The sequence below is a fragment of the Struthio camelus genome, chromosome 1, assembly GCF_040807025.1.
Source record: "Struthio camelus isolate bStrCam1 chromosome 1, bStrCam1.hap1, whole genome shotgun sequence".
Lineage (NCBI taxonomy): Eukaryota > Metazoa > Chordata > Aves > Struthioniformes > Struthionidae > Struthio > Struthio camelus.
In genome coordinates, this window is record NC_090942.1 from 135291020 (window position 1) to 135351967 (window position 60948).

Sequence of the window (60948 nt, forward strand, 5' to 3'; positions counted from 1 at the left end):
GTGTGCAGGTGAAGAGGTTCTTACTGTACATATCTCATGGAAAATTGGGGCACAAGTTAAAAAATATATATTTTTACTGTTTTTATCCCTTTTGTGACTAATCTATTTCTTAATAAGCTTATGGGGCAGTGAAGACTAATCCTGCCTAAGTAGGCTTTCATGGGCTTGTTATGAGTAGTAGGGAGTATTTCATCGTTTTCATCTAGGGCCAGTCTGGGCAAAGGATATGTTTCTGGAAATCTCGTCTTCCGTGATTCAGGTGTAAAGAGAGATGACCAAGACTTTAGTAAAAAATAATGGTAAGGGCGTCTAAGTTATGTCTCTGGCTCTGTGTCTAAGCACCTTCTGAAGTTCTGAGCGTTAAGCGTCTGTCAGTAAAGTGTTTGGTGAGTACCTACACTTGGAAAGTGAAGAACCCAGGTGATTTTTAGGTGCTCTGCTTTTAAGTTCGTGTTTAACTTCAGGCAGCCGGTTCTGCAAGATCTTGCTCAGGATCGTAGTAGTAGTTATTCTGTGAAATTCTGATTTGAATCGTTGGTTTCAGCTTCCCTGAAGTTGTGTCTCCATTGAAAAGCTGGCAGTAACCTCCTGAGCGTTAGGAATGATTGGAATTTGCTTCAGTTTGGAACGTGTGGGGGTATGTCAGAATGCTTTGTTAAGTTACATTGCTACCATGCTCTTACTGTTTCAAACATCAGATATAAAATTAGCTTACGTTCTCTTTTCCATTGCCGTGGAACTTTTGAGACGCTTATTTTTGTTGCATTGTATCTCAGAGGGATATTTTCTTTTTCATTAAAAGGTTCTGTCTGCATTTGCTTTTAGTACCTAGCTCCAAACAATTTAGTGTTTAAATAAAAACAAAACAAGGTTGGCAAATAAGAACTCCCTATTGCTATCAAATTTTAAACATGATGATTAGATTAAAATAGGGTCAGTTTTAAAAACTTCCAAGTGGCTCTCATTCATCAGGGAAAAGGTAAGTCGCACTCTGTGATTAGTAAATTTGAGGGGATTTTTTTCTTCTCCTGTTCCCACTTCACCCTTTATGTAGTATCAGAAAGCCTAATCTCACATACTTATTTAAAATTTAACACGTGACCTGCTTTTAAACAGCAAATGTACTTGCCTTTCCTTGAAAGGATGGACATAGTGAGTTACAGCTTGAGCTCTAGTTTTTTTCACATTTATAGTAAAATGTATTAAGTTCATGTCTTAATTTTTTGCAGCTAGTTCCAGGAGGGAAATCTGTTTCCATATGAATCAGAATGGACAAAAAGTATAGTGCTTCTGTAAAGGGCTTGAACACTGCCAGTTCCCATTCAACATGCTGCTGTCTGTTTTCATGGGCCAGATTTCCCCCCCCCCCCTTTTTTTTTTTTTTAAGTGCTACATAAAGAGAAAAATCTCTTCCCTTCCTCCCTCCCCCCCTTACAGATTTGGCAGTAGTTTCATAGTGGGAGGTAATAGGTGGCAAACAGCCTTTTGAACATTCAGTCCCCACTGATTTAGCTGAAGGAAGGTGGTACTTGATTTTGGAAAGGATCTGCTATTTCAGAAAGCCCTGCTAGCAAGAGGGGCTACTAGCAGCATATCAGGTAGTTGGCAGCCTGCTGTCATCTTTTGAAAAATGTGGATGCCCTACTTCCCGCAGTATGATAGCAGTCCTGTTTTAACTAGTTCTAAGGTTTTGAGACTTTAATGTTTCTCTGGCCTCTGAGATTTGCAGCTGTTTTTTCTTAAGGCCCTCCTGCCTTAAAAATACAAATGCTGCCTTTTTTACGCCGATAATATATATTTGTATCGGGGATGAAGCTTTACCCGACGCTCAGGAGGCAAAGGATGAAATTCAGCGTGTACAGATTAAATTAGATTTTAAAAGAAAAACATTATTTAACTCACTATGTCCTTTCTTTTGCAAAATGTGGCTAAGCATTATAGGGAGATGCTAATGGCTCTTTTTAAAAATAAAAAAAACTTTAAACCAGTGTCTGTTTTATAAATGAAAAAGTCTTTTTAGAGGTGGAAATAATCCCATTTGTGGAGATGTGTTGCCATTCAATGAAATATTTTTCCTTACAAAGTGAAAGTAATGAACTGGGCCCCTGATTCTCATAACACTTCCAAGTATGTACTTCACATACGTGAACCATCCAATAAAGGACTGTAAAAGAAATGGAAAACTGCAAGGTACTTAGAAGAAAACAAAAACTCACAAATGTTATTAAACCTGTGTTTAAGTGTTTACAGGGTTGGGGCATCAAAGAAAACATCCGTTCGACTCTCCTTCATTTGACAAAAAATGGAAGTTACTTGGCTAAGTATGTTCCGTGACGTGTGGCAGTGTTCACTGAAGGAGCGTAGGAGAGAACGTAACGGGAAAGCTTGCTCGATTCGTCTAAAACAAAGCTTGCCAGTGTCCTGGAGCTAACATTTTGAGGTTTTAATGTTTGTAAAACAATATAAAGCTGCTTAAAATAAATACTAGTGACTACTTTTGCACCTGCACTCTGTTTTTTGAGAGTTGGTAAGTAACTTAGAATTTCCATTTTTGTGGGTAATCTTCGTAAAAATATAGTCATATTAGCAGGTGGCAGGAAAAGTGACTTCTGAGCACAGCTTTCCTGGATTTCTAAGTTTTTCACTTCCAAATTTCAACCTGTGCTTATGTAGTCTTCTATAATAATTTTCAAGAATCAGTTTCAAATACCTTCGGATTAATATTCAACTGGTACCAAGGGGAAAACCACTTTCTAGTTGCAGGTGATAGTTTTTATTTATGGCTCTGGTAGAAAGCCTTGCTGTTTAAGTCTAGAAAATGCAGTGTTATATAGGACTGCAAAGCTAGCTATACTTAGGGGGCTTTTATTACCTCAGTGAAACCCGTGTAACTTTCATGTCAGTTATGGGAACAGGTGGAGGGAAGAGCGAGCTCTGTTTTTATTTTAAATGTTTTCCCCTTATATATTGTTATTTTTGTAGCTCTTTTAAAAATATATTATTGTACGCCGAAGAATGCAATTCCACTCTAGTCTCCCACTGCGTTCCAGTGTACGATATCAGATTGTGTTGAAAAGAATGTATTTGATAAGTTAACAGGAAAAGTTGTTTTCAGACTCTGTGTTGGTGTTTAGCAATTGGAAAGACTTTTCCTATATAAATTTAGAATAATATATACATATATATATATATGACCTCATATGTACATTTTGGATTAACTCTCTAATGACTAACCCAGGGCTGCTATAAAATTCTTCTAATAATTTAAGAATTGCCTCTTTTTAACTGTTTTTAAAAGCATTTTTTCTTGTCATTTTTTGGCAGAAGGTAATTTTCCCTTGCTATGGATACAGTATGTTCAGACTTGCATATGTGCTCTGTTCTGTTTTTAAACTGAAAACATGTATAAAGTGTGTATAAAGAAAAGTGTAAATAAAATATTTTTAATCTTTAAACATTCTTGTGTAAGCTGTGTAATACTTCAGTGCAGTGTACCTAGATAACTCTCTGCAGTACTTAAAAGTTCAGTTGGTTAAGCAAATAATCAAAAATGTTAAGTATAATTCATAATGCTCTGTTAATGGTATGTGTATCATTATCACATAATGCAGTGTTAATGTTAAAGTTGTCCCTACAAGAAATGTTGGAAGTCCTTGTGTAGCATCAAGCTTTCATCTTTAGCTGTATTTTATAATCTTCCTTGTTTTAATTGCTCTGGTACATTCATGTATCTACTCTGTATTTCAAGCTGGAAAAAATGTTCTGAGTTGACTTCATAGTTAAACTTGTAACTCAGCATCTAGACATAAATTTAAATGATAAAACTAAAAATTGATGCCAGCCTTTGTTAGTCAGAGTCCAGAAGAGTCTGTTCATAGCTATCAAACATCATTGAATTGGGGGCCCTGAGACAGCCAACATTTATTACACCTTTGGACCTGAAAGCGTCAGATGTCTAAGCCATACTGCTTTAACTTTTCTGTAACGAGAATCAGCATGCGTTTTAGGATTGTCCTCTCAGATTAGGACAAGAAGAGGAAAAAAACATAGCGCAGCAGACTGTGGTCTTTACTTATTTTTCTTAAGCAGTCTGATGAAAACCTTGTCAGTGTCCTGTTACATTTTTCCTTTTGTTTGCCACTATCTGTTTCTCAGCAGCCTCTCACTGTCAGATCAAAGTCAGTGGTATAAAGACCTACTATCAGGAATGTTTGAACATAACTGATTGTTTCATCTTAGGTTCTAAAATAACTTTTTGATTTTTATTTCAATATTGAAAATGACTTAAAACTAGACTTGTATGAAGTCACTATTTTTTTTTTCCCCCTCCCTCTTTGGTAACTTGACTTCATCCTACATACATATTTAATGAAAGATACTGCAGATGCATTTGTATTGATCCCAGTGGAATACACCAGTGGAGAAAGAGCCTCTTTGATTGTGATGTGTTCCCATTTTCAGTTCAAAGGGAGACTAAATGTATTAGACTGATATGGTGGATGAGAAGATGACAGCAATCCCTTCACATTGTAGATTTGTTATTGGCAATTATTTTTATTCATCTTTTTAATCTCCCTTCTCTGTGAGACAGGTCATACTTTTGACAATAGCCTTCTTCTATGACGTTTTGCTGGCTGACATTACTTATTTCTTAGCACCTTCTCAGTTGATTGGGAATCCCAAATCGTGGTTCCATTATTTCACTAAGGAGAGCTCTCAGATTAACTGGTTCGTAGTTGCTTGTGTCATACTCTCTTTTTTGGAATATCTGCCCTTATTTTTGGCAGCAGTTCGGGATCATTTGTGACCACTTGGTTTGTGTGCGTGTGTGGTGCTAAATTAACGTTAGTTTGGCAAAAGGGTGGTTTTTTTTTTTTTTTTTTTTTTGGCTAATTCCTTCCAGGCTCTTTGGTAGAGGTTATCCACCTTTGCTGACTTGAAATCTTAACAGATGTTCCTCCTTTGTTACAGATTTTCCTTTTTTTCTCTCTCTTTCTATTCCATCCACACCACAACATGGAACAGAAAACTCGTTTCAGTATTTCAGATTCTTTATTAATTAGGTGCATTCTGAGTTTGTAATGCACTTGTTGACAGATGTTTCCTCTCCCCCCCTACTTTGGCTTATTGTCTTACTGATGTTTCAACATCATCTTTTAATCAGAGGAGTTTCTTGTTCAGTGTAACTTTTTTGGCATGTGTAAAATTTTGGCCCTCCCAAGGGAGAGGGTAGGGCCTATTTGTAAAGATAGCCTTAACTTCTTATTGTAACACTTTCCACTTTCACATTTGATGTGTTAGTTACACTGAGAGATGCTTTAGCTAATGCTTAGAGTTAAAAATGTATGACATCATGATCTCTGTTTAAGTGTCCACCAACTCCTCAGTCTTCTATCCACTGCAATGAATGCCAGCATTAAACATCTCATGTTGAGTGCCCAGCCTTTCAGATTAATCCTATATAGCACTTTAGAAACTGAGAAAGTATTGTTTTGTCATATGTATTTATGCCAAACATGTCTCATGATAAAGTCACCGTTTGTAACAATTCTCATACATTTTATGGATAAATGTTGCTGAATAAATTATTTTTCTAATGAGATACATGGTTTTATTAGTTAACCCTCTTACATTATTTAATTTTACCAGATAAGATGATGATGTCTTACCAGCAGCTTCCTTTCTCATATCCATTTTCAGTATGTCCTCAGGCATATCTAAGCATTGCTTCATTTGCTTTTTTGTCATATGGTTCACCTCACAAATTTCAGTTAAACCAACATAATTCTTTTTCTATATGAAAATCTTTATCTCCAGTAGTTCATTACCTTAGGTCCTAGTATTGGCATACAGGCACTGTAAAACGTCACGTGTGTAGCCCTTTATGCTTGGAGATAATATACGCGCTGTGTTACGGGTCTGTTTATATATTTGAGTAGTACTGAGGAGACTGTCAGACTTCTCTATCCCTTCTTTGTTAAAAGAATTGAGCAATGCTAACTGAAACCAAATACTTTCCCTATGTGCTGCTTTTTTAGTTTAACTTCCTTAATCCCAGGGGAATAAAATAAAGGTTTCAGTATATTCCTTTTCTCTGCTTCCCTTTTCGGATTTCAGAAGTCACAAAATGTATGGAATTGTGTTCATGACAGTGACGCTGATGCCAGTATAAAGCACCGCATAAGCACTTACTGCTGTATTGGTGTGGCGTAGCCTTCGTTTTCACTCCTGGAAAGCAGGGAATTGTTTTGCTCTTTTCTTGCACTGCTCAAAGTCCTGTTGGCTAATTTATTTCTAGGATAGAGTCCTAATTACTTGTAATCCTTGGTTGGCTGTGGATGTTCCATGGGATTTGTCTCATTTAACAGCTGTTCTTGGTCCTCCCTCTGGCTCTTTACAGGTTGTTCTCAGATTTTTTTTTTTTTCCCCCCAACATTGGTGGCAATTTGATACCAAGAACTTATTTTAACTTCTGATGGCAATTTTTAGTATTAAAATGAAACCCAGAAAGTTAAAAATTTGTCAAGTTTCAAAAGACACTTTAAAGTACAAAACCTTTTTCCTGATTCTTGGAGTTCATGTATTGCCATCTAGAAGTGTTTCTTACTATCGAGTGATATTTTTTTCCTTCACTGTTTCTTCTGACAGGTTATCAGAACACTGAAAAGAAATATACTGTTAGACAAATCAGGTGCTGATAATTAACTCAACTGTAGCTTTTAATTTAAAAAAAAAAAAAAAACAACTCAACATTTGGTGCTGATCAAATTATTAACAACCTTAGTGGAAATTTTTGGTTGACTTCTGAAAGATCTGCATTCTGGTTCAGTACTGTTCCCCAAAAGCAAGGGGAGTAAGGCTGAGCTCTACATGAGTTAAACTAAACATTCTAATCACAGAAATAGTATAAACTTTCTAATGCCCAAATAATGAACTAGCCCTACTTCACAGTTCTGAACCTTACAAAGTTATCACACTTGCTCAGTTTTAGTTTTGCCCTCGCTTTGCAGTGCAGAGTTGTTTTTATTTTGGTTTTCCACAGTGAAAAACAATGACAATGAGTATACATTTTGCTAAACTCGTTAAGTAGGTGTAGGAAGCGATGCTTTTACATTTGCAGTCTGTTCAAAGCAGAACTGCAAGCATTCAGAAGACTAAAGTTTAGTCATTTTCCAGTGCCCTAACTTCTGAAGATTTATACATTAGCTATGGATGAAAATCATCCAACATCCTCAAGAGATAACGCCTGGGACCAAGCATACAATTTAGCTGCTTCATGTTCCCATTCTTCATCTGTAAGAATAGATTGATCCTCAGGCTTTTCAGCTTGTGCGATTGTAGCTTCTTGATGTTCAGTGAAGTCACTCCTGTTTGTAATATCCAGTTTCTGTGCCTGTATAATACCATACATTGTTATAAAAATACAGTAACAACCTATTAAAAATTGTGTGATATAACTTCATAAATGGAGACAAACTAAATCAAATCACACTTGAAATGTGCTGTTCTTATCTATACAAATGCCAAAGCAAACTAAACCATGATTCTTTTAGCTGTGCCAGGACTGGCTTATACAAGACTTGTGCAGCTGACAAGGTGAAAAGGTAGTTTCACATGCTATACTGGAGAGAAACAGTTGTAAGTAAAGACAGTGTCAGTCTGTACACCATTACCATATGAGCCCTTAGTTCCTACAACTAAGCTGGCCTTAGCCCTCCTCCGGGAAGAAAACATATGAATGATTTCGCATTACAATAAGTAGATGGTGATAACATATGCTAAAGGTAGAAGGGGGCCAATGAACAATCTAGAGAAAAAGCTAAGGGAAAATTTCTAGATGGCGATTTTTTTTAAGTGCTAGTGAAAGAACCTTGCAAAGTCTCTTTTAGAGTTCCATAAACGCACTTCAGGGTTAAACATATGTAAGGTCAGGTGTTACTCTTAAGTGATAAATGCACCCAGAATAGACGCAATACTCTGAAGGTGCTAGATGTGGTGGGTTTTGATTAACGTGAGGGAAATTTAAAAAAAAAAAAAAAAAACGCCCCACCCCCAAATCAATGGAGACGTGCAAAAACAGCCTGAATAAATGTCACTTGTCATGCTACCAAAGCGGAAGAAAACGTAGTGGGACTTCTTGGCTAAAAAGTACTCTCCACAAAAATACTGGATTCGGTCCTGAAGAACACAGCATGCATCTAATTTTGCATCATACCTCTTTTTCTTTCTCATACAAATAGGCCCTCTTCATTTTTGCTATCTTCTGTCGAGCTTGAGAAGAGCAACGTGTTGATTGCATGGACGCTGTAGTGCGTTGGTAAGAGCAAGACGAAGAGGTGACTGATGAATTACATGGAAATGACGACCTAGAAAAGAGTATTTAAAAAAACAACTCGGTAGCTTCTCCCAGAAAGGACGTTATCTAGGCTGAACAAATGAAACCATGAAACCAAATTTTATCTTCTAGAAAGGGAAAGAATAAAAAAGGTTTTCTCTCATCCTCTTTTCCTGTTACATCAAATGACAGTGGTAGTGGCGTTAGCAGGGAAGAAATTTGGACTTTTCTTAATGTGGCACTCACTTCTGACTCCCTTCTTACTTAAGCTGCCCAAAAAACCTCTGCAGAGCGCTCTGGTTCTCTTCTGATCCTTAGGATCCTCTAAGGTTTCGAGTCCCAGGCTAGAGGCTCGACAGGGAAGCAAGTCAGGACTCAGACCAAGGCTTCACTTATTATGTAAGTATAGGCATCACTGTTCAGGTATGCAAAGCCTTCCCTGTGTCTCAAGGAACAGCTAGCTTGCATCGTGAAAGCCATAGCACAGCATACAGCGATATATCTTATATGCTCCAGAAGTTTTCTCTGTGTGTGTGAATGGGAAGTCCCACGGACTTCACTATAACTCCTCTCACTCCTAGCAGCGTGTGTAGATTCCTTTAGAAATGTTAAAATGCAGTTCCTTTACAGCAGAAATTAAGGAGGCACAAGGCAGTTAAAACACTTCTAGTAATATAAAGTACTAATTGTACAATAGTATATGTAGTATATGTATATATATTAATCATAATATATACTATTTTTCATTCATGGGGTAGATATCTCTACATACATGATCCTCTGGAGGGGGACAAAAAATAAAAACCCTTCAACATTGATTACAGTAAAAAAATGAGTTATAAGTAATAGTGACATTCTTCGCTCACTTTGTTAATTATTAAAGAGGTAGCACAATGAAGAGAAGAAAGCGTGCCTTTCCTGAAGAATTATTTGGTAGCCCAAAAGCAGTCATCCAGATAAATAAGATACTACATTTAATATACAAGATTATGTAGATATTGATGTCAATATATTTATAGGCACATGAGGTGAAGATATCCACATCCCCTTATTAAGAAATTAAGGATTATTGTGAAAGTGATTTATTTATTAAGTTAAAAGATTTCATGTATTAAATATTTTACAAGTCTGGCAACAGATACAAGACTTTTCACCTTTTAGCCTCAGTTAATGTCCAAAATTTATTCATTTATGTGTTTATACTTGGAAAGGAGTTGGAATTATTGTGATTGGTGCTTAAGGGCATCAAAAAGATATTTGTTAGTTTGTATGTTTTCATTGTTTTTAGTAGTATACAGCCTGTGCACTTCAAGATGATTGCTACACCTTGCATTAACTGTCATCTCTGTTGGTAGCATCAGCAACTTGTTAATAGAAGAGCTACTCATTTATGCCGAAGGAAGAGCCTAGAAGGGAGTAATTCAAAAATGCTGGAACTAAAGCTATTGATTACTACAGTAAGCCAGAGACTTGAATTATGGAAGGAAAGTTAGGTTGCTTAACTATGGTAATATCAAAACAGAAACTGTATTCAGTTGGATTGAACTGCTTTTTGCACAACAGGTTTCTCTCTTCTACCTGTCACCTGTCTTAGAATATAGAATCTTTACTTAGAAAGCACTGAGTATATCTTGGATGCTGTCAGAATGTGACAAAGCTAATGACAGCATACAGAAATTCAAGTACTGAATCACGTAAGAGAGGAATGCAGTAATCTCTTTGATGTAATTAAAGGTAAGTCAGTGGGAAAGCACAAAGAAATCTGGAATAGCATCTGCCTATTCTTAACACATGATTTGCCTGTTGAATATATGACTTCAGACCTTGTGGCTGCCAAAACAGCACCTCTGAAAAGCACTAAATGCAAAATACTTTATACACGGTAAGCTGAAAAGCAAAAGCACAAGGTAAGCTTCACTCCAAATAAAACAGTATCATTAAATACAAAAACCTGCTTAACCCATTTTTTCCAACTTAGAGAATGAATAAAACAGAAAGAATGAAATAGGATTTCTATGAAAATACAACTACTCCCTTCATAAGGCACTGGATGAAATCTGTCATCATACACCCCTATAAAAGGCGGTTCAATTAGCTGTTGAACAAATATGTGTTAAAAGTGACAGTGACCTAAGAAACAGATCATATGCTTTGGAGACCTACCTAGAAAAGCTGTATACCTGACACGTCACATCCTACTGTGCTTGGTGCAACATACTGAGAAAGACAGGTTGACAAGGAACGTCAGGTGAAGCGGCTTGAAACTGAAAGTTTAGTTTATTGGAGCCCTTGTAGTCATACATTTTCTATTAGCGCATGTTTTCAAAATAACTTGGAAGAAAGAGAGATCTGCCAAACAGCATTCCTTTAACTTAAAACACACACAAAAGCAGTAAGAGGCAGAAAAGCAGTTTACTGTATAAAGACTTTAAAAATGAATTCCCAACAGGCTGACAAAAAGTAGTGGCATGTCACAGTATTATACATTCCTTTCAATAAAGAAAAGGTGCATGGAAAAACACATTTTTTGGAGGGGAAAAAAAAAGATATATCATCAAAGAGAACATCAAGATAAGCTAGCCTTTCAGAATTATAGTTTTCCAATGATCAGTGTCACTTAATGGGTACATGTTACAAACTCAAATTTAAAATCCGACCCCCCCCCCCCCCCCCGCAAAGGCATGGCAAATAACTGTCTAGTAAAGGACTATTCTTTTGACAAAAAATTAAAACTATAAAAAAGCAATCTAATACAACATTATGAAAGATCTGAGTGTAACAGCTAAGTCAAAGAATTAGGAATAAAGTTTCTTAAATGGTACTTTTGCCTGGACCATCTTCATTTATGTAGCAACATTTTCAAATTTCTCTGAGCTGCAGTTTTCTAAAGGAAGTATCTTTCACAGGTGTTTAGAAAGGCTAATTACCAAGTAAAGTGAAAAATACTGGCATGCAAAATAAAATTAAACTTGGTGCAGGTTCTTACCTAATATTAGAAACAGCCTTGAGTTGATCATGCCAAAGCTCTTTATTCTGTGGCCTCAGCAGCAGCAACTTCAGCTCCTTTTTAAGTCTGTCTGACATTGTTCTGGACTGTGCATAATCCATTATGTCATACACTATCATTGTCCTAGGGAAATTGTTCAGAGACAACCTTCTCCAGCAATTATTCCTGCCACCAAAGTATGCAGGGGTTTCATCCAGATTACTGATATACTGTCAAAGAACAATACACCCTGTATGAAAACTAATATATTTGTATTGGTCTTTTCTATAAAGATTTTCCCATTCTTTTTTTGAATCAGACATATCAATTACCTTAAAGATGAACTTGCACATTAAAGAAAAAATGCATTCAAGATGGTGGAGCTCCATAGTCTGCTTTACATTTTTGTTTGTTAAAAAAAAAAAAAAAGGTATCTGTTCTGTAGATATTTATACCTGCATTATGTAAGCGTATGAATAATTGCTGTGTAATCACTGAATTTTAAAAGATTACAAAACTATGTATATTTAACATTTACACCACTGTATATGCAGTAACAGCTGGACTTTACTCTTCTTGTAACAAACTTAAATACTAAAACAGTTAAAAATCGTTCTCCTCCATTCAGTTGGGAAATAGTGTCAGTCCCATCCACAGCCTGGGATTGCACTTTGGTTAAGAACTAACCAGAACAGGTCCTATTAGTTTACCTCAATGGCATCACTCTTCTTTTTGACTCTCACGTCATTTTTATCTTTGAAAATTTTCTGCCTCCAACCCTTTGAGGATGAATAAAATACATCAAAAATGTGGCTGCCTTGCAAATATCAGTCAGAGTCGGAACGTGTACTCTCACAAAGCTGCTGTAAAATAGTATGAAATCACTTTTCCGCAAACGTTTGCCACAGCCTTACTGCTTACTTTCCACAGATATAAATGACTGCAAAAAGTATAATATTATGGTGAAAAGACCCAGTATCATTCTTTACCTGTAAGTCACTTATCTACATTTTAGATAAAATCCTAACTTCCTTGCTAAAGAGGGAATCTTCACAACCAAAATCTGTAATAAAATATCTGAAAACATTTCCTACGTGCATGTAGTCTTTCATTGTAGCAACATCTGTTTCATCTGTTATCCTTTGCTTTTGGTACTGAAGCTCGTCTTGTACTAATTGTTCATAATATTTCCGATGTCCCATTAACTTGCAAGCATCAGCTGCTGCCTGTAAAATACAGCAGAAAAATATAATAAAACTTTAAAAAGAAAAGATAGGCACAAGCCTGCAGTTTTCTTACTTCACCTCAAATTATTCCTGACAATCCTCCTATCTATCAACAAATAAAAAGGACCCTTTGCTAATTTACAGACAACTCCTAGAGAAACTAGAGAAGCATTGTCCAATTCTACAATGTGATAGTGAAGCATTCCCACTGGTCTGGAAAATATTTCTTCATGCTAAACCTGTTTCCATCAGGTCTATCAAGAGACGCTAAAAAAGAATCGTAAGAATTTTTTTAAAGATGGCACAGCAAAACGTAGTTGTTACAAATAACATTTAAGAGTGTGTGTGCCTCCTCAGTCTCTCCATGATACCTTAATAGATGAAGTATCTGTTCAAAGTTCTGATTAATGTCTTCTTTGAGAAGCTTTAATTTTATACAAAAATCTTTTTGATAAAAATTTCCAGCTTTAAGAGGATGCATATTCCAGAAGGAGTATTAACTATTTCAAATTACTATAATTTTTGGACCTGGACATTACTTTCTTGATGTACTTAATTATGTGGCTAAATTAGAAGCCGTGGCTCCTCTTGGAGACATAGGAGAAAGGACTACATGAGTGCATTGCAAAACAGAAACCTTATTCAAGTGCTCTTAACACCCTCTGGTGGAGTCAATGTTCAGTCAATACCTGGGCAGCAAAGGTTCCTAAACTATCAGGCGGCTACATTAGGTGGCAAAAGTTAGGAAGATTCCCCTTCAAGAGATACCCCTTCAAGATAACCCCTTCAAGCCTAGTTATGACAGAACTGCCTCACAACAGAACTGCAAGGGCAACTGTATGACACAACCTATGGAATGTACTATTCCATACATAATCTACACCAAAAACATAGACAAATGCTTTCACATATTTTTGTGTAAAGCTTTGTGTACGCTTTAAGCTTAAAGATAATTTTTCTTTGCTAACTGCAAATTAACAGCGTTCAGTAAAAGCAAGTTACTTGTTGGCATCTGAAATGTGTTATGCGACCAAGACTGAGTAAGAGAATAAACACCTTACACAACGTCAAAAATAACAAGCACCAAGATACCGCTAACTGATCAGAAAAAGACCACACATGAACACGAAGTAAGTCACCTCATTTGATGGACTTATTATTCTTTTTCCACTAATGTACTTGCTGCCTTGGCCTTGAGTGTGGCGAAAAATCTTAAACACGATGAAAGGTGGAAACTCCTGACCAGCAAATCTGAAGAAACAAAGAACACAATTAACTGTAATATGAGAACAGACTTCTGACGACTTAAATCAGAAAAGACTATTGCCTTGTTTTATCTTATCGGAAGGCAATTTAGTACTCATTATTTCTGATACAAGCTGCAAAGAACTTGCTCCAGTCTAACTTGCTCCAAGTGAACTGGAGATCCCACATCCTGGGTTGCAGAAAGCAAGGAGCGCTAAAATATGCAGAAAGGTGTAGTTTTATTTTTTAATTTAATATTTTGAAAATGGAAAGGTAGGGAAATCCATCTTTTTTATCTCTGTACTCTAGCCCCATCTCAATTCTAATGGCATTAAAACATTTCTGAATGTCCTATTGTCTTTTATAAAGGCTGCAAGATAACACATTGAACCCTGTTTGCTTCATGAAAAGCGCTCTAAACATAAGCCCAGAAGCCAGAAACAGTTCTTGTGGGAGGTAGTTTAAGTATGAGTAGTTGAAAATACTTTGTAAATAACTCCCAAATTAATGAGGAGTCAGTACTTAACAAAAAAAAAAAAAACACAATTAGTTGAGCTGGGTTGAAGAATGCAGTAAAACGAAGAGTAATATTTGGTGACTTGAACTAAAAATGGTTAAAAAATGGCTGCTAAACACACATTTTCATATCTCAGTGATCCTGGGAGTTCTTAAGATCTCAGAACTTTCCAAATAGCAAATGTTTTTGTCTAAAGTAATAGAGCTCTGTGTCTGAAAGTCCATTGAAATTCAAAGGAACGACAAGGTTCTCACTGATTTTCAAAGACGACTGGAAAAATAGCTTGAAAATCCTTCGTCTAAAGGAAGACAGAGAATTACTAAAACACGAAATCCTTACATACAAAGCATAGGATCAGTCTACTCATATGCGGTTAAATTGAAAGACTGGAATTTAAGTCTGCAGAAAGGAATGGTATGATCACAATGCTGGCATGTATTTTCAAAAATCATAACCCTAGAATACTTTTTTCATGTGAAGTATGGCTACCTTAATGTAATGTAATGATTTAAAGGATGGCGTTCAGGCAAAAAGATTTATTCTTGTGATTGTACATTGATGAAGAAATGCAAGATTCAGACACGGGGCACAACTGACTTTTACAGGTAAATGTTTCCATGAAAGTCCAGTGAGAGGCTGTGGGAATTGAAGCAAAGCAGCCGAGACCACCTTAATAAGGGGCCTGTAACTGACCACAATAGCCTGTAAAATTCCATTAGCTAAGAAAAGGTCATGAACTGTTATGAGCAGCCTGGCTGCTTTTGAAAGTGGTTTTCCTCTGCCTGAAGTCATAGATAGAATATTGTAATTCCTCTGGAAACATTTTCTTTTAGGTTGTTTTTCATTCGGGACTACATGGTTCTCATTTTCTTGCACGAGTCACGCCCAGAGTGCCAGATCAGAATGTTTAATGAATAATGTGTATGTAAGTCTGAGACTTCCTTTTTTTTTTTTTTTTAAATGAATGAATAAGTTCTAAAGAGATGTTTCTACATTGGACATCCCGAAAGTTGGAATATTTTCTATTACCAAAATTCTTCCAGTATATGGTAAGAAATAATTCAAAATCAGATCCAAGTCCAAAGTACATCCAATTTTAAAAATTCAAAATGTGCTTGATGTGTTCCCCTTTTACATGAATATCTATTTGTTACACTTTTAATATCACAACATATGGAAATCGTGAGCCCTGACTACATAATTATTTCTAAATTCCTAGAGCAAAAATTGCTAAAGCAACCTGGTAAAGACAAAAAGAAGCTAATTTCTCCATTCTTTGCTGTAGCAACTGTCAAATGGCCTCATAACGCCTTACCAAACTTTTTAAAAATATTCAAAACTGCTGGAAGCTTACATGGGAAATTTTAGTCCAAAAGATACAATCTGCAAAAATATCTGTTGTCATAAATAAAGATGTAAAATTAAGTATCGTTCCAACTGTAATTTTGCCTGACAGCGTGCTTAGCAAAAGCAGGCAGAGTACTCTTTTGTCAAGTTACGATCGCACCGTATGCTGGATTGGGGCGAACCCCGAATTGCGTCTACTTTACCTGAATCTGACCTTACACCTCATGCTAGGATCTTTTATCAGTTCAGCTTCTGTTGGGCTCACCCTTCTCATAATTTCATGCGTGATGCAATGTTCCTGAAACAGATCGAAATACAAACTTGAGCTCTTTTGGCTCTCGACGGCTTTAACGTCCCACACCTGCGCTTTACAGAGGAATCGTGAGCGGTCCTCGGAACTATTTCATTCGAAAACGTGGCCGGCCAGTACAAGATGCTTCTCCCCGCCCCCCGCCCACGGGCGCGGCAGCCCGCGTCCGCGCCGCCCGACGCCCGCGTTCCCCTCCCACGCGCAGCGCAGCGGCGGCGCCGGCAGCTCGCACCAACGGCCGGCGGGGGCCTACCGCGGCGCGCACCGCCCGCGTCAGCAGCCTGAAGAGCCGCATCTGCACGTAGCGCCGCCACCCGCGCTGGATGGTGCGCGCCGCCGCCGCCGCCGCCGCCGCCGCCGCCATGGCGGAGCCGGGCCCCGCCCCGCCGCGTTGCCGGGATACCGCGACGCGCAGCGCGCGCCGGGGCCGGGGCCGGGGCCGGGCGCGGGCGCGGGCACGGGCACGGGCACGGGCACGGGCGCGGGCACGGGCACGGGCACGGGCACGGCGCCGAGCCTGAGGCGGGCGCGGCCCCGCCTACTCGGCGGGTTGGCCTCTTGCTTCCCGCCCCGGCTTCCGTAGCGGCGCGCGACCTCGCCGACGTCACCAGCGCAGCGACGCGGCCGCCGCCACGGCCAGCCCGCGCTGCTACCGCCATGTTCAAGGTGAGGAGCACCTCCCCTGCCCCCCCCTCCCCCGCCGCGCGCCCGCGGCCGTTACCCGCCGCCGCTCCCCCTCCCGCAGCGCCCCCCCGCCCCCGCAGCGCCCCCGGCCCGGCTCCTCCGGCGGGCCCGCGCCGCTCCATCCCCGCACGGGGGGTCAGCGGCCGGGCTCGCGGAGGCGGCGGGGCCGCGAAGCCCCCGGCCCGGCGCCCTGGGGGCGGCGGCGGCGGCGCCTGGCGGGGTCTCGCGGGGGGCTCTGCGGCCAGGCGGCGGCGGCGCGGCCGGCAGGGGGCGCCCCCGGAGCACCCTCAGCGGCGGCGCGGCCGGGCCGGGGCGCCGCGCTGGGCTGTCCGCGGGCGGCGGCGGCGGCGGATTCTCTGTCAGCCCCTCGCTTTCTGCGTTAAAGGGACGTGGTGTTAGTCGGTCGCACAGACTCGGTGCTGAGCACTCTCACGTTGTTACCAGCTAAGTTTTTTTCGACTTAGAGCTAAACGTCTTCTTAAATCGGGATTATCCAGGGACAGCTATGCCCAGATTATTTTGCGGAGCGTTTTCCTTACCTCTGGCAAGCTACGAGTTTTATATTTGTTGCAGTCACCTAATCTCTCACAGGTGTTTTAGAGTGAGGTCAAATATTCTATCCATGTTGCAAAAAAAAAAAAAACAAAAAAACGGATGGGACCCCTTCTGTTATTTAAATTAGGCCTTTATTAGACACAGCAGCATGGAATTGTAAGAAATTGTAAGAAAGCAGCCTTTCTTACAGGCTTTGGATTCATGTACATAGCTGTGAAATTCGCTATCTTAGAAGTTTTTTAATTTTTATGTGGGTTGTCAGCAAAGTCTGTGAAAAGGAATAGATTTCCGGGATCTGGGGTCGAAGGTCTTTGCCTCTGAGGTTAAGAGCCCAGACTTGCAACAATAGCAAGTTATGTAAGGATCCTTATGTAAGCATTTGCTGCCAGAATTATTTAGAGTCCCATAAGTGACACTGAATTCTACGTTAAAGGGGTTATATGTGTGCTGGGGCCCTGGTTCCAATACCAAATTTTAGTAGGCACATCAAACCTGTTAGACACGGTTCATGTTTTTCAATGGAAGAGTGGTACATTTTTAAGAAGGAACTCTGTTTTATAAAGAACACTGAAAAGCATAGAAACAAAACATTTTTTTTCTGATTCCAGATCTTGTAACTTTGAGCTACGTTACAGTCCAGTAATTAGAAATTAAGCTCACAGCTTGCTTTCTTTTCTTTTTTTAGGTGCACTACTTGTCAGTTTGCATTAAGCTTGGTTACAGATCTGAAATCTATGGTAGGGTTTTTTTGTACTGCCATAATATTACTGCTCTTTTTATAACCATTGTCATTAGGGATACTCCAGTGCTTAAGGCTAGCCTGATTGCTGCTGCTAAGAATAGGGAAGGTGGCTTCTTGGTCTTGATGTTTGTGCTTCAGGTAAAAGTAGTGCCCAAGAGTGGGGTTTGTTTGTTTGTTAGCATTGGGAGATAGGAGGAAGAAGGCAAGAGAATATGCAGCTGCTTTTTATGTTAGGGCAAATATTATCCTTCACAAAAATATAATTAGGATTTCCTTCCTTTTACTCTTCCTCTACCCCAGTTTTGACAGACTGACGATCACAGTAGCAAGTGAACTAAGAAAACAGACATGAGAAAAAAACAACCAAAGTTCCACTTAATCGTTCACTCTGTTTTCCTATTTGTATTGGGAACTAATAACAGATTTTCCCCGTAGGTTTTTTTAATTAGGAGTTAAAAGCTTTTGAGAAAGACAGTGAAGCAAAAGAATGAAAGATATGATAGGCTTTTTCCCACCAGTTTTGGTATAGTTTGCAGGTGAGTGATCTAATGCCTATAGATAATGATAAACTCTTCAGTTAGAAAAAGGAATAAACTTTTTTTTTTTAATTAATGAAAGTACAGAGCATTGCCTAGAGAGATTGTATGTGATCCTTTTTGTTATCAATTGAATAGATATAAGACTGAAGCAAGTTGAAGGCACAGCTCCATCAAAATGTTTTACTAAAACAATTGGTTTAGTAATATTCCTAGTACGGTATTAAGAAATGAGATCCTAAAGTGAAGTATGGAAATGGAAAATAGAACAGTTAATCTTTCATACTACAGAATAAGTGTTTTATTGTGTGTATACAGCACTTCAGTACTGATTATATGTGTCCTATAGACTGCACGTGAACAGCGTGCTTAAGGAGAGATTCATCTTGCACTTTCAGTTGTTAATTTCATTTTGTTCTTTAAGATGTAAATACAGAACCCTTGGAAAATGTCTGCACTTCAGTATTATGATAGAATGAATGATTAAAGTTTTCTTTTTGAATAGTCCTGTGATCACTGACATCTCTTTGGGAAGTCAAGGGGATGCCATTCTTGTGTTATACTGTTTGTGTGCTTGAGATGCATGTGCATATTCACATAAAACACTCAAATATTTAAAGCATTTGGATTTACTACTTTTGTTGGTGACGTTTAACACCATTTACCTTATTAGCAAATTATGCAAACAGAAAGAAAAAACATACCTGTTTGACCCGGTAGACTCGACTTATTTTTCCTGATTGGAGGTGATCAATAATTAATTATACTTTTATTTTACAAAAGATGTTATTGCTGTTGATTTTTGTAGGTTTCTTTTATACGAAGGATGCTTGTAAGAACATTAAATTGAAGATGTAAAAACTGTATGCATACATATAACAAATGTTTGCCGTAGTCAGATATTGTCTCTGAGTGACTCCCTGAAGTTGAGAGGCTCATTTCAAAAGCCTTCCCCACTGCTAACACCTTTTGAGTGGAGTATATGTCACTGATGTAATAGTTGTTGTAGCAGAGCTATTAGTTTATTAGAGTTGTTTCAAACTTAGGCTCACAGGAAATACTTGAACTCAGCATGGCAGTTCAGATGACTGGGAGGCGTGGTTTAAAAAAATTTGGTGCTGCTTTGAGGAAAGGAAGGTGAATGAAGTAGATGAGTATCTCGATACCTTTTCTAGGCATATGTTTTGTTTTTAGCATTAGAAGAATCACAGCAAGTAATATTTTACTGAAAACATATTTTCAGAATGAAAATGCATTTCAGATTTTTGCCTTTTCAGTGACAGAACAGTTTTGCAGTGAAATAAAAGAGAGAATGAGGAAAAGTATCCTACGGTTAATAATGGTTAGTGGCATTCATGTTTTTGTTTTGGCTAATTGAAGTATGTGAAAAGTCTTTGTTTAAGCAAACATTATTAAAGATTGCTCATGTCTTTCGTTAACTGTGAAACTGAGTTGATCTGGTCATTGTGGTGTTTCGTTGTATTGCTGTAATAATGAGTCTGTAAATACAAGTAAGGAAAAACTTCAGTTTTAAGCAAGTTTTTCTGTCCCTTTTGGTCCATCAGATCCCTTGCATCTTTCTGGAAAACAACCATATGGCCTAGTTCTTATGTGCCGTTTCTTTGCACACGAGCAAACGTTTTCAGGAAGTGTGACAACTATATGTTCTAGTTTTGAGTTTGGAGAGTCTCTTGGCTTCGTTTAATGTTTAACAAATATTCAATCTGCAAAGCAGTGGATGAAATTTGAGTTGCAAATACTGATCTGTATGCAATAAACAGCCTGGATAATCTTTAAGCTGCTTTCCAGCAGTTGTACGATGGGCAGAGGCAAAGTTTCAGACTAATCCTAGGTAACTGACCTACTAGGTCGGTTATCATTACAACAGCATGAAAGATGCATTGATTTAACATGGACTTCCATTTCATGAGTAGTTAGATCAATATAATATCCTTACTATCACTGGAAAGGAAGAGGTCTTGCTGCCTGCTCCTGCATCCCCTCTTCCCCGACCACACCTTCCTCTGGTGCTCATTAGACTGTTTCGTGAATGGGTTAAATTTATGAACCCCGCAAAGAGCTCACCACTTCTTCTGCAGGATTAATCTTTGCCAAATTAGCAAGGTGAATTGCCTCGCAGTGCAACCCTCTGGCCCCCAAAGCTAGGGCAAGGGGGAGCAGCAGGACTTTCTGGGTGGAATGGATGCTGTGGGCAGAGTCAGACCTCTCCAGGTTGGTGGCCACAAGGCATTAGATTCCCTCCTGCTGTAATGGGGAGAAACAAAACACAGACTATTGTAACTCTGCACAAAGATATATCTTTATCCGTTTAGTAACGTGAAGATGTGACATTGAAAGGTCCTCTGTTTTAACTGCCTTCTTGGGGTGAGCATTTCCTGTTTAAAAAGGATAAGTCTTTGTGGGAAAATGGTGCGTCCTTGATTAGTCACACATCTCAATTTTTGTTTTTTTGATTGAAGCATTCTCTTCTGTTAAGAAATAGAATTTAACGTAGATCCTGAGTATGGGAAGAATTATATTCACCTTCTACGTGGTGATTGTGTTGTGTGATTGAATCTGAGGCATTCAGATTCACAGTCAAGTGTCTGTGATGGTACTAGCAGTGCTGTAATTTGTGTCTCACATATAAAAGTAGGAGACAGTCCTAAAATTCTTAGAAGTCAGTGATTATGTGATGACACTTTCAACTGTAGGTCTCATTTTCTTCCCTTAAATCTAGATGGAGGCAACAACTAGAAATAAGATGCTAAATCTTTTGGTATTAACTGCAGAAAATAGAGACGTTATGGACTTTCATAGAATTGCTTAAAATATGAATTAAATAACGTAACGTTGTTAGGATCCATACCGGCAAAGTTGGTCGTAATTGTATTTCAAATAAGAGAAAACAGAAGATCATTTTGTGAGGTGAAAACTGAGGAGCTTAACACGTATAGCTGCTGTCTCCTTTAGCCTTAAAGCTTTCTAAATACCTTCTGAATAATTTGTGTGTTATCATTTGAGAACCCAAGAGCATTAGGTTATGTACTGCTGGCTTCCCTTTCTCCTGACTTCCAATCATCTTAATTTATCACCTATTACCATATAATGGGACATAAATATTTTCTGTATGGGGTGTGTTCAAAAACATTGCCTTCTCGTTTTGACTTACAGCTTACATGCCCTCTCGTGATGTTTCTAGGTAATTCGACTGGGGGCCACCCCTGTTAGCCTGAGCTTGCTCTCTATCCAAGTTTATGCTTCCTCTTCAGAGAAGGAAACTTCCAAAAAGGAGTTGCTGAAAGTTGATGAGGTAAGTATGGTTAGCACCCTATTGCTCCTCTACCAATGGAGAACTAATTGCAAAATTCTGAAAGGCAGAATATATTTTGAAGAGCCAATGCCTTTGGGTACATCTCCTCACCTTCTGTATCCTTGCCTCTGAACTCAATTCTCTGTTTTCGGTAGTAGAGAAGTCAACAGGGTGTTGCATTTGATGACCTCTGCTTGATAGTGTCAGACTTGCTCATGCATAAGATCTTTTTCATACACTAAAGCCTTCTGTCCTTCATTCAGAAATTGTCTTTTCCCTTTCATAGGTTTACCTGGAGTCACGTTTCAAATCCACAAGGATATCTTCTTTGTTTTTTATCCAGATAACGCCATGTGTTTTTATGACAAATACTATTGTCAAATTCTATTACAATTTCATTTATGTTCTCAAGAGAAACAACAAAACCAGAAGCTTGTATTTCTAAAAGTGCCATAATGTATTCTCTGTTTTACAAGCAAAATTTCTCTTCTGGTAGTGCTTTAAGTCCTGTATTGGCAGCCTACAGGCTACACTGCCTCCGCACGGAAGTATGTCAATTTTCCGTACTTTGCAGCATTAAGACCTAAGTAGCAACAAATATGAAAAGTAATGATAAGGAAATTTAAACCTATCACTCTATTGTTTCCTTAAGATGTTTCAGATGTCTTGGTTATATCATAATTACAACTCTAAAACATCCTGACCTATCTCAAACTGTAGTGTAATTACTCACCAGTATTGTTGCATATACTTTTAACAGTCTTGAACATTAGAGAGATATAGTTTGTAGTTCATAACTAGATAAAGCCTTATATCTGTGAGAATTTATAGTTGTTTTAATAGTATCGTTAAATATTTTAACCCAAGCTAAAGTGTTATTTCATGAGCAGTGGAATTATATGAAGCTTATTCTTCTGTAGACTTAGGTCTTTTGGATGTATCTGCATCAGTAATTCACTTGCATAGTATGAGAAGATGAATAGCTGAAGCGGTCTCCTGGCTTCACCTCAAAGGAAGAACTTTAGCTTTGCTGTTTGTACACCCTGCGCCTCCATTGGCTTGAAGTCAGTAGCGGGGCACCAGTCAGGGGTTACACATGTGCTGAGTAATCGGCTCGTCCGTCAGCTTCGGTGAAACAGCATACGCAGAAGTGGAGTTCTGGCCGCCTTTCTTTAGCATTGACAATGTGTATGCTAGTTTGGTTCTCTACCCTCTGTCAGCTGTCTAGTTTCATCAAATGTATGGGAATTTAATTATCTCTGAGACTTCTATCCTGGTGTCAAACTTGGCTGTGAGGTTATTTAACAGAATCAGCAGTTATTAGAGGGCAACTGATTGCGATTGCGGTTGCCAGAGATAACTAGATTTCCTAGGGAAATGAGATTTAAAATGATTTTCTTACAAAAAAAATTACGGGGAAACCAACTGTGGAAGTTGTCAAATTATTTTTATGTACAGGTCACTGTATCTCTGATTAAGGTTAACAACTTTTTTTACTATGTTAGATAGTTGTTTCCAACTGACCTTGAAAAGACTTTAAAGCAACGATATGTGGTTTCGGTATAAACATTAGTTTACACTGAACTGCAAAATGTTGTATAAAGTATAAACTTTTAATACTAAACTTTAGTATAAAATACTAAGAATTTTAAGGAGCAGTCTTTTTATTTTTATCTAAATTTTACTGTTCCGTAATATATTTGTTTGTTTGTTTTAATGGAATATTACAATCTGAAATGTGCTCAGGTAATTGCAATAAGTACATTGTGTGTTAAGCCCCAACCACAGTGCTTTAGTATTTATTATGTGAGGATGCCCATTGCTCTTTAGGTGGATGTTACAGTTCCGGTTTGCTCATATCATCGTTTTGGTGCTGTTAACGCTGTCAGTTGCTGCTGTGGTTAATGACTGCAACACTGGGATGTAGTACAATCAAACAAACAAGCAAACAAAGATGTAGTTCAGTAACAAACAGCCACGTTTGTATTGGGTGTTACCTTGGTTAGGTAACTACTTAGACTCTGTAATAATGGCTTGTGCAAATATAGGAAATGATTGATTGTGGTTTCAAAGTTCAAGTACATTTAATATGTTAACTGGGAACCAGAAGTGTTGATTAAGACTACTGATTAAGTGTTGAAAAGACACTTATCGCAATTATGTTTTGAGTTCTTATGAAACTAGTTTAATATTAATTTATAACCTGACTTGGATCATATAGCAGCTACTTTGGAAGAATTGCATAGCCATTGGAAGTCATCTTCATCATAATGTATAATTAAACTTTGCTCCTAATAGTTGTCTCACAGCTGTACTTGAATTTTTATTATACATTGTTTACATAGTAAGCGCCATGCTCTCTGGTTAGAGACTTAGTGCCTTGAAGACCTGCTTGCCTAATTGCACCTTTGTTTTTAACCTCTTGTTTGCTAATATTCACAGCTGTCACTCTACTCCTCTCCAGCTCGTGAGACTAAATATGTGGAAAATCCACAAACGCAATTGGAAGAAGGGGTTTCACATTTGCGGCATGTTATGGAGCCATACACAGCCTGGTGTCAGGTATAACGGTTTTGTGTAAAATGTGGTAGTGATTTGGTGATAAGGGTTGAGCCAGGGTTTTGTTTCTAGATACAGAATTAAAGCATTTCTGAACGGGAAGAAAAAGAATTGCTTTAAAAATACTCACAAAAGGGTTTGAAACTTTAGGTAGCATCAAAGTGTTTTTAGAAAAAATCATTATCTTTAAAAGTATTTTTCCAAAATTTAGCATGATTCAGCTCGTATTTACCCCCTCCTTATATAAAAACTATTATTTCTTTTCACTGTTTTGCTCAGCTAAAACCTTACTTTTTCACATTTTTGTATACCTCTAAAAGAATTTAAAAGTATTAATTAACTAGAGCTCAGAATTGCTCTCTGTAATAATCCTTAAGCTGTTATCTTCTATAAGGTAGTTACAGGGAAGTGGTTATCAGGGAAGGGAAGCGGGAAAGTAGATTGCTTGAGAGGTTGATGGTGAACTTCATAAACCAAGAATCAACTGCAGTAGCGTGAAGCGCTTTTGTCTGTACCAACAAATCTTAAGTTTTATTTATTTTGTTTTTTCCACAATAGGGAAAGCTTATTAAATTGTTTTTGGGTCTTGATTCAGGTTAGCTAGCTAGTGATGTTTATTCAATGTGTTTTAAGGTAACGTTACGTGTAAAGTAGAATTTATGTGCAGAATGGGTTACAAAGTTACTTGAAATGCATTCAGCAATCAAACTAAATGTTGGAAACTCTCACCTTTTTTTTTTTTTAAAATCTGTTCGACTACACGAACATTAATTACTTGAAGTCAAGGTAACCCTTTTGTAATAGGCTTTAAGACTGGCTAATAAAAGAACTCATGAAGAACTAGTGCTCAGGCCCACAGTTGATACTGGAATGGAATTTGGGCTGGGATGAAGTCCAAAAGTATGATCGTCAAAACCAGCACCTGAAAGGTGTGTTCTGTACAGTTTCTTGGCTGTCTATGGTTCTGCTTCTTTGCACGCTCGGAGCAGTTGTCAGTCGCACTCTTTTGTAGAAGCCTAAAGGTTTATAGTATCCCAAGACATGGGGTTCTGGTTTTGGTGCTGTCCTGTGACTCGGATAGGAAAGTGATTAAATTTACATTTTTGCATGCTCAAAGAGGATGCCATAAAATACCAGGTGGTGTGTTTTGGGACAACAATACTGAGTTGTCCTCACTGCAACTGTGACAAGGCACAACTGTTGAAAATAAATTAGTATTTGCTGATCTAGAATACCGAGGGGATGAACCTGACTCTGGCAGAGAGAAGATCCCTAATCACTACTCAGTGGCAAACCTGGCTTCCAGGCCTCATCCCAAAACCTTTTTATGTATTTTATTAGGTAGCATGTTTATACTAGTATGACCAGACCATTAAATACAGAAATAGTCTCTGGAGCATAGAGGAAAGGCAAGGTCTTTGTAATCTAGGTCTAGATTATTGTTACTAGGCTACAGAATTGTATGATTGCTTTCTGACTGAGTGAATGTTGACGCTTTTTAACTTTGTTGTGCTGGGGAGGGTATTGCATGAAGTACCTGATCAGGTGATCTTAGCTTTTAAAAATGTGCTTGCTCCTATTTTTTGAAAAGAACATGGTGGACCTGTATTTTTTTTTAAAGGAACGTTGTGGGCGTTGAGCTCTGAGCCTTCTAGATCATGAATACGAATCAGAAATACTTGTTCCCTGTAATCCCTACGTAAGTTCCTAAGCCTGAAAGGGCAAAAGGGCTGAGGCAAAGATGGCCCTGTCTGCTGGCCTGCTCTGGGTAACTTTACGTGTTTCTCTACTTCTTGTGCTGGCTGTTGTGAATCCTGTTCTTAGGCTGCAAACTACTCTTGCTGTTCTGTGTGAAAAGCCGAGATGTTGACCTCGGGGCTGTGGTTCCAGCCTAAAAGTTCTGTGTTGTGAAGCTAACCGGTACTGTTACAGTACCGACACCTCTCTGAGGAAATATCCAGGGCTACTCACAGTCTAGTGTTTCTAAAGTGCACATCAGCAGGGTATAGGCCTCAGTTTTGAATGTGAAAGGGGGATGATCTGCAGTACCACTAGACCTCTGGCCTCCTTAAGTGCCTGTGTTCTGTTTGGTCGCCGGTGGTAACTGTAACTGGCAGTGAAATTTGAGGAGAGACTAGTTACCTGGTTGGACTGATTGCAGGTAAGCCCTGTACAGTGCCTTACATCTCACTGGCCTGTTATTTTATTTGCCTTATTGTTGTCTGCCTGGTAGTCATTTGCGTAAGAAAGATGTGCTTTTCTGCTCACAGACAAGAGATCGTTTCCTCGTAGTGGTTCACTGACTCATTTTATGAAGTGGGCATGTAAACTTCATGGTTTTGGGGTCATCTTGCTTGCTTACCTGTAGTCAGAAACCATGGCTCCCCCCCCCCCGCCCCGCCCCAGCTCCTTTAAAAATAACATTTTAGGTGTCTGTCTCAGTTGTCTTTCAAATTAAAAGCATAACCCAGAATACTGAAAGTAGAACTGGCTACATCCATATACCCTTTTTACTTTTTCAAAATTACTTGCTTAATCCTAATAGAAAGTCAGTTCGAAACACAGATGTAGAAATAAGAGAGTTTTGTGTGAGCTCTGGTAGAAGATCAGACTTAGTCTCTGGGTCTTTAGACCCCTTTGCGTTGGCTTTTAATATGGCCAACACCACTTTGGTGTTATGTTCTATCTGTCACATGCTAACTTATTTTTCGTGGCCAACTTTTGCTAAGTCATTATTGTCAATAAGGAAATGAAAGTTCTTCTAAAGATACTGTCCCAGTGTACTATCCTAAACAAATGCTTTCACTTCCCGTAGATGTAGCTTAAGTGGTATCAAAATCATTCATCTAGATCACTCTGTTCTTTAACTTCAGGCCTATATGTTTAGGCATTTGTTCTCTAATTGACGGACAGGCTTGTACAGTCTGCCCAAAGAATAAACTATCTTTGCGTCATTAGCAAGGTTGCTCTTATTAAGATTTGTTGCTATTTTGATAAAAGGCAGTGGGTTTTGTTTCCCCTTTACGTTTCCTACTTACTGTCAGTCCAAAAAAAACCCTAGAGGTAATTCCTGGGGTTGCTGTAGTGCTGCTTCAGTTAGTTGTTTTGGACACTAGATGGGCATCTTTTTCCCAAATCCTCTAAAAAATGCTGTTGCATTAATCTGAGATGCTGTCTCTTGGAAAGGGGGATTTATCAGCTGGTGAAGTGAGTCATGTCCCTCTGACGTGCTAGAGACGAGTTCACTAGTTTTGTATTTTCTTCCTTTGTATTCTTAACTCAGAATTATTTGCAATACATACATATACCGAGAAATCTGAGATAATCCTGAATTTCAGCTACTTGTTGGTCAGAAACTCGGTGAAATACTGAAGTAGACCCTCTATATTTTGAGGTACTATATCTGATCTGTGTCCAAAGACTACCTTGAGAAAATGCTGTATGTTATGCAAAATGTAATGCTGAGCAAGCCTAAACCTGAGAGTAAAGAGGGGAAGTGGGAATAAAGGGAAGTAGTCTTGGTGAGCTGGGTAAAGTCAGAACTGCAAAATTGTTCCGTTTTCCTTAGTTTCTTGACTGGTTCTGTGTATTAGAATAAAACAATGCACACATTTATTTCCTAGTTTGACCCTGAATAGAAGAACTGCAACTATATTTTACAGACCCCCCCAAAAATGCATTATGGCTAAAATAACCAGGGATGGATTTATTTATTTAGGGACCTAAAAATCTTTTTCTTCTTCATCGGCTCCGTGACCATCTGGAAGATAATATTTTGCTTAATTGGCATCTACTTACTGTTCTTTTATTTTCTTTTCTTTAGGATCTTTATGCTAAAGCTATGCCCAAATTAGAAAAAGCTGTTGAGCGTGGTAGAGGTAAATCAGTTTCCAGTTTTCTTTATGAGCAATTTAAAATGCAGGATTGTACTATATGTTATATTAAAAGGGAATTCCATTCATTCTACATATAGCCTTTTATACATATAGTCTGTGTGCATTTCCTTTGTGGAACATCATGACACATAGTTAAAACCCGAGACCTGCATCTATGGCAACTAATGCCATTAAGAGTGATAGATGTGAAGAAAACGTCTCACAATTTATTCCCAGCCAAAACAAAGCCTAATGCAATAGTATTTGCTTGACCCAGCCCTGTGACAGAACCTTCCTGTGGTGTTTGTTATTTGTTGTTTCCATTGTTGGATATTATTCTTGCTAAGCTTAACTTTATCATTTTGGTTTACTTCCTTGGATCTCCTAAGTATTTTGAGTTCATTTAAAATAATTTCAGTTATTTTTGTTTTGCAAGCATCCTTTTATATTTTGGCTCCTCAAGACTGAGTATGGACGCTAACAGCTACCTCTTTAGAACTCATTTCAGATCCTGGGCCTTAATTATATTTTTGCTAAATTTAACAGTCTGTCTTTTGAACTTTCTGTATGGAAGGTTTTCCATAGTTTTTTATTCCCCCCATCAGACCTCCATCCTAGAGCATCCTTCGTTTCTGCTGTGTCTTTGTTTTGTTCTGTGGTTTGTTTTTCATAAGGTGTTTCACTGAAACTAATTCTTCTTAACATGTAAACATAAGAATCCATTTTGTAAAGGTTCTTATAACCAACTTGAAAAAGATATAATTGAGATGCAAAAGAGCAAAACGGAGCAGATGGCCCGGAAGTAAAGGCAAATTTTCTATGAAAATTGGTAAATACAATATGATGTTCAGTTTCATTCATGTGTCACTGGAGAAGATCTCAAAGGCTTTGAATTTTATGCCAGCAGTTCTAAAATGTGCATGATAGTTAAATGTGTTTTGATAACTCTTTATGTCTTGTAACAATTGCTAGCATGTATTGGTGGTTCCTTATCACAAAAACGCTTTCACATTACATTAACGCACTGTGTTCTGACTTCTTTTCAGAGGGCTGTGAATTTCTCCAAAATCCCCCTCCTGGATTTTATCCAAGGCTTGGTGTGATTGGCTTTGCTGGCATTGTTGGATTGTTTCTTGCTAGAGGTAAGTGGGGAGCCATTGAACTGGCTGTGTTATGATTTGGGGTAAATCACTTATGACGTTTTCTGGATCCTGATTTTTGACTATGAGACGTTACGTCTGACTTAACTGTTGCAAGTATGTTTCTGCAGTGCCCGTCTCATTATAAAGAAAATTCATGTAAAAGGTGCATAACATCCATTCGTTATTGTGTATGAATTTGCATGTTATTAGAATCTAGTCTTTGATCTTTTTCAGTTAGAGTTTATTGTGACAGAAGTAGGAAAGGATTTTTTTAGCCACAAAATCTTTTTAACTTCTTAAGTTCTTGATTACATATGTTACTGTTGATAAGTGGAGAAATAAATTATGGTAAAATAGAGAGGTTCCTAAACCCTAAACTATGATGCATGTACAATTTGTTGTATATTCAAGTCGCTTCAAAGTATTGTGTGTCCAGGTGCAGAACTGCTGCAGGTGGTAATATCCAGCAAAAATACTTGGGAATTCTGAGTATAGTATAAATACAAATGTATTTTGTGATGCTGAAATATGATACAGCTAATTTCATCACAGTAGTTGGAGAAATAGTAATATGTTTATGCTTTGGCAGAAATTTGTATTTTAAAGAATGTTAATTATGGAAATGTACTTTGTGTTTGTAGCGATACATTCTTAATACAGTGAAATACACAAGAAGAAAAGTTATAGAAGTTAAATACTAGCGAGGACTTGCTTTGGATAAAAATACACCTGAATGGACTTCATATATGTTGAACAAACTGGAAATGTGTGCTTGGCTATTTACAAATGGCAAACGTTCTGTGAATGCACCATCTCCTTCCAGCCCTCAAAATTAATTTTCCAAAGATGGTGAAAAACAGTGCAATTTTTTTTTCCCTAGCATGTATATTTAAATAAACATCAAGGTCTCCATCTCCCGTTTGAAATTCTTTCTCTTTGAGTTACTTCTTCTTGAGTTGTTACATGATTGTGAATGAGATTACTTTCCAGCCTTTGTGATTGTGGCAAAGTAATGGAAAAAAGAAAAGGAGTCTCAGGGCTGGAGATGAAAGATAAGAGGATCCTAAGTTTAATACAAATAAATCCTTTGTAACATGACTATCTAATTTATGAGTCTTTTGGGATTGGAGCCATAATTTATTAATTTTATCTGATTATCATTGACAGTACTGGAGAAAATAACTGGACTGTTATTTCCAGAGAGTATTCCAGCTGCAGTAGGAAGTTCACCTTAATTTTGATGTTGCAGAATGTTAGAACCAAAGTTCCTCCTTTTTTGAGACGGGGCCGGGGTGGGGTATATTGTTTTTTCGTTTTACTGGAAAAATTGCCCTCTTGGGAGGTACAGATAAATAATTGCTTCCAGGTTCTAACCATAGCATGTGAAGATACTACTGCTCCACTGGGTGGAAAGTATTGTATTCAGACTTGAGTCATGTGAATATTTGGTAGTCATCCAGCTTGGTTTAAAATGCTATTGAAAGTAATTTGTTTTAACCTGGTTGATTTAGAGTGGAACAGATTAGGGGGTATTCCTAAGCTCCCCTCTGATGGGTATCTCCAGCAGGCTGCTGGAAGGCAGTACTGTCTTCAACTTTTAAATTTATTCCTAAAGTGACACTACAGTCATGCTCTGATATACTATCACTAAGGAGGATAAAGTGTAATTTATCTGGTTGTAAAGATGCAATGAAACTCGCCTTTTCTGTGCTTCCTTATAGCTAATTGGTACCAAGTTCCCTCTTGATGAAAATGGCAACATCGCTTTATGGAAGTCTCTCTTGTCTACCATCAGTAATTTCTCATCTCATCACGAGAATATATTTGTGGAAGCACTAAATACTTCTAATATGCCTTTCCTCTTCAAAATTAAGAAGCTGTGGCCAGCTGTGATGAGGGTTGTTTTTTTTTTTTTTTTTAGGCAGTTAAAGTTTGACACTCGTATCATTGAATAGAGATTTGGTTGAAATTGATTAACATATTCATAACTTATTTGGTGATTAAGCAATGGGCAGATAGCATAATCTTAAGAACTTTATTCTACTTGAAAAGTACTTTCAAATTCTTTGCAAATTGCTGCACTAGATAACTTATTCATAAGAGCAGCTGTAGAAGAATCAGTATTTGTGAGTGACAGTAACTATTATAAAGTCTTCTCTTTGTTATGGAACTTCTCTTGCTTCTGCTTGATTTCTTAGAAGAATAACAACCTAACCTTTCTTTGACTGAGTTTTTCCTTTTAGTTTAGAAAACACTATCAGTTGATGTAGTTCCCTTCAATATTTCTTAACTATAACTTCATTATTCAGTGCTGAATTAACTTTTGTTACCACAGCAAATCTAATGGTAAGGTAATTTTCAGTATGGAAAGATGCTAATAAAGATATTATCTCAGGTAAAAAAAACTATTGCTCAGTTCAATCGTGTTTCTTAAGAAACCACTAGGCCTAAACAGAAAATATGCTAAACTGTATTTAGTAAAATTGTGTTGATTTTAAATGAGAGTTGAGTAGGGCCATTCACCTCTCTCAGCTAACGTATACTCTATGTGTTTTCTGTTGCGAAACAGGTTCAAAAATAAAGAAGGTGGTGTATCCTATAGGTTTCATGGGAATTGGTGCCTCCCTGTATTATCCACAGCAAGCAGTTGCTATTGCAAAGGTCAGTGGTGATGATCTTTGGAGAAGTGTCTTTTACTTTGACGATTATTTTTTCATGCCTTGAAACTAACTGATAATCCATTTTTATAATAGTCCTGTCTGCGTGCTTGGCACTTAACAAAATAACATTGATAGTTATTTTGTCAAAGGACGTGCAGTCTAAACAATGCCAGTCAGATGTCCCATTTCTTTTAGTGGCTTAGTTTTGCTTCTGAGGCCCTCAGAAGAGTCTTCAGTTTGGGGAACATTATCTCTTTTCTGAATCTCTGAACTCCAATAATTATAAACTAACATAAACATGATTAGTAAGTACAGTTTATCTGTTCAGTTACGTTACTAAGGAAGCCTGAAATATCTTGACAGCATAGGAAAACAGGGTTTTGAGGGGGGGGAAAAGTTTTAAAAAAAAAAAAAGAGAGAGAGAGAGAGAGATTCTATGGAGAAATCATAGGAACAGCATTTTGAGGTAAACATTTCTAAATTAGGTTTTCTGCCTTTTGTTTTAAGAAAGATAGTATACACATTCTGGAATGGATTAACAGTTCAGCTGCTCATTGGACGCCTTTCCACTTCATGCATTTATTGTTTCACAGACATATAAGAAATATAACTTACAGTTGCTTAAGTGCATTTCCTGTGAAAGAACTACAGGACCAGGCAGTTGCTTAGGGTCCATACTGATCTCAGTTCATATGTCTTGCTGTCCACTCATTCTTAATGTTACTGGCAAATTACTCATTTGTCCACCAAATTCTTCTTCAGATTCAGTACTTAACCACTGACAGTGCGCATATTTTAGTGCATCAGAAATACTCTGTAATTTGGGCTTTGGTAAATGGGCTATCCAGTTATAGACCAGTTGCACTTGTGTGTGCGCTATTACTCAGTATGATACTGAGATGTCAGGATGAAAATATACAGTGTTCTCAAGAACACGTGATGTTATTGAAAACCGAGTGGTTATTGACTTGGGGAGAGTCAAAAAGTCTGTGTTTGAACTTGGCCTGTGTGGTGATACCTTGATCTTGGCTGGGATCTTTTCAAGGCTTCCAACGTTCGTATACTCTAAATACAAATAATTATGTTGACTATCTTCAGGGAGTGAAAACTATGCAAGTGACAGGAAAAAGCATCAACGTTTAAGAAGCTTAAGACTTTTCTGTAGATGAATTGAAACTCTAGCTGTCTTCTGAACAATAAAGGAGGAAGTGATTGAATGGTGTTCAAAGTGATGTTACATTTTTTTTTTTTTTAAAAGAAACTCAGTTTAGCATTAACTATGGATTTGCTACTAATAGCTTCACAAAACCTTGTTTATTTTACCAGAACTTTGAAGTGCATGCTTGCACTTTGATTAATTCACAGTTCTTAGTTTGACTGTAACAAAAGATTTGATACGAGGCACTGAGCCTGAAACTTGATTGGGATAGGTTTAGCGTTGTTGACTTGGTCAGGGCACTAGATCTAAGAGTTGGGAAGCTTCTGTGGAGAGTGATGTCCTGAGTGTTATTTTGGTCCCTCTATTCTCTCTCTTGCCCCTTTTTTTCCTTAAAAAAGCAAAAGCTTAAGCATATCAAGATTACTGTTTGTTATTTTTTACGCTTTTAATCGGTAATTAGAAGCATTTTCTTCTGTAGTAGTTATTTTGAAATGTTTCATACGCATTTCAGAAGTTCCTGTAAGCCTAAAAAGAGATGCTTGCAGTACAGAGCTCATAAGCTGTGTTGATAGAACAGTATAGGAACAGTATAGGAATATTTTGGAATGTAAGTTTTGTATTTGTTTTTTATACATTGTTCTTTTTTCTTCCACGTTTGAGTACTTCATCACTACATTTCCATTTGCAATGATATAATGCCCTTCATTTCGTAAAGTTTGGATTTGGCCGTGCTTTAAAAGAGCATAAAGTATTTTTTTCCTTACTACTCTTATTAATGACTTTCTGTTGCAGAGTTGGAAATAAACTCAGCAAAACGTATTTGCAGTTGAGGTACAATGCTGGAGGCATCTGCCTGGGAGAATTTTTTTTTTTTTTCCTTTAACTAAAATGTATGACTTGCTAACTAAAGTTACAACAGCAGAGCTCGCCATTGCTCTTATGTTGTTTTCAGACATTGATTCTCTAACTAGAGAGCAAAGAAATCCTCTCTTCCCCCTCCCCACCCTGCCACTGGTAGTCATTTTAATAGAGCACAAATTTATAAGGGATTTATAGCTGCACTGCTAGTATCAATTTCATTTGTATAAGTTTAAGCAAATGATCAGGCCATATATTTGGTAAGGAAACGTGATTTAATAACAATATTATTTATTTTTATTTTGTTCTGGTGGAACTTTTAACTAGTGTTTTGAAACTGTATTGCTTTCCAGCTCATCATAATGCATTTCAAAAGGTTTTATATTAACTGTAGCTTCTCCTCTGTGTGGAAAAACTTTCCATTATTAAATTATTTAAATCAATCTCTTTATCTTTAGGAGAGTTGTCAGTCTTCTTTTTTTTTTCGTTTTTGTTTATTGGTAGTAGCACTTCTCAAATTTCCTAAAACAGCATGTGTTTTATGCTTATTTTCTTCTTGGAAGGAAGAAAAAGCATCCTAATGCATAAGTTTATTTCCTTGACAACAAACTAAATAGGTTATTTTTTACCTTTATGTCTTTCCTTGTCCAGTTCAGCGCAGTGCATAATGCACGAGCAGCTGTACTAGCGCAATCGAGAGCTTGACGTGCTTGCAGGAACGAGGGGTTGAAAAGAGGGAGTTGGGGTCGTGTAGCCCACCTCTGCCAGAGAATGCAATGCTCGTGAAATTGTACTCCGACTGCTTTGCTAGAGATAGCAATATAAATGCAGAAAAGCTAGCAGATCCTCCAGTTTAGTTTCTCAGCATGCAATGTTGATAAAAGAATTGTAAACCATAATTCTGCTTGATAATCTTCACATACAGCGTACAGAAGAGTTGATATTATAAGCTTAGCCTTGTGCCCAGTTGAAAGATGGAAGCTTGTTTACGTGCAGATTAAGCCATAGGAGTTGCTGATGCTTCCGACTGTGCTTGGTATGGGTATTTGTGGCCCAGGGTCACTTTCAAGCTATTTCAGGATCCCTATTGACAGCCACTCAGTGTGACTTTTGAACTTGTTGAACTATGTATGAACTTGTTTTGAACTTGAACGTTTGAACTATGTTCAATTGTTAGCATACAAACTCACTTACAGTGTTGTGTTGAACACAGGACATAGTTTAGCATACTGTAACAGATAAATTGGAAATTGTTATTTTCCAAAAATTAAGAATTCCCGATTACTGCATGGAAGAACTTGCCTCTTTTCAAATGAACTCTTCGTGTGAGCGTTCAAATGAGCACTTTGAACAATGGGAATGAACTGTTTGTATTATTATTGTTCCCCTTACTTTGCCTGGCGGGAGCTGCCACTGCTGAGAATAGGATCAATACTCTTAAACTGCTCCATGAAAAAAAGAGAGAGGTATAAAATACAAGACTATTTCTAACACATGGCTCTGCTGTTGTGCTCGTTAGAGGATGCAGGTGTTCCTGTTGATCCTGAAACATGCAGTTTGCAGGTTTGGTGCTGCCTTTCTCAGCCCGCAGGAACTGTGAAACCTGTGTGTGGGGCCTACCTTTTAGGAAGCGTGCACCGCAGTGAAGCATTGGTTGACTGTGATAGACTAAACTATCCGGATTGTTGTATTTGGCTACTTTACTCCAGCGACCTAAATGACCAGTTTTTCATTTAGTGCGATCCGTAATTCATTTGATCATATGGCTCCAATAATAGAGCATTTTTAAGATTGCACTTTTAGGCATTTAAAAGCATCTTTAAGTACTTTTAATAGAGTATTTCTAAGTAGGAACAAGAAACAGCTCGTGGGTAGTAGCTGTTTCTCATTTTTTTTGTTGGTAGCTGTGTTCTCAGTGCTGTTGCAGACAAAAACCCTGGATTTGTTTTCGTTTGTTTGCTGTGGTTATTTTTCAGGCTTGATAGGTTGGTATGTCTTGTACTGTTGATTGTAAAATCTTTCCAGGTGAGCTACAGGCTCCTCTGACTTTTAGAGATGGTGTGTTGAAATACTTGAGAGTGAACACTCCAGATTTGAACCAAGAAAGTAAATGTTTATACCTGTAATGCTTGAGAGAGTTTGGAGATTTAACACATTCACTGCCAGAACTATTGGTGTGTTTTTTTCTTTTATGACCTTTGTCACCTTCAAATATAGAGAAAACTCAGTACCTCAGACCAGCTTGTTTAAAATGTAACTGTGTAATTGTCAAATGTGGTGATAAATATGCTAATTTTTTATATTTAAAACAGCCTACATCCTGGATTTATTTGTGGCTTAGAAATATAGTTGCTGTTTTGGGTTATGTGTGTATGTGTTTGGGTTTTTTTAGCAGTTGTTAATGTATTCATTATTAAATAGTCTCTTCCGCAAGGTGTGTGCAGATTCGTGGCTGACTGTTGAGATCATGCCGTTTTCTGTATGAAACGGTAAACCTGGATTTAGTAATAAGGGGTTTGTTGTTGAAAAGTTGGTGTCGAGTACCTTGCATGGCGAGTTTGATCTTAGTGTAGCAGTAAAAGATCACACTGATGCATTCAAGACCCAAAGGCTTTATGCAGCAAAGATTTTGTTAGAAACTTGCAGATTTGTGGACTTACATTTCTTGTTGTATGAACTTAAATGGAAATCCAACCGCTACCTGAAAAGAACTCTCTGATCTTGAACGTGCTGCAAAACAGCTGTCCCTGCTGCAGTCTGTGTATGGCCAGTTTGGTATTTGCACTCTTCCTAAAATCTAATGCAGCACTAAAAAAAAAAAAAAAAAAAAATAGTACAAGGCTGGAGGTCTCGGTCTGGTTCAAAAACTCACTGTGCTAGTTGCAACACAAAGGTGGTCACAGGCTCTCTGCCCAGAGGTGCATCCGTTACCTTCTGCTGTGCAACTGGTGTAGTCCCTTGTGTTCAGGCAAACAAACGGAAGTGGTTCGTCGCAGGATGTGTATCCAGCTGCAAAACTCCTTGATACAGGATGTTGTGGATGCTAAAACTTAGCAGAGGTTCAAGGGGAGGCTGGACAAATTCATATGAGAGAGATGCGTTGGGAGTTGTTACACACAGAAGTCACCTCTGACTCGGGAAACCTCTGAGCAGAAAGTTGTTGGAGACTGGAAGAAACTTATGAGAAAGTGTCATTTATGCTTGCCCCGTTCTTATAGTCTTCCTTGGTTTTTCAGTTTTGCCTGTTGTTGGAGAACAGGGTGATGCCTTCTCATTTCTTGATTTCATATGTTTTTATTTAGTTTAGTAGCTGTCTAGTTAGGCAAATTGTCCGTTTTTGCCGTTGCTAGAAAACCAATATTGATATGAAAGTGAGTACTGACCTGAGTCTGGAGTTGCAAAAAACCTAATGCTCTTGAGTTTTAAAGAATACTATGAATTTTACAATTCCATATCATGTAGGGGACAGGAAGATATTGTCTGATATTAGGCAGCTGGATTTACCCTGTCATAAAGCTACCTTTTGGGGTCATATAATAAAAACTGTGTCTTTCCTACCTCTGTTGTGTTTTAGTAGTTAACTGCTAGTTATTCATTACAGCCACTTACCGGCAGATCAGATCTTGCTTCTAAATAGCAAACAAACAAAGGAGTACCCTTATTGTTCTGTCAAAGCAGTGAAAATGTAAAATTGCAAAATAGTAACAAAATTTCTAAAAGGTAGTAAGGTCAAATTAAGAAAAAAATTTTGGATCTACAGAAGGAAGGGTACTAAGATTATAAAATCCAAAATTATTTCCATGCAGCATCCTCTATTCACCCATTTTATACAAACATACTTCTTTGAACATTTTTTTAGCAGGTTGCTAAAGCAGGTGGCTTTTCTGCTCCTCTGTGTGACATTTTTGTTTTCTTTCAAGATGCTTGCTAATGCTGTACACCCTAAGCTTGAACAGCATGTATGTGTCCCTAAAACATCCCTGTTACAGGTCTTAAGTTTTGAAATCTCTTCCACTTCAACTAAAAGCAAGATAATCTTTCTCAGATGCTTAATAAATTCATACTTTCTAATATCTTTTGTTTCAAAGGTTGCTGGTACACAGCTGTATGATTGGAGTCTGCAGGGATATATTGCTGTAGAATCTCTCTGGAAGGATAATCCTAAAAAGAAGAAATCTGGGAAAAAAAGTGATAAGGTAAGAAATGGGAGGGGCTTGACTCTGAATTACAAAAAAAATGCATAGACACCCACTGCATATTCAGGTAAAGTATATCTACTTTAAATAATACATTTTTACTCTGAGCTTTTTTTCTCTGAATACAAAGATTTGATACTGTCTTTCTAACCTCTGGAAAAATATTAAGCTTATCCCATTTTAAACTTTCAGAAATACTGTTTGGAAGTTTTATTTAGTAGTTGTTCAATGTGTAATCTACTGAGTATTCAATAAAAAAGTTAGGAGTATTTTGTCTTAAATGTTACAGATCGAGACTTATAGTCCTGATTATTTAAAAAAAATTAAAAACAAATGCTAATTAAATTTGACAAATTCCTTCTTAAAAATCCAAAATGGCATTGTTTTTTCATTATATGTATCTTGCCTTTTAAAGAGGTAAAATAGAATCTAGTTTCCAATTTGTTCCCCTTGTGCTTTCCTTTTTTTTTTTTTTTTTTTCCTTGGTGAGCGTTCAGGAACGTTTGCTGGAGAATAATGATGCCGTTATGTACTGCTCTGTTAAACGTTACCATCTAGTCATAAGAATTAGCACTTTATAGGAATATGCAGCTCTCAGGAATTTAGAGTCATGGATGATAAGCTGTATGGTTTCATATTTACAGCCCTCTTTTAGAAAAATTTGATTTAATTAGTTCTCATCCAGAAGAGTGCCAATTAAAAAAAAAAAAGGTTATTTGAGCCGTCTTCGAACCTATGTCCTGGGGAAGTACCAAAGGCAGTCATTGCTGAAAGTGCTGCCTTCTAAATGTGATTGTTAAACGCTTCTCTCGAGAGCTAGGCTGTTGTGTGAGGGGCTAAAGTAACGTTCAGATAGCCGGTTTCTTTGTTTGAATAACATTCACTTTTATTTTCTGTTCTGCAAGTCACTTTTCATTTGTAGCTCGCTTTACCATTTTGTGTTATGCTAAGCAGATTGCTTTTTTGCCTTGGAAATGCCTGCAGTTAATGATAGAGCAAGGTGCTAACAGAGTAGTTTTGTATTACAGATTTTGGCAAGCATTGGCATTTCTTCAAAAACAGAATTTCTGAATTAACGCTGCTAATACAACTAAGTAAATGTCTGCATGCTTATTTTTAGTTTCAGAACAGAGTAGTTTTCCCTGTTTCCCTTGCAGAGCATCAGTGATACAGTACAGCTGCTTCGGGTGCAATTTATTCTTCAGGGAATTGAAGCATTTTCTCTAGCTCTCCTAAGGCCTACTTCTATAAAATACCTCCATTTGGGGGCGTGTGTGCCTTTAGTTACTCTGAATCTCAATAGCTCAACAAGTGTGCTCTTCCATAGTTGATTTATAGTCAGCAGAGTAGTAGTGCTCTATTTAAGTCTTATCATTCAGTGTACGTGAATGAATTCATCCTTGGTTTTGAGGTAATATTTGTAGTAGCATCTGAAGTGTACTTGTTTATACATTTCTCTGTGCTGGAGCAGTATATATTAACACAAATATTTTATTTATATATGTATTAATATAACTCTTTGAGATTAATCCTTGTGAAGAAGTTAAACATGTGGAGGCTAAAGAATACCTAGCAAAAAAAGAAAAGTGTCCTCCGTTTTCAAGAGAGATTCAAGTATGTACTCACAAAGTCCACTCTTGGAAGAGTCCTTGAGGTGAAGGGCTTCAGGACCAAAGTGAAAGTGAAATCAACAGCTCAAAGAATAACAGAAATGAACAGAAAGCCAAAGGCCAAAGTGGCGTTACTCCACAGGAGAGGGAGAAAAAAAAAAGAGTGCGGTGGGAGGAATGGGTAGAAGAAAGACTTTGTTAATGTTTTGCGCTAAACGGAGATTTTTACCTGTAGTTTGAGTTGGTCGACTGTCATACGCAACAGTAGGGAATTGCAGAGTTGGGCAGAGCTATGATTGTTTATTTCTCTAAAATGCTAGATGTCCAAGAGAGCAGTACACCATTGTGCTAGGGCAAATATTCATAAATCTTCATGCCTCAAAAGAAAAAAAAGAAAATTGGAAATGAGATTCCATTCTGCATCTTCAGATGCATTTTGCATTCTGCAAAATGCTGCCAGTTTCAGAATTAGTGCAATGTGATTGATAAATGATATTAGTTGGAGATTAGCATTGGCTTGTAAAATGTGAACTGTTTTTATGAATCATTACATTATATTATATTTTGGTCAAAATTTATAACCTACTTCAAACTTCTTGAGTTAATTATCTTAATGGTGTTTTGTTTTGTTTATCTACTAGACTTTTCCATTACTCCTCAGAATTAAGCTGTCTTTGTAATTGTACCACTCTGATGTAGATAAGCAAATTAACTGCTGCAAAAGATATGTAGGTGGCTTAGAGAAGCAGAGTGTAAGACACCAAGGAATTGGTTAGAGCTTGATAGCTTATGATTGATTAAATGTGGGTGGGTGGGAGAGCCTGTAAGGTCAAACCATTGTTAGGAATTTTTTTTAACGGCTACTTAAAGAAGTAAAAGTTCAGATGTGTACCTTTAAAGCTTCTGTTGTTTTGAATTTATTTCTGGACTCATTGAATCTTTCATTCTTGATTTCTAAGCAGCTGTGCTTGTTGTGTTGATTTAAAAACTGTTGCCTTAACAGAAGACTGCTGCCCCTCTCCTATTTTACAGATTAGTTCTTTAAAGTAGCATGCCAAAACTAACAGGTGATTTGAAAATAACTTTGAACCAGAAGAAAGTTTTAATGTTTCACTGCGGATCTTCTGGTTGACCCTTAGCTAAGAACTTGTAGCAGTTCCTACTAACCTGACAATGCAGTATGGCCTTAACAGTGATATTCTGGGTTATTGGGAACCAGAAGTCCTATCTGACCAGAAGGAGGTATTTGCTGCATGGATGTCTAAGGAATAAGGGACATAGCCACTGAGAAAGCACATGTTTTGGGGATGCAGTTTCACTTGGATAGGCCACAGGTATGGGATCTAGTTCCCTAGGTAGGTCTAGGTGTGGGACCATACAAGCTGGGTTGAAGAAACGCTCACACATCCTATTGGTTGCCAGGTCTTAACAAAAATGGGCATCGGTTGAATGTTGGTGGAGACTTTCATTAGTGGATACTCGTTCTGTATTGGGCCTGGGGTGCTTCAGTAGAAAAAACCTGTATAACTCTGAATAAATAAAGGTTGGTTAGTTAATTGTACTGTACCTTTCCTAAAACCGGAACTGTCAAAAAATCGCAAAAAAATATAGGCAACATTGAAATATTTCAGAAACACACACTGACAGTATCAATAAAAATTAGCGGAGCTTTTGTTTTATTATGTGTCCTAGCCTTTCAAAAGGAAACACATGGTTGTTATTGGAAGCCAAAAACTCTGAAGCTTTCATCTTTTAATAAGATTTATTCAGGCACTTGCTACCTCAGCAGAAAACCAAGCCACACAGAAAATTGCGGAGACCACTAAGTAAACACACTTCTTTCTCTTCCTCCTTGCAGAATCTTTAAATTGCACCCCTTAGTTGCCAAAATATAAGTTATTTGCACAAAAGAGTGAAATACCCTTGAACAGTTTCCTCCTGAAGTCCGTCTAATTGATCAGATATACTGGTAGTGTTGACTATTGCCAGTTAACTTGATGAATTTGGCAAGATACATAAATCTCATACCGAAATGAAGTACTAAACACTTCAGATGAAATTACCTGCATTTCAGATGTTCAAAGTTCTCTAAACACTTGAGTATACAGCCTCATTGCTTTTTTGGTGCTCAGGAGTTGTTAAAGAGAGGATGTTGTCTCTCTGACTTAAAATTTAGAGAAGCTGAACAGGAGTTGTAAGCAGTCACATGCTTTCAAAGTCACTAGAATGTGGCCTGAGAAGTATTTCTAATGGGGGGGGGGGAAGGGAAGTAGGCTCTCAAATTTACTTTTGTCCACCTTGGTGAACTAGTATAAAGCATACAGGTGAAAAGTTTGGTTTTTAAAGATAGTGTAGTGACGTTCTAGCAGGATGTGGTCAGCCACACTTGATAATGAGAACCTCTGCCTTTTTTGGTATCTAAAAGCACAGGTGTGACTCTAACATGAGATGAGGGGTGAAGTCTACCCTAAAAAAACGTTCTCGGTCCATCTCTAATGATCTGTGCTTCTACTAGCACAAAAAGTGCTTTTTGTTTGTCCTGCTGATTAGATTCACGAAATCAGTATAAACCATTCCAGCTAAAAAATTTTTGGCAGTAAGGTAAGCTGCATAAAAATAGAGCTTCTGCTGATACAGAAATGTCAAGGAAGAAAAATAAATACTTCTAACTATCATGTACCCAAACTGGCGAAGCATTCTGGCATGGATTCTAGGACTTCTGGTTTAATTTGACAGCCCAGTGAGAGAGTTGTGGTTTTTTGTGTATTCTGTCCTTATTGTAATGCCTTATTATAGGCAGCTAGCTTCCACAACTAGTGAAGGAGGCAAATACAAATGTTATTCTTGAGTTTTAGCAGATGTAACCCATTTCAGGAAACCATGCCAGAGTGAAAGATGTTACTGTGTGTTTTTGTTTTTGTGACATTCAGTCTAGCGTTTTTCTGTTGCTACACAAAGGATTCATGCAAAGATCCAAACATTATATGGGTGGCTCTTCTTGGCTTGTGTTAATTTGTGTTATTGCTCGTAATATGTTTGATAGTCATAGGCATCACAGCTGTGCATAACTTGATGTTTGTGCTGGAATATGTCATTTAAATAAACATGGTATGTTAATTTTTCGAAGGTTTTGTGAAGCAAAAAGCTATGCCAAATTGAGGTCATGTCAACTGAAATCACAATTTTGCCCAAAGAGATGAATTTCAGAACCTTCTGCTGTAACAGTTGAAACACTATGACTGGAGGCCCTCTCCAGAGAAAGTCAGCCTGGCAGTTTTGAGTATGCTATTTACAGTATAGCATTTTGGTACCCTGAGGCTGGCTTGCTGAAGGGAGTTGTCAAGATGAAAGCGCCTTTCCAGTAAAACTGCGTAAGAATCGTAAGTGAAAATGAGTATTCAGTGGTTTATTTGCAAAAAAGATGAAACATTTTCCTAATCAGGGACAGCCAGAATTCAGCTTCTTAATAAGCTGTCTTGATATAAAATAGACGACATTTTTGCTACTTCCCCCAAATAGGTAAAGCGGTAGAGGAAATATAACCACCTTGGTGAAAAGCCAGGCTTATTTTAAAGATTTTATCTTCTGAAATTCTTTTGCTTACTTGAGTAATCTTTACTCACAAGGATTAATTCCACAAAAATCAGTGGTATTACTGTTGCTGTTTATATTACCAGGTTATAAATCTTGGGGGTAAAAGACAGGGAAGTGACACTGGAACCGAAGTGAAAAATGTGTCCCTCAAACCTTGTTTATCTTAAATTTAGTTGCAAAATTTGCGGAGAATCATATCGTCTTATGTCTGTATACAGTTTTTAGAATTACGTATACTGTTTGAAATCCTTTTGGTGGCATCAAGCTTCCATTCCTGGGGTTTTCCAATTATGGAGGCTAATACCCTGCGGTGGCTTCAAGCAGTCTTTATGAGTAACTGGTCCCTCTGCTCTGCCGCGTTATAGCATAGTTCACGTAATATTTCCTTTCTCAACATTTTTTTCCTTCTTGTAGATTGGCCTTCCAGTGCTTACAAAAACTTGTTACTAGTTGAACCTTTAAGCCAGTGAGTTGCAGCTTTCTTTTCACGTGGTCTCTGTTTAATGCTGGCGGAGTTTGTCAGCTTTAATACCTGCTCTTAGGTCAGAGGGATAGACCCAAACATAGCTGCTGGAGGATTTTTGTGCAACACCATAACACTTCAAGGTCTATAGTTTTCTATAGAAAGGATTATAATTTCTTCATGGAAGACTGCTTAAAAATCAGTAGCCCCTGAGATCAGGCTTTATGAGTCAAGTTGTTCATGATAAGTTGTCAAATGTCATAATTTGCAAGTTCCTGTGCAGGAGAACTATAGAGTAGATGATTAATTTGAAATGGGTGTAGCTGGTAGATGTGATGTCATTTAACTGTTAATTGTCTGGAATAGTGGTCAAAACAGAATGGCTTTTTTGGAGGAAAGAGTTATCTTTTAAAGCTCTTGCTACACATATTTGGAATAAAAATAAAAAGTTGAGGTGATTGAATCAAGCTTAATAAGTACATTAAAGTTTTATAACATACTTGCACGATGTTTAACTTGTGAGAAAGTTTTTAAGTAGCGTTCTTTGGAGAATGCCTCTTCAGAAGCTGACATTTAAAGAACTTAAGCCCTCTTCAACAAGTATCTGTGATGTAGTAAAATCTTGAATTTTTTTTGTTGCTGTTGTTCCAGCAGGTCCCAAAAACATGGAAACCTTCCCTCTCCCTCTCCCTCTCCCTCTCCCTCTCCCTCTCCCTCTCCCTCTCCCTCTCCCTCTCCCTCTCCCTCTCCCTCTCCCTCTCCCTCTCCCTCTCCCTCTCCCTCTCCCTCTCCCTCTCCCTCTCCCTCTCCCTCTCCCTCTCCCTCTCCCTCTCCCTCTCCCTCTCCCTCTCCCTCTCCCTCTCCCTCTCCCTCTCCCTCTCCCTCTCCCTCTCCCTCTCCCTCTCCCTCTCCCTCTCCCTCTCCCTCTCCCTCTCCCTCTCCCTCTCCCTCTCCCTCTCCCTCTCCCTCTCCCTCTCCCTCTCCCTCTCCCTCTCCCTCTCCCTCTCCCTCTCCCTCTCCCTCTCCCTCTCCCTCTCCCTCTCCCTCTCCCTCTCCCTCTCCCTCTCCCTCTCCCTCTCCCTCTCCCTCTCCCTCTCCCTCTCCCTCTCCCTCTCCCTCTCCCTCTCCCTCTCCCTCTCCCTCTCCCTCTCCCTCTCCCTCTCCCTCTCCCTCTCCCTCTCCCTCTCCCTCTCCCTCTCCCTCTCCCTCTCCCTCTCCCCCCCCCCAATGTGTAAAAACCAGAATTTTATTTTTCCAACCAATTGTATGTAAAGCTAACATACTTGATAACAAGAAATTTGGCAAAGCACTTTACAGAGGAGGAGAAGAGTAATGCTTAGTTATAGGAAATAAATCAGTGCTTCATCCAAATGCCAGTGTATGAGAAGTGAAGAATTAGAAATTTTAAGTTATCTTCATAATTGAATCTTCATGTTCTGAAGCTGTGTTCTCCAGCACAGCGTAAGGAGGGTCTCGTAGACCCAGAGCCTCGTTTATAGTGTTTAATCTGTATTGGAACGTATATGCTACCCATCCTGTGAAATTTTTACCTTTTCCAGTCTCTTCTGACTCATTTTATTATATTTTCAGTCACATTTATTTAAGGCATATTGGTAAGCATCTCTTTTTATAAGAAAAAGACAATGCAATTTAATTTTCATGTTCTTAGAATTTATGAATAATTGAGGTTGGGTGGGACTTCTCATCATTTCCTCCAACCCCCACTCAAAGCTGCTTTGAAGTTAGATCTGGTTGCTCAGGCTTTGTCCAGGCAAGTGCTGCATATCTCCAAGGAGAGAGATTCAGCAGCCTCTCTGGGCAACCTGTTTCAGTGTTTGATCATGTGGTGATTTTTTTTTTCCCCCTTATCTATAACAGAAATTTGCCATGCTGCAGTGGTGTTCTTTGCCTCTTGTCCTTCTGCTGTGCACCTCTGAGAGGAGTCTGGCACTGTCAAGTACATAAACATTCATTAAATAGCTGTAGACAGCAATTACATTTCCCCTTTGCCTGTTGAACGGATCTGGATCTCTCAGCCTGTCCTTGTATGTCATATGTTTCAGTCCTGTAGGCATATATGTGGCCCTTTAGGTATTTTCTATTGATATCTGTTTAAAACCGTGATCAAATTACTGTTTTTTGCAGCATACTTGGCAATTAAAGGGACCAGACGCTCTAACAAGCCTTTCTTCGTTCTTTGATTTCTATCATTTATTCCAGAGAAAGTGTGAGAACACGCTTTCAAAGGGTATGTAGTAAAAGAGGCCTATTGTGTAAATCAACACAGAATTCAAAGAATGCAAAATGGCATCTAATCTGCAGGAATTTATTCTCTGTTATTAGTACAGGCAAAAAATAGTTAATTAAAGCATTTCTGTTGAACGACTTGTTCTTGCAAATCCTCTAATTTCAGAGCTAACTGCAGGAAGGCTAAAATCTAGAAACACTTTGGGAGAAGATCACAATTTGAGTGTATCTTATTGAACTAGTCTCATCAACCGTTTGGTTTTGCAAGAAGTTTTTGTTTTAGCTTTTGAAGAGGGTTTTCTGTTTTAGCAAAAACATTAATCATGGATTGCCTCAATTGAGGTTTTGTGTATATTTTTCCCTCCTCAAGGGTGATGCAGATGGTGACAAGCCCCTGGAATTCTGTGCTGTTTCAAATGAGGAGCAAGCCCAGAAATAGAACAACAAATCACTTGCCATCAAACAGGTAAAGGATAAAGACTGGTAGTAATATGTGGCTACAGCAGCGAAATAACCTTGAAAAACTGAACATTTGCAAATTTAACTTGCAGATAGCTTCCTTAGATTGATGAATAATTGGGGAAGAGAGGTGATAATTTTATTCATTTCAGTATTTATCAAGAAAATGCTTTCTCCTAAACACTCAACTAGTGTAAATTCTTCACCTTTAGAACACAGCAAATAAGTATAAAAGTCTTCTCCAGTGGTTCCCAGCTAATTTTTAGCCAGGCCTTATTAAAGCGTTGTTTTTTCTCACCTTCCTGCTTCTTCCTCCTTGACCAAAGACTTCTTTGCCCTTATCATTTGATTCCTCTCACACCTGTGCAGGTGTGAGGAGGGGAGAGGAACCTCTTTCCTGCTGATGATACGTTGTTCCTCTCAAGCTTCAGCAACAGCAGGGTACAACCTCATCTTAAAGCCTGTGACAGTCCGCCCTGTGCCTTACCTTTTATGTTGATGCTCCTCACTAATGAGGCATGCTTTGTCAGTGGGGAACCAGTGCTGGAGGAAACGGAGGCGGTGTTTCCCCGTTCTCTGAGCCAGAAGCAGGGTTGAGACTCAAGACTGAAACAGAATTGGGCCACTGAAGTTGTTTTTTAACATGAAGCAAGTTACAGATTGTAGAAAGGTAAAAAGCTTTTCCAGCTTTTTAAAGATAGTTCAAGATAATAGGACAAAAATTGTTATGTATTTGAGGCATGTTAGTACTCGTTAAGTGGATGTAGTTTAGTACAAAATATAGGATGATGTATGCTCCGTTATCAGTTCATAGAGGATGTCTTTTCTGAACATGTATTTTACCTGCTTTTCTTTATCATAACGTGAAAGTAACGTAGGGTAAAGAATTAGTTTTCATCAGAAAATGTACCTTTTAGGGACTCCTCACTATTTTTGTATGCAGTATTCTATTTACATGTCCATCCCTCTGCCCCCCCCCCACCCCCCCGCCCTAACTGCATAAATATAGACTGGATTTAGAAAACTGTACCAGTTTTCTTTTTTTTCATGCCTTATCACCAGTCACAAGTATTATAGAGATGTGATGCAATGCATACATCTGCTGAGTAAGTGTTCTACTTTTACGTGGTTGGTTTTAAAAGCAAAGATAGACTCTAGTGTTATGTTTCCAGTAACGTATTTTTAATTGCTATAGTTAATTCTCCTCACAAGGGCAAAGGTATGTTGAGTGGTTGATTAACTGAGGACATTTGTCTGTCCTTCAGATATATAAACAGAAAGTTTTTAAGCCTGAGAGTGATCTCTTTAATATTTTATACAACAATTACATAAAATAAAAATATAAAAAAATATATATTAAGAATAGTCTTGCTTAGAGTAAAGATACCCAGGAAAACCAAGAGGAAGAAAAGGTAGGTCACTAAAATATTGTGCTTGTTGTGAATTAGGATGGAGCTACTAAATGATAGAAAGCCAGCAAAATTGATCTCTTGTTTATTTATGTGGGACACTGTACAAATGTCTAGGTTCATCAGAAACAGAAGTCCCTAAATCGCTTCTTTAAACATTTCTTACCCTGTGACTATAATTTTTGTCAGCTCTTTATTCGTTCTTTGAGACTGTAGCACCTGCTTAAAGCAGGTTTCCTTTTAAAGGATAGGAAAAAAAAAAGGCTTGTCAGAAAGGTTTATACTGAAGTTGTCCAAAACCTTTTTTCTCAGAATGTCGGTCACATAAATAGTAAGCTTTGAGGAATACCTCATTAACAGCAGCTGACTCAGATGTCATTTTACTGCCTGTCTTTTTAAAGAGTTAATCTGCTCATGTGCTTAATGTACTTGAGTGCTGCTGCTTTTGAAATTTGCTTACTTTGACTCGTGTTGTTTCTAGAAGAGCTACATAAATGAAACCACTAGATTTTTGACCTGGAGGAGCACAATGGTGAAAGTTCAATTCAGTATCAGTTTTCAGCTGTTCTGCGGGGGTGGTGATTTGTTACTTCTGCTTGAATTCAAATCCAGTTATTCAACTCCGTGCTCACGTCCAGATGTTTTGCTGGATTTTGGTGATCTCAAAGGTTGGAGAGCACACTGCTGTGATCTTTGAAAAGATGTGTTTGTTTATACCAAATGAGATCAGTCCTAAAATACAGTCCGCACTGTATTTTAAACTGGCAATTTTCCTGGTTGAATCTGGTCGCTAAAATAAATACAGTTCCGCTTTCCTCATAAAGATTTGCCGTGGCATGGGTCTTTGAATTAAATGGTCAGCCCAGGACAAAATCACTTTGGGCTAGAGACAGGCAGTAACATATTCCTTCATTCTGAACAAACAGCAACATTGCACCTCCTTTATTGCATGTTTGCTATTAGTGGTTATATGCAAACTACAGCTCAAACCACGTCCCATTGTGGGAGAACTAAGCTTTAATTTTATCCAGCTGTTGTGCTGATGAGTTGCATGGAAGCTGCGTGAGTCTGTGTTTTTCCATGAAGGCAGCGTATCTCATTTTCACTCTGTTCAGTTTCTATATTTTACTAATTCTATTTGTTTAAGTTAAATTACCTTAGATTTATAGCAGAGTAAGCAAGATTGGGGGGAAAAAAAATACACTTAACAGGAGTTAGAAAGCATTCCATTTGAGAAAGTTAATTTATTACGCAAGACTGCCATTGGTGTTTTATTGCTGGGAAGTGTTCTTTCTTTTTTATGTTTGCATGCAGCCCAACTATGGGAATCAAGTTCTCTAGAGCAAACATGATGATGAATGCTCTATTACTGTGGCTGCAGTTAATAATATGAAGCATTAAATCTCTATACTAGGAATAAATTGGCATTGGAAATGTTCCTCATTTAAATTTTGATCAACTTGCCAAACCAAAAGAAAAAAAATCTTAAATTGCACTTGGACAGCGGATGCAAAATGTCTACGATATTTTAATTCTGCTTTCTCTCCCCCACCCTCCCTCTCTCCTTTATCCTCTGTCCACTTTCTTTGGATATAGATGAATATAAAAATTTAGGTAAGAGCAACAGTTTCACAAGGAAAAGAGGGAAACATCTGAATCCGTTTTGACTTTGAATGTAACTAATCTGCCTGCTGCCTCAGGAGAGACTGACAGCACCCTGTATCGTCTACTGGCGTGGAATCTCTGAAAGGACACTGCGTATTTTGTGTCAACCTGAGACCTTGTCCTTAATTCTTCGGTGGGACTCAGTCGGTCCTATTGCAAGGTCAGCAAGTAGAAAGTCTCAAAATTATTCAATCTCTTGCTATTATTTATATATAAAATAAAATTCCAATTACATAAAACAGTTCTGATTGTTTTCCTCCTCCTATATTCTTTAACTAAAATATGACATTTGCACAATTTATGAAACATAATAGACTGTGGTTCTTGAGATGCTGTTGACAATGTCTATTTTAAAAAACGAGGAAAAGCTTAAAAGTAGCATGATGTTTTGGTTACCATTAGCTCATAGAATTACGAATGCGAACAATTACAATGAATCTTGTGTTTTGTCTGAATCTCCCTCTCCTTTTTATACAAATCTTCTGCCTCATCAGTGCCAGTGGGAGGTATATAATGAAGCATCTGTGAGTCCCTTTCTAGTAGATGGATGGGAATGGAGCTGTTAATGTTTGTTCTTGTTTTTGCTCCAGTGCACAGCTCGGTGAGAATCAGAATGTTGTGTCGGTGGGAACCAGCCATAGAATAACTTGGCTATTTTCTTATTCCCAGCTAGAGGAGGGGAAAAAGTGAAGCAGAAAGGAAATACAAAAGGATTTCCAACGTTTTGAAATCTTTGCACAATAAAACCCTTTCATCATTTGTGGCCGTTCATATGATGCTCTCTTCTGGAGGGTGATGTTTTGCAAGTTACTATAATCCAAGTAGCTCATAGCATTTAAACTCTATTGGTGAATCTTTAATGCTTGCAAATTAACCATCAGTGAATATGAGGGGAGTGGGGGAAGGATGGAAAGAAATATGTGCTTGTGAGGTACTAACTTTCTGAAAAGAACAGGCAAGAAATGCAAAGTAAATTGGATTAAAAAAGCATTTTAAAAATCATTGTTATTTCTTAGTAGGTAATCCTACTGGGATTATTCCATAAACATTTAGAGAAAAACAGACGTTGGCAACGCAAACGTCAGTCTGTGTGGCCGTTATAAAACAGGCCAGCTCTTCATTACAGGCATAAGGCATGTGGTTGCCTCAGGCAGGAAAATAGTATCTCACAACATGCTGCATGCATATTTTTATGAATATTTTGTGCTGGTATGGATGGATGCTTGCTGGTTTAGCAAGAAGAGCAGAATTCTTATGTGATAACATTTTTTACTTGAAATTTGCCAACATAGTTCAGACAGGCTTGGGAGGATCAAAGTAGTGTTTTTGTCAATAGTGGAAAAGAAACTTGAGGAACGGGCATGTTGTAACTGCTGTGTTGCACAGCTCTTACAATATAGGCACAGATTTTTGTCTTCAGTTAAAAGTAGGCCTGCACTTATATGTGTACTCGTATCTTGGGGCAAATGATTACCATTGAGTTAGGAATACAGACTTAAATACCTACATTTTGTTCAGTAGTATTTGACGTATGCCACGCTGGCATTTAAGAACATAATTACTTGGTGATTCCTAGGTGTTTTGACTATCAGACTGCACCAAGATGCGCTTCCTCATTCTCCTTTTTAAGGCAATTGTGACCCTTTTTTGTTCCTTTATACTGACTGTGGAAGCAAAACGAAACTTGCCACGTCCAGTCAGCAGCATTAGCTAATCTGCGTTCAAGTAAAGCAGCTTTGAATCTTTATTCATATATACGTGTGTGTGCGTGTGTTTAAAGAAATCTTGTGTTGAGTAAGTATTATTTGAAATGAATTCTTTTCATTTGATTAAATCTTCATACTGTCGATTTATGCTGCCTCTTAAAAATGTACCGGAATGATGGACTTCAAAATGGAATGCTTTTATCTAGTGGGAAGTTACTATCTCCTTGCACCTGGAAAATCAGATGATGAGAGGATGGTTCCAAAATGTGAACAAGATAGCGGTAACTGAAATCTTTTTCCTTATGTCCTCTAGTTAAAGTTTTCTGTGAGTACAGAAAAGTAATGTCCCATGCTGTTGTGAGTGCAAAAGATCATAAATAATTCAACTTACTTGGCACAGATATTCCTAATGGAGAACATGAGCAGTTGACCACAGTTCATATATTCCTATGCACTATTTTGTGTATGCATATATTATCTTTTGCCAGACTTTGCCTGTGGGTATTACAAAGTATGCTAAAAACAGCATATTCCCACCCAAATTTCACGTCAACAGTGTGGTCACCCTTCTATTCTAAGCCTTTCAGCTTGGTAACTGGAGGCTGTGCAGCTGAGGAAATAGTGTTCTCATCTCAGCATCCTCTGTCATAGTGTCAGTGAGCAGATATGCTGGGGACAGGTTGCAACGTCCTCTCTTAAAAGCACTACCTTTGGTCTCTCCAACATATGAAAACTGTACAACTGGAGATCGTCAGGTTGGCCTGTGCAGCCATCCTATCCTGGGACGGAAATCCTTATAGATAGTATGTTAGCAATACACTGAGTAAAAGTGGATAGCATAGCTTTTCCTTTTGCTGCTGTATTTTGCCACATGTGGTCATTGCAAAAATCTGGCTTAGACTTGATACTCTAAATGCAGAAGGCTGCAGACACCGACTTCTTAGCAGAGATTGTAGCCAAAATGTTTTGGAGCCTTCTGTGTTGCATCTGTTACCTTTGAAGAGAGCTGTAACTCTGCAGTGCAAGAAGGAGCAAGACTGAATCGTGTCTTAGGGCTGGAGAAAATATCTGGGAAGCTTAAGCGGCTTGCTACAGCTCTGTTTATTAGCTATGGCAGAAAATCCCAATGTAAGAACATTTGCTTCAAAAAAGGTACCCCCTCCCCGCCTGCCACTAGACAATTCTTTTTCTTGTTTTCTTCTCTCCTCCCCTCTGGTTTCTTCTCCCTCCCCCACCAACTATTTCTTCTCCTCCCAAGTTATTTCTACACCCTCAAGCATATCCCTAGCTTCTTGTAAAGCCAGTTTTGTCATAATAAGTCCCTGTTAAGAGAGAATGTTTTGGCTATTCAGGCTCGACAGAGAGGACTGCATAAATTCCCATTGGACCTTCCTTTTTGCCTGAACACAGCATCTGAAAGCAAGATCAGCTATTGCATCTGGATGGCCTGGCAGCTGTCTAGGTCAGCACTACTGTGGAGTTTTTTTGAGAGGTACATAGCTTCCTGTTTACAAGAGAGATGTGCTAGCAATATCTTAACTGCAAAGTACAAAAAGATCTTTCTAATTGCATAACAACCCTCCCTTCCCCTTAAGTCTGGACCACTTTCTGATTTTGGTGTTTCTTGACTGTGTATTGTTCTTAAAATGACTGGGACTGACAGCTTTCTCAAGGTGTCTCTGGGGGTACTATTAGTATATTAATACAATAGCATTGTCTTCTCCTGTTCCATGTCGGTGAGGTTTGTTATTGGTCGTCTCTGGTTAAAGACTGAGGCCTGATCTGGACTTTCAGCTCGTCCCCTTACTGTTCGTGGATTCGCTCCAGAATGCTGCTGCCGCCCCCACTTCTTCAAGTTGGTGTTACTGGTGCACATTGCATCAGCATTCAAAGTTGGACAAATCAGGGTGGGCTCAGGGTGTCTCACAGCTGATTACCAGTCGTCTTCCCCTAAAAATACATTGTAAGTATTGGAAGTAGTTGGAAGTAGAGCAACACTGCCTGCACCAGACCAGCCTCTCAGGCTCTCTTGTCTCTTGCTGGCCGTTTTTGGTGCATTTAAGGATCTAAATCTGCCAACAACAAACATTCATAACTGGTTGGTCATGTGGGACGCATCCAGCTGTGGCAAGCGAGCCTGGGTGGTAGTGACGCTCCATCACCCAGCCCAGTTCCTGAGGCAAGGTCTTGTTACGGGGAAGCTGTGCTGTGAGGTCTGGGCTAACAAAGCTTTGCTGGATGTTCTGGAGTGGTTCTGGAGAAAGGGAGACAGATCCCAGTGACTGGGGAACAGCCACGCAGCAGCTGGAGCTGCATGCAAACGCTCTCCAAAAGGCCAGGTCCCTGCACCCACCATAACAGTAGTGCAGCTCCTTAGAGTGCTCGGTCAGGAAGTTTGTCTCGGTGCTTGTAATGTAAGGATAGAAACTGAAAAAGACTTAAGAACTTAATTTGGTGACTAAAGCTAAAGGATATACTTTGCATGCAGTGTGAGTGTCCTGGTCAGTGAAATGAAGTTCATAAAACAGCGGCACAGAATAACGAGGTAATGTTGTTTACTGTGCGCTTTACATGGGAGTGAGGACAGATGATGTGTCCACAAAGCTATTGCTGTAGTCTTTGAGCAATTCAGATTCATCAGTCCTTCTGCCCGAGGGAGGAATAGCTTTGAGATGTTGTTTGTGTGGCCACCTACAATGAGGCATTAATCAAAAACGCATCCAAAAAACACAGCTGAGAATGTGTTGCTACCTATGTATGTTTTACATTTGGGATGTTGCTTGTTCCATGAATGGCAGGGAGGTGCAATTTTTTGGTATGCCCCCAAATACCAAAGAAGCTTTAAATGGGTGTCTGTATTTTTTCTTTTGTTCCCTCTCAAACACTGATCTGTTTCTGCACGGTAACAGGTATATTTTATTCGTGTACTTGTTGGAGTTGGAGGGCTCGAAGGCGCTCCTCCAGAGAGACTCAAAGCTGGCTAGCTTCAGCTTCAAAAGCGTGAAGCCTGTGGGCACTGCTATTGAGAATTCAATAGAGCCTGTGAATGCCGCCTCGTAACACCCGCTCGCTGAGTTTGTACCCATACGCAGCTCTGTGTTCTGAACGTATTTTACCACATTGGCATGTGTTTAAAAAAGAACTAGCAGCAGGACCTTTTTTTTTTTTTTTTTTTTAAATCTTCCTACCTTTAGCGCGGATGTCCCAGTGCTACTCAAGTACATGTCGTGCGAAGTGTTACCACCCCGTAAAAACAGCAGAAGCCTGCAAAACCATCCCTGGAGCAGGGACTTCAGTGCCGGCCTGTTTAGTCCAGGATGGCAAATCTCTTCAAGAGTGGAGTTTAAGGGAACTGTGCTTGCTTAAGAAGGGAGCAGAGTGTTTGCTGGTGACGCTGGGAGCGCTGCGCTGACGGGCTGCGTGGCAGCAGGTCTTGTGTGGTCTGGGCGCTTGCTCAGCGTGCAATTTAAGGTAGCGGTGAGGTGAGGAACCTGGATAAAAGAATAAACTTAAAAGGTAAACCTCATTTCTTCCTTCTGTAGATGTTGCTGTGTGAAGACTCAGAAAACATACCCCTTTCCACACTGATATTGTTTTTAAACCTGGTGTTTTTCAGTGCCATTGTAACAACAAATCCGAATCTCCCCAGATTCAGAGTCTGGAGCTGAAGTACCTTCACTGAACTCCAGGGTGCAGCACCTGTGCCCGTGAAAAAGGATCTGCTCCCTTGAACTGAAAATTACCCATAGGTAGTGTTTTGCGGGGAATATTGAGAGGTGAAGAGCATGCCGGCTCATGCCCTGGACGGTCCCCCTCTGCGCGCAGCCTCTGGGCCGGGGAGGGGGGCAAGGACTGAAGCCACGAGCAGAGGGCTGCAGTGAGGCCCCTCCGTACCGGCTAGTGGCCGTTGCCAGAGAGGTGAAGAAAAACCTCTGCAGTTTTTCTTGTGATCTGGGGGGATGATGGGGCATTAAGCCAAAGCCACCTGGCTGGAGGCTATGTGTCCGTACCTGTGTGCCAGCTAAGGGTCGTAAGTTGTGGCAGCAGCCCTCACGTGTGTTTTTGGCCCTTGTGGGTTTTTTTTTTTTTTGTGGTTGTGTAAAAATTGGGCGTGGAAATTAGTTAGTATCAATCTGTAGAGAAAGAGAAGGGATACTTCCCTTCCCCCTGCCCCCTGTCCTAGATTAAGTTCACTAACATAGTTTCTGTAAATTTAGCAAGCCTCAGACTCACTTCCTTTTGTAACAAGACTTGAAAGAGCTGTTTCCTGATTCGTACAGCGCTGGTGTATGTGCCCAGTAAGTGCTCATTCATACCGTGAGTCATAAAGGTAACCTCCGGTCAAAACGTGCTGCTGGTAGTTTGGTTTTGTATCAAAAAAAAAAAAAAAAAGTTTTGCTGTTTAACACAACAGGCTGTAGTCGTCTATGCTTTTACCAGGCAGTTGTTTCTCCTTGGTGCCCATGGTTTTTTTTGTTTGTTTGGTTTTTTTTTTTTGGATCTTCTATCTTAAAAGCATCATTTGCAAACTGCCTGAATTGACGTTATCCAGGAAGAGTACCACCAAGCTGGCCCAACGTATGATGTTTACTGTCATGTGCCAGGCTTGTCCTGCTGGAGCTGAGCAGTGGCAGCAGCAGCTGCAAAAGCACCGGCCCCGGTGCGATGCCTCACTGGCCAGCCCAGGCAGGCCCACGGCTCCGCACAGCCTGTCGCCCCATAAACAAAGTGAAGATGCTGAAGAAAGCTCAGCTGTGGTCTGCTGTGCCCAGCAGCAAACGGCTCGTATTTGTGTCTGTGGTTAGATGGGAGATTAGCGAGACGCAAGCCTGCCTGCAAGCCTGCCTTCGGCACTTGTCTGCGGTCTCATCTGACAGTAAAAAAGATCAGCTGTTACCGGCTGTTTTAAGGAGGAAATGTGTGCCTGCTCGGCTCGCGGCGGTCTTTGCCAAGCCCAGCTGAGCTCAAAGGAGAGAGCGCGCCAGTTCGTACATAATATTTGAGCGCGCTGTCATTTGGGAGCTTTTGCACAACATCCAACTGTACGAGGACATGGCCCTGGGGCCAAACAACTGTTGGCTGTACTTTTGTCTCGATAGGGTAAGACCGGGACAATCTATGCTTGTACAACAGAGCAAAATGCACAAATGCTAAAATCAGCTCTACTCTGTTTTGACCAAGAAGCATTTTCTCGCAGTAAACAGTAAAGGGGATTAAGTAAGGGGATTAAGTCTTAGCGGTGGCGATGTAAACGAGCAGGCACACACACGCTTGCTACTGCTACCCTTCTCCAACAATTTAAAAAAGCTAGATATCTAACTGTTGGTTTTTTAGCTCTTTTTTAATCCCCCTCCACCTCTCCCTCCCCCAGCATGTGTAGGTTATATTTGCCCCGCTAAGGGAATTTGTAGGTGAATGACTGTATGGTTTGAGAAACGTTAGTAGAGGAGAGGTGGTAAAAAAACACCCTCAGCCCAGGGCTAGCCAGCGAGTCACACCCAAAAGTAACAGAAGCGGCGCGAGAGCAAAGAAGGAGCCCTTTGAAGGCTCTGGTAGGTGAGCTGAGGCATAAAACAAACATGCAGCCAGTATGAGGTATGCCAGGTGCCCCGAGCTAGGAACATGTTGTACTTTGAGAGTGTTCTCAGTCTCGGGAGCCCGGAGGCTAACCATCAGCCGTAAATAAAGGGTCATAAATAAAATCGTAACAGCGGAGGAGGTGTGAAGTCGCAGTTTTAATTGGTGATCCCGTGGGATTGGCTGTGTGTTTGCTTTTTTTTTTTTTTTTCCTCCTCCCCTTGCGGAGGTGAAAAGCACGAGGGGAGCAGTTTTAGTTGGGTCCGCGCTGTCCCTGCGTTGTCGGAGTTGCCCCCCTTCCTGCCCGGATGAGGCGGCGTTCTTCAAAAGCCATCTGCCCACGGGCAGGCGGAGGGAAGCTGCGTGAAACGCCTGGCCGCCGAGCAGAGACGGCCCTGCAGGACAGGAGAGTCACCTGCTGTCTCCCCGGGTGGATAAACGGGTCCCTTTCCGCCCGAGGCTGCGGGAGCTCGGCTCCCGGGTTCCTGTGCTGAAAGTGCTGCAACGTTTCCCTGTCCGATCGTTAGCTTAACTCTGCGCGTGGCCTTGTCCTCTCTTGCCTTTCTGCCCTTGCTTCGTTTGTGACCCCTCTGCCAGGGCCTGGAGCGCCTCCCTGGCCCTGCCGCCCTCGCCGCTGTTTTTCTCTTGGTAGTTTTCATGAGGAATTGTGACACCTCACCTTCCCCCCACTTCCCAGCTTCCTCGAGCTCCTTCTCTGGGGTGGTGACTGCTGCAGGCTTTCACCTCTGATTTTTAGACAGCGTTTCCTTAAAATCTGGTCAATCATTATTTTAACAAGGGTGATTTTTTTTTTTCCAGGCTTTCAGAATTGCAGAGAAAAGCCTTAAGGCTGGTGAACAAGAAGCTCCCTCTTTTTCTTTTGTTTGTTTGTAAGTCACGTTTTTTAAGTCAAGTTAGGCTTTGGCCCGTGGGGACGGTCTCCAGGTACAGGGCCACAGCTCAGCCCTGGCACGGCTCCCCGCACCCCTGAGCTGTCGTCCCGCAACGTCCGGTCTGTGGGGCTGTGGTGCAGCCCCCATTGCTGGTGTGAGTTTCACCGGTCTGCGTTCGGGTTGTCCCCCCGCTTGGTGCAATAACCACCTCTCTCCTCTGCTGTGTGACGGGCCGCGGACCCCAGAGGTTCTCCCTAAAAGACCAGGGACAGCGGTTTTGTTGTCCCAAGTTAACTTTCCAGCGCTTTCGCTGTAGAAACGGATGTTGTAGTACACCCTGCATAACAGGGATCTGTTTGAAGGATGTAAGTATTTATTTATGAAGAGATTTGCATTGTATTTGTTTTTCTAATGCTGTTTCCTGCTTGGGTGCAAGGAACTATAGGGGACAAGCGATCCGACTCGTGCGATGTCGTTGTATGCTTGCGCACGTGAGCTCCTGTGGCAGGGCCCTCCCGCCACGGTGGTGGGAAACGCAAGGCCCGGGGAGCCTCCACAAAACTCCTTTTTCCCCTTGTAATTGCAAGGGGTCTTTGCACTATTTACATTGTGTTAGGGCACAGCAGAGGCTGTGTTTGTGTGAGGAGCACAAACTCTCCCAATACAGTTTTCTCTCCTTAGGAGGGATTTTTTTTTTTTTCCCCCTCCAGGAAATGGCAGTTCTCCAACAGCGTGTTGATAATGAGCTTGAGAATTAGATCAGATTTGGACAGCTGAAAGGCAGTGCTCGCGTGCCTTTGTTGGGCCGGATTTTCTTTTGGCCGCTCTAGAAAATGCGTTCTTCAAATGTTTTGACCTCAGGAAAGGAAAATGAATGTGAGATTTGAAGAAAAAAAACAAAAAACAAAAAACAAAAAAAACCCCATAGAGGATAATTTATTCGTATTAAGGTCTACAAAAGAGCTGCTTGCTTCTTTTAGGATGGAGATACAACCATTGATTTATTCATCACATTTATTTAATTTGTCCTTAAAAAAAAAAAAAAAACAAGCGAACTTGCACTAACAAAGAAGAAAGGGAGATTGCTAACTGGGCCTCTCCAAGTATGCCTGTGCAATCACATTGCCTTAATTCTGTTTCTAGATTAACAAGATTAAGCCATCGATTATCATGCTCAAAGCAAAAGTAGACACCCTGAAGTAATTTATTATATGACAATTCCAAGCTGGTGGCATTTTTGTCTTTGGTTTTTGAACGCTTTGCTTGAAAAGCGCACGAGATGTGTTTTATGGTGCACACTTGAAGGTTAGAGCTGTGTCTCGTAACCTTTTAAGAGCCACAGCAGAGGCAAGGATTTCCTGTTGGACGCTGAGTTGCCTGCACGTTACTTACATTAAGGCTGAGTCAGTGAATTGAGGGGTTGTAGCAGGGCAGGAAAGAACAGATAAAACCTAATCTGGAAGAGCCTCTGACTAAAAAGAAACTGGCAAGTTTTGAAAGCCTGACCGGTATTTTTATGGTTTGCTTTAAAGGCATGCGGTGTTGCAGGAAGTGCTGGCACTCGTCCTCGACGTCAGGCTGCGTGACGGCACCACGCAGTGGAAATGCCAGAGGAAGGCGTTTCGGGAGCGCTCTTGAAGCCCTTCGGCTCTGCACGTGCCCGCTCCTGTATTTCTGCTTGCGCCAGCCGGCTGGGCCATCGGATCTTGCCCGCGCCAGCAAGCACCGCAGCGCTTCAACCAAGCGAGCCAGCGGTTGCTGGTGGTGGCTGCGCTGGCCGGGGGCTGGGGACGCCCTTGGCACTGCGCAGGGAACCGGGATTGGTGCTCAGCATGCCCCTCGCTGCTGGAGGAAGGCCACGCAAAACGCATCGCTTGGTTGCAGTGGGTAGCAGCAAGTCCCAAAAGGGAGCGCATAGTACAGACTTCATACTGGTGGTTGTTCATGCCTCTTACTTAATGCTCTAATAGTACAGTTGCTTGCTTCAAGAATAAAACCCTTAGGATAAATTACTTGACGCATAAACGCGGCATTTTTTTTTTTTTAAACGCACTTTCCCTAGTATTCCTTGGGATATGGTCATTAGAAGTGCCCTGTTATTCTTTTAGTGGAAAGAAGGCAAAAATGTGTCACGATGATGCACAAGTTACTTATGTACATTGTCGCTCGGATACTGTATCTGTTGGGAAAGAAGTAATATTCCCTCTGTATTACTGTGGGAAAAGTCTTTTAAATGCAGCTTTAATGGAGCAAAAGGAGAGGTGCTCACCTGTATGTGCTCACTTGTCCATTACGTGAGTCACAAATAACTACGAGGCTCTGTTTTAAGAAAATGCTTTGAAGAAAAAGGGATGTAATTAATGGCGGAAGCTGTACCGGATGTCGATGAGAGGTGATTTATGGGTGTCGACAGTGTGGGCTACTTCAAGGTCAGCCCTGAAAAGCCCCATTCAGCGGCTGCCCATCTGCAGTGTGTCAGTGTGTGAAGTTGTATTTCCCCCTTGGCGCAAGCCCTGAGTGCTGCGGGAAGGCTGGTGCGGTGCCCGGTGCCATCCGCTGGTGTTGGCGGTGCTGGGATTGGCGCTGGCCCCAGGAAACCTCCCAGGGTGGCTGCCCGTTTGCACAGGGACCCACCGGCATTTCCCCTAAAATGGGTAAGTACAGAGGAGAATACACGGGCAAGTAACAAGCAGGCAACGCTTGCTCAAGCCGTGCTGGGCCGTACGTAGGCTCCTGGCGGGTTGTTTGCGTGCTTGTGTGGCTGTGGGCCGGAGGGGACGCGTGTGTGAGTGGGAGCCGCCGCGTTCGGGTTGGCTCTGCCAATGTTTTCTTTCTCTGCTGGTCAGCCTCGAATCACAGCAAGTCAGTACAGCGCGGGGAGGGTGGGGACGAGAAGCAGTGGAGAGGGGGAAGGGGGAGCTTTGCGCAGGGTGGTCACCTGCATTAGATATTGGCATTATTAAGTCTTTAGCTGTTCTGGTTTTTTTTGTTTTGTTTTGTTTTTAACAAGAAACCAATCCACTGAACTGGAAGCACAAAGATATACAACAAACCGTCGTAAAGGAGCTTTTCTGCTTATT

The 60948-nt window shown here is 39.6% G+C and overlaps 2 protein-coding genes across 16 annotated transcripts; one reads left to right on the top strand and one right to left on the bottom strand.

The window, feature by feature from the left end:
• Positions 1-4887: 4887 nt before the first annotated feature.
• Positions 4888-16348, bottom strand: C1HXorf58 (chromosome 1 CXorf58 homolog). The gene is made up of 7 exons (XM_068917649.1): positions 16220-16348; positions 15860-15954; positions 13687-13798; positions 12416-12547; positions 11322-11551; positions 8216-8366; positions 4888-7393 (listed from the first exon to the last, which is right to left on the bottom strand). Exons 1-7 carry the CDS (start codon positions 16328-16330, stop codon positions 7220-7222), a joined length of 1005 nt encoding a protein of 334 aa, XP_068773750.1. The 5' UTR covers positions 16331-16348; the 3' UTR covers positions 4888-7219.
• An 83-nt stretch (positions 16349-16431) lies between these two features.
• Positions 16432-60733, top strand: APOO (apolipoprotein O). 15 transcript variants are annotated; one of them, XR_011136040.1, is made up of 12 exons: positions 16609-16632; positions 17891-17942; positions 19761-19825; positions 21686-21796; positions 24239-24358; positions 28179-28233; positions 29277-29372; positions 31942-32033; positions 38138-38245; positions 46530-46625; positions 49624-49852; positions 59401-60715. XR_011136040.1 is itself a non-coding variant. In XM_068917707.1 (12 exons), exons 4-11 carry the CDS (start codon positions 19796-19798, stop codon positions 46596-46598), a joined length of 681 nt encoding a protein of 226 aa, XP_068773808.1. In that variant the 5' UTR covers positions 16934-17093; positions 17891-17942; positions 18383-18483; positions 19761-19795; the 3' UTR covers positions 46599-46625; positions 49624-49933. The 15 variants fall into 15 exon arrangements, 13 of the variants coding, with proteins under 13 accessions (XP_068773788.1, XP_068773843.1, XP_068773857.1 ...); XM_068917707.1 differs by lacking the exons at positions 16609-16632; positions 59401-60715 and adding exons at positions 16934-17093; positions 18383-18483 and having other exon boundaries at positions 49624-49933; XM_068917659.1 differs by lacking the exon at positions 59401-60715 and having other exon boundaries at positions 16551-16632; positions 49624-49933.
• Positions 60734-60948: the final 215 nt, after the last annotated feature.

Coding starts and splice junctions, on each gene's coding strand:
- APOO (XM_068917659.1), top strand. Junction 24,359..28,178: donor CATACACAGCCTGGTGTCAG/GTATAACGGTTT, acceptor TCTTTTCTTTAG/GATCTTTATGCTAAAGCTAT. Junction 32,034..38,137: donor AAGCAGTTGCTATTGCAAAG/GTCAGTGGTGAT, acceptor TTTGTTTCAAAG/GTTGCTGGTACACAGCTGTA.
- C1HXorf58 (XM_068917649.1), bottom strand. CDS start 16,330: ATGGCGGCGGCGGCGGCGGCGGCGGCGGCGGCGCGCACCATCCAGCGC. Junction 12,548..13,686: donor TAATAAGTCCATCAAATGAG/GTGACTTACTTC, acceptor TGTATTTTACAG/GCAGCAGCTGATGCTTGCAA. Junction 7,394..8,215: donor TGTATGAGAAAGAAAAAGAG/GTATGATGCAAA, acceptor GGTATTATACAG/GCACAGAAACTGGATATTAC.